The sequence below is a fragment of the Microtus oregoni genome, unplaced genomic scaffold (genome assembly GCF_018167655.1).
Source record: "Microtus oregoni isolate MIOR12 unplaced genomic scaffold, Mior012 000029F_ref0000214, whole genome shotgun sequence".
In the NCBI taxonomy this organism is placed as follows: domain Eukaryota; kingdom Metazoa; phylum Chordata; class Mammalia; order Rodentia; family Cricetidae; genus Microtus; species Microtus oregoni.
The window spans coordinates 15,518,452-15,589,964 of NW_024543088.1; the positions used below are offsets into that span (position 1 = coordinate 15,518,452).

At 44.3% G+C, this 71,513-nt stretch overlaps 2 protein-coding genes across 3 annotated transcripts; both read right to left on the bottom strand.

Moving 5' to 3' along the window:
- Window positions 1–16,491: 16,491 nt before the first annotated feature.
- Clec4g (C-type lectin domain family 4 member G) lies at window positions 16,492–20,694 on the bottom strand. Of its 2 annotated transcripts, none has more exons than XM_041678273.1 (10): window positions 20,640–20,694; window positions 20,233–20,343; window positions 19,491–19,544; window positions 19,257–19,319; window positions 19,050–19,154; window positions 18,456–18,545; window positions 18,123–18,271; window positions 17,903–18,018; window positions 17,108–17,285; window positions 16,492–16,700 (listed from the first exon to the last, which is right to left on the bottom strand). In XM_041678273.1, exons 1-9 carry the CDS (start codon window positions 20,692–20,694, stop codon window positions 17,147–17,149), a joined length of 882 nt encoding a protein of 293 aa, XP_041534207.1. In that variant the 3' UTR covers window positions 16,492–16,700; window positions 17,108–17,146. The 2 variants fall into 2 exon arrangements, with proteins under 2 accessions (XP_041534207.1, XP_041534206.1); XM_041678272.1 differs by having other exon boundaries at window positions 16,492–16,705.
- Window positions 20,695–41,195: 20,501 nt separating this feature from the next.
- On the bottom strand, window positions 41,196–47,138 carry LOC121465020 (CD209 antigen-like protein A). Its single transcript, XM_041678182.1, has 7 exons — window positions 47,093–47,138; window positions 46,905–46,991; window positions 46,557–46,646; window positions 45,892–45,975; window positions 45,063–45,214; window positions 43,541–43,650; window positions 41,196–41,346 (listed from the first exon to the last, which is right to left on the bottom strand). Exons 1-7 carry the CDS (start codon window positions 47,136–47,138, stop codon window positions 41,196–41,198), a joined length of 720 nt encoding a protein of 239 aa, XP_041534116.1.
- Between the last annotated feature and the right edge of the window lie 24,375 nt (window positions 47,139–71,513).

Here is a 71,513-nt window from a genome sequence, read left to right on the forward strand (position 1 = left end):
TTGATACTTGTTTTATTATCAGCTTGAATCATCATGGAAACAAAGCTCTGGGCATGTCTGTGAGAAATTTTCTAGATTAAGAGCTGAGGTGGGAAGGCCTGTCCTAAGTGTGGGTGCCACCATTCAGAAGCTGGGAACTCTGAAACTGAAGAAAAAGGAGAGAGTGATTGGCACACCAGGGTCCATCTCTCTACTTTCTGACAGTGGATACAGTGTGACAGCCAGCTCGTCCTGCTGTGGGAACTTTCACACCTTGAGGACAGTACTCCAAACTGTGAGCCACTTTGAACCCTCCCCTCCTCAGGTTGCTCTTGTCAGGATCTTGTTGTAGCAATAACTAAGGAAGACACAGACACAATTCACAGATGTCTCCACAACATTCATTCAACACAACAGACCCACAGTGCACTTCCACACGTACACACGTAGCATGTTCACATAGACACAGCACACACACATAACACGGAAGAAGCACACAATCGTGCACAACCATGGGCAATTATAGCACTATGGTAGTTTGTTGCAGCCAAACCGATGCAGTGTACTGGCAGACACACACACATAATGCATACACAGATAAACACACATGCTTTATGTGTGCACACACAAACATATGCACGAAACTCAGAGGTATGCAGACAGAACACATTCTATCACCTCCACAGATGCACAAGCAAGGACAAGCACTCACTCAAATGTGTGTGCTCTCGGCTGGCTGCAGCACTATTTTGGAGGAGAAAGTTTTGATGGGTTTTTGGCTCCATTCCACTCTTACCCCTGCTTGTAGGCTTCATTTTCCCCCTCTTCCTCATCCCCCCTCGTTTCCAATCACCCTAAAGCTCCTCTGACTTCCTGCATTCCTGTCTTCAGCCCAACCTACCTCTTGAGACATACTCTGTGTGTGTGTGTGTGTGTGTGTGTGTGTGTGTGTGTGCATGCTAGTGACTCTGGAGGTCAGAGAAGGACATCGTGTCCTCTGGAACTGGAGGTACGGTAGTTGTGAGCACACACACAGAAACACACTAACACATGAGTTACAGGCACTTGTGAGCACACACACACACATGTGAGTGTGTGGTGGGGAAATCCCGGCAGCAGGAACCTGGGGCAACTGCCACATTGTATCCACTGTCAGGGCAGAGAGGGAGTATGGCTGACTGGTGCTCAGTTCACTTTCTCCTTTTTATTCCATTCAGACAGATGCACAGAAGTTATATTATTCAAAGCATTTTACATGCACACAGATGTGTACTTTATGAATTTGTTCTATGGATTTTTCCCTTAAGAGTGTTTTTTAAAAGATAGTCTCTCACCCAGCCTGGCAGTGGTGGTGCAAGCCTTTAATCCTAGTACCCTGGAGTCAGAGGATCTCCAGAGCAAGTTTCAGGACTGGCTCCATACATAGCTACTGAGAAACCCTGTCATGACCCCCCCCACCACACACACACACAACAAGGAGAGATTTCACCCAGCCCAGGCTGGCCTTCAAAATTCTAATCCTTCTGCTTCCATCTCCTTAGTGTGAGGTGTGGGCTGTCATGTTTGGTTTCTGTGGTGCTGGGGATAGAATCCAGGGCTTTGCGAACTCTGGGACAGCACTTTACCAACTGAGCCACATCCCCAGGCTTTTAAAAGGCTTTGATGAGTGTATATTAATTCTATGTGATAATGTGGCATTTCCATACATGTATGTATGTATTTTGATCATAGTCATCCCGAGGACCTCTCGTCTCCCCTGCTCCCTTTCACCTTCTTCTTCCAGACAAACCCCCTTCTGTCTACTTTCACTCCTTTTCTGGTGACCCAGTAACTTTCACTGGGGTTCCCACAGGAGCATTAATGAGGGTTATTTCCAGGACTGTGGGCATCTTACCAATGGCTATATCACTACAGAAAGTGGTTCCCCTCCGTGGAGCAACCTCACTGCCCATGGAGCAGGGCCTCATCAGCTCTTCTCCTAGCAAGTCATCGGCCTACTAATCCTTAGAGAATGTGGACAGGTCTTCTTGCAGGTAAGCTAGCACTCACAGGCTCCAGGGAGGAGGAAGGAGGGTACTTTTTGGGTTTTGGGGGAGGTAAATGCTATTGTTATACTCATTGGGTGAATATGAGAAAAGAACCCCAAAGAGGCAAAGCCATGAGTCCAAGCTCACAGTCAGCAGCCAGCACAGGTTCCCAATGCCCAACTTTCTCCAGCTTCTGTGAATCCATTCATCAAAGACGTCAGTGCCAGGGCTCCCGAGTGTCAAGAGTCTGGGCCTTGTGGGGGACAGAGGGATGAGTTTGATGAGGGAAGGGGCTCCCAAAAGCTTGAGGAGAGTAGTCAGTCCCCCACTTGGAAACCCCCTGGGAGCTTCCCCAGGTGCTTCAGCCTTCCCGGGAAGAAGAAACTGGGCTGCAGGGGGATTTCCTGGAATGGGGACGATGGAGCTAAGACTAGAAAGGTCGTACTGCCCTATCCCAAGGCCTTGTTCTGGGAGAGTGGTGTGATGGCCCATGCAGGAAGCTCCATCGGGCTTCCAAGGGCGCCAGGATGCACTAACTCAGCCCCAGAGAAGGTGGTCATGTGGTCCTCGGGGGACTGCTGTGGGGTCGCTGTCTGCACAGGGATGGGGTAACTGACCCGGCTCTCCCTCCCGACCTTCCAGAGCCTCTCTACCCTCAATCAGAAATGCTGGCAAACAGAGTCAACGTTTCTAGAAGTTTCCGTTTGCAACCTTAGCCCATAAGCACATCATTTCTAGTAATCTTCACCCCCTGCTTGTAATACAAATTTTATGTGTTAAATACAGTTTTAAAAAAATTACCAAGAATGAAACCCACAAACAAAATTTCTTCCAGTTGTGAATCACGTAACCCAAACTTATTAATACACAAAACAACACCCTAGGAAATCTCCCCGACACTGCAAGTCTCAGCAGCCTGCTTGTTGTAGGGCTCCCGACTCCCTTCCCAGCTGGAACTACAGCTGGCTCCCGTGCCCACCAGGTGCTTACGAGATTCTGGGGATCCAAACTCAGATTCTCTGACTTGAACAGCTGGGCCATCTCCCCTCCTTCGCACCCCCCCACCCCGGGGCCATCCTTTTTTAAAAATGGGCACCCGAAGTTTCTGTTTTCATCATGCTGTTTTCACCTTCTGCTCCCCGAAAACCATTCTTTCTACCCCCACTAGAGCTGGTTCTGTTGCTTCTCCTCCCTTCTCTTGTCTCCTGTCTCACTGCCCACTTCGTACCCTACTGCTCGCTCTTTTTCTAGTTTATGAATCGTGTGTCCTATTACGCTCTCCCATTCCTGGAGACCTCCTCCCCTCTCCTGTGGTTTCCATTCTTGTTTCAGGCCCTGTACCCACACTCAGCCTGGCTTATACGTGTACGTATAAACATGGTAGGCTGGGACCTTAGACAGACACATTGGACAGAACACGCAGTATTTGTCTAAGTCTGGTTCACCTTATTGACACTTTCCGGGTCCATCCATTTTTCTGCGAACTTCAGGATTTTATATTTCCTTACAGCTGAGCACATTCCCGTTGTGTATATGTATCACATTTTCAGTTTCCGTTCATCTGTTGAATGACATCTCAGCCAAGTGAGAAAAGACTACCAACGACATTGCGGGCAAAAGCGTCAGCTGCTGAATCTGACGATCTGAATTACGTGGTAGGAGAAAAGTGATTTGTGCGAGTTCTCCTCTGACTTCCACAAGCACACTATGGCATGTGCTTCCCTGTTACTAAATAAATAAACAAATAAATGTAATTAAGAAACTTAAAGAGTTCTGACAACAAACACTTGCTAGGATGGGGGAAAATGTGATCTAGTTCAGCCATTGTGAAAAGCAATGTGGAGGTGTCTCAAAAACTTCAAATTAGATCTGTGTGCTCTTTAGATTTTTGTCAGTGCTTCACAAGCCAGAGTCACTTGGGAGGAGGGAACCTCAGTTGACGAATTACCTCTAGATTGGCTTGTGGGCATGTCTGTGTGGCATTTTTCTTGATTTCTGATTGATGTAGGAGGGTCCAGCCTTAGAGGGAAGTGGGCCTGGAAGGTTTAAGGAAGGCACCTGAACCTGGGCCTGAGAGCAAGCCAGGGAGCAGCATTCTTTCGTGGTTCCTGCCTCGGCTCCTACTTGAGTAGAGCCCCTCATGGGTCAACTGTGATCAGAATGTGTAAGTCAAACAAATACTCCTGTCCCCAACTTGCTTTTGGTAAGCATTTTAAAAACCACAACAATAGATATCAAAAGAGGACAGAGACTGACATCAGAACGTGGGATCTTGCTGCAATTGGCTCTGACCATGGTGTTCTTCTGAGAGAATTGTGGAAGTACTCTGAACTTTGGGCTGGAAATGCCATCGCGTGCTGAGAATTTAAAGGGTTTGCTGTTGGAGATGGGAAGATGAGAATGCTGAGAAAAATGCAGACGAGGGAGGTCTGGTAGTGACGTTTTAGAAGAACATTTGCCAATCTTCAAAGACTTTATCTGGGTTGTCTGTGTGATACTTTGAATTAAGAACCTATGGTTTCTGGTTAGCTGGGGTGGAGTCAGTGGTGACAAGAGACCAGAGACACTGAAATGAAACCTTTGCTTTACTTTGATGCTGGTTAGCGAGGGCTGAAAAAATCATCTGTAACTAATAAGAGATCAGCATCATTGAGGTGAAGTCTTTGGGGAGTATTTCTTCAGGGTCAGCACACAGAAGCTGTGGTCCAGACAGGGCCAGGGCTGTCTCTCAGACAGCTGAACTTGGTAATGTGTAAGCATCACGTATGTATGTTGGCTTTGGTGGTAGAAAAGCAGTCATGAAGAGTCATGGAGGTGGCTGGAGCTTGGCACTGCGAGGAGCCAGAAAGGCCACTGGGTCAGGCGCCACCCCAGCATATTGGAACTGTCGGAACTGTGGGATAGATCAGCAGGACAGTGGCAGGTGGGGAGTAGAGTTTGCCTGAGCCTACAAGACAAGCTGTGGAGATTGCAGACGGTAGAACTGGAAAGGTGGGGCAATCAAAGTCCTGTGGAGCCCAGATGATCACGATTACCAAACACTCTGGTCACTGACCCTCTTTGTTTTGTTTTGTTTTTTTTTAATTTATCATGTATACAACATTCTGCCTCCATGCCATGCCAGAAGAGGGCACCAGATCTCATTACAGATGGTTGTGGGCCACCATGTGGTTGCTGGGAATTGAACTCAGGACCTCTGGAAGAGCAGCCAATGCTCTTAAACCACTGAGCCATCTCTCCAGCCCCACTGACCCTCTTTGATCATAGTGTAACTGTTACCTGGTTCTTCCTTCTTGGGCTAAGACAGTAATTAATCTAGTTTGGACTTTACACGGTCTCACAGTTAAGAATCCTTGGGTTTTAAAGGAGACTGTGGACTTTTTTTTTTTGTTTTTGTTTTTGTTTTTCGAGACAGGGTTTCTCTGTGGTTTTGGAGCCTGTCCTGGAACTAGCTCTCGTAGACCAGGCTGGTCTCGAACTCACAGAGATCCGCCTGCCTCTGCCTCCCAAGTGCTAGGATTAAAGGCGTGCGCCACCACCACCCGGCTGAGACTGTGGACTTTTAAAGTGTTGGAAAAAATGTAAATACAGTGGGACTTTTAAAGTTATATTAATTTTTATGTTGTGATAGTAACATGAAATCTTGGGAACAATCAAGAAAGAAAAGGTTATGGTTTAACAGTGTTATGTCTGTGTGTCAGGTTGACAAGAGGTCAGTTGTGCTGGTTAGCTTCTGTCCACTTGACAATCTAGAGTCACCTGGGAAGAGGGGACCTCAGTTGATGAATTGCCTCTATCAGGTCGGCCTTGGGCACATTTGTGTGGCATTTTCTTGTTTTTTTTATTAATACGAGAGGGCACAACATATTGTGGGTGGTGCCACCACTGGGCATCTGGCCTTGGGAGGTATAAATAGGTAGCTGAGCATGAACCTGAGAGCAAACTAGTAAGCACGTTCCTTCATAGTGCCGGCCTTTGCTCATGCTGGGGCTCATGCCTTACTTACTTTAATGGTCAACAGATTCTGCAAGCCAAATGAACTCCTTCTTTCTCAAGTTGCTTTTGCTAATCACAACACTAGAAAACAAACTTGAACAAGCTATCATAGGGTCCAGTGAAACCACTCCTGGACATGTACCCAGAAGACGTTGTGTCCTACTAGAGGGATGATGTTTATTCAAGTTAATGGCTGCTCTATTCACACAAGCAGGGAGGTAACCTACTACGTGCCCTTAACACCTTTTTCTCTCTCTCTAGGGGGCTGTGGTTGCAGCATGGTGGTACACACTCATAACCCCTGCACTGCACGGGCAGAGGCAGGCAGGACATTTGTGGCTTTGAAGGCAGTCTGAACTACGTAGTATGAGGCCATCCTGGGGCTTAGATAAGACCCTGTCTTGTAGAAATAAAAAGGCAAAAAGAAGAAAACCAGAACCGCAGAAGGAATTGCATTCTACAAAAACACATACAATCAAACACATGTTACCACCACTTCCTGTCTCTCTCCATTATCTGCCCCAACTTCGGGTTTCACTTCCTGCCTTTCTTCTGGGCTTCAAACTAAACAACTCCCCCTGGGCTGCAGAATCACCGAAACTCTGAGGAAAAGAAAACCCCTCCTGGAACACCCAGGGTGCCGTGCTCTGCTGGAGGGAGGGCCTGTTTGCCCTCCTTCATTTCTTCTTTTACTCCCATAGCATTGTTCTTCCGGCTGACCTGGTAGCTCAGCAGATGAAGGGGCTTGCCACGAAGCCTGATCAATGACCTGAGCTTGGTCCTTGGATCCTATACAGTGGAAGGGGAGAATGGACCCCAGAGAGTTGTCCTATGACCTCCCAAGGTGTGCCCCCCCCCAGGATAAATAAATAATAAAAGGACCATCTGTGTGATCACAGGTTTGGAACTGTTGATCTCTGGGGCCTGATGACCTCAGAGGTGCGTGTGTCACTGAAGATGTCTTCCTCTCCCCTGGAATTTGACAATTGTTGGGGAATATTATTTTAAGGTGTATTACTTTTATTTATGCTGCCTTTGATTAACTGTGAAGCTGTGATTCTTTGCCAAGCTAAGGCCTGTCAATAGTCAATCATGGATCAGAGGGTCCCTCATAGAGCCCTATAACTCCCTGCTGAATTATCGACTATTGTCTGCTGTGTGAATTTTACCCTTTTGGCTATTTTGAGGGGCCCACCACTTAACTCCCAAATCAATCACATACAGAGGCTTATTCTTAGTTATGAATGCCTGGCCTTAGCTTGGCTTGTTTCTTGCCAGCTTTTCTTATCTTAAATTATCCCATCTATCTTTTGCCGTTTGGCTTTTATCTTTCTTACTTTTGTCTATCTAACTTTATTTCTTTCTCTGTGGTTTTCTGGGTAGCTGGGTGACTGGCCCTGATGTCCTCATCTTCTTGTTCTCTCATTGCTCCCCTTTCTTTCTTTTTCCAGATTTCTCCTATTTATACTCTCTGCCTGCCAGCCCCGCCTATCCTTGCTCCTATTGGCCATTCAACTCTTTATTAGGTTCATCAGGTGTTTTAGACAGATGGTCCTGGATAAACTCAGCAGATCACACAAAATAAAACAAAAGCTATGCATGGGGGAAAGGGACTTGTGAGGAGGAGAGGAGGTTAAAGAAGCTTAAGGAATTCAGAGAGGTGACAGTAACCAAAACACACAGTGTACATGTTTGAAACTGTCAAAGAACAAAATCAATCTTTTATTATTTATTTATCCTGGGGGGGCACACCTTGGGAGGTCAGAGGACAACTCTCTGGAGTCCGTTCTCCCCTTCCACTGTATAGGATCCAAGGACCAAGCTCAGGTCATTAATCAGGCTTGGTGGCAATCCCCTTCATCTGCTGAGCTACCAGGTCAGCCAGAAGAACAATGCTATGGGAGTAAAAGAAGAAATGAAGGAGGGCAAACAGGCCCTCCCTCCAACAGGGTGTGGGCACCCTGGGTGTTCCAGGAGGGGTTTTCTTTACCTCAGAGTTTCAGTGATTCTGCAGCCCAGGGGGAGTTGTTTAGTTTGAAGCCCAGAAGAAAGGCAGGAAGTGAAACCCGAAGTTGAGGCAGATAATGGAGAGAGACAGGAAGCGGTGGTAACATGTGTTTGATTGTATTTTTTTTTTTGAGACAGGGTTTCTCTGTGGTTTTGGAGCCTGTCCTGGAACTAGATCTTGTAGACCAGGCTGGTCTCAAACTCACAGAGATCCGCCTGCCTCTGCCTCCCAAGTGTTGGGATTAAAGGCGTGCGCCACCACTGCCTGGCTTGTATGTGTTTTTGTAGGATGCAATTCCTTCTGTGGTTTTGGTTTTCTTCTTTTTGCCTTTTTATTTCTACAAGACAGGGTCTTATCTAAGCCCCAGGATGGCCTCATACTACGTAGTTCAGACTGCCTTCAAAGCCACAAATGTCCTGCCTGCCTCTGCCCGTGCAGTGCAGGGGTTATGAGTGTGTACCACCATGCTGCAACCACAGCCCCCTAGAAAGAGAGCAAAAGATGTTAAGGACACTTAGTAGGTAACCTATACACAAGCAAGTCATGGTCGTGTGTACCTCTAACACCGGTAATGGGGAGCAGAGACAGGTGGATCCTAGGGGTTGTCTGGCCAGTCAATTTGAATTGGTGATCTCTAGGTTTAATGAGAGACGGTCTCAGAAAACAAGGTTGAGTGTAATTTAGGGAGACAACCTATATGGAGCTCGGATCTCCACACACCTTCACAGGTAGGTGCATCCCCTCATTGAGTCTTGCTACCTATTGAATTTGGGTATCACAGAGTATCTACAGGGGTCAGGAATCACTTGAATGGGTCACAACAAAGGCTCTGGAATAGAACTTTGAACAGATTGTGAGAAACATGTATTTTTTGTTTGTTTGTTTGGTTTTTCTATCAAAGGTAATTAGATAGGCAAAGGCCCATATTTTCTGAACCTCTCCCTTCTTCTTTGCTTTGATTAGCCAGTCATGTCAGATGGTAAAGTCAGCTTCCCACTAATAGAGTCAGATAGTCTTACTATCTATATTAGTGAGAAAAGACAGAGACCACTTGGCCAAGTATGTTGCTGGATAGCTTGCTCCTTTTTTAAAAAGAGAAATCGCTTTGGCAAATTACTTCCTCTTTGTGTGTTTCTTTATGAGATGTTGGGATTATTCTTTTCTAGCAACTTTGGTCTTGCTCATGATTTCAGATCCATCCACAACAGGGTTCTGATCCCTTCCACTGGGGAAGGTGCCACCCCTGTTGTGGTCTCCAGGATCTTGGGTGAACGACATTCAGAGTAAGAGGGGGTGAATGAGAAGCGTCGCTGACACAAAGCGAATGTGGGGTTCTGACCCACAGCTCTTTGGGTGTCCCTGGTGACTTCTGATTGCTAAGAAACATCTAACGTAGGCCACCCCCATGTGGGGATTTACTGGAGATAGATGAAGCACTTGAAATCAGAGTACAGAAAACCTTCTGTTGTGGGAAGCTGAAACTCGGATGGTTATCAGAGCCCAAGAAACCTCGCTTTAGGGAAGCTGAATCTCTGATAGCTCAATTCTCACAAAGCCAGATGCGAAATAACCTAGGTAAAAAGTTCTCTTAAGGAGACAGATTTCTGTAGACAGAGGGGAAGCCAAATCCTCCAGCCTGGCAAGAGGCTCCCCTATGTCTGGCGTCTCCCTATCTCAGCCGTGCCGTGCTCAGGTAGGGTAAAATGGTGCCGAGGTCACTGTGTTCTTCCTCTATTTCTTTGCTTTACTTTTTTTTTTGGGTCCACATTCCTAGGCCACATGTGCTGTTTTATCCTAAGTCAGTGAACTATGGAATGATCTTTCTGTACCATGTGAATATGTATTCCTCTCATTAATTAATAATAAAAGCCGTTTGACCAATAGCCAGGCAGGATAAGGCTAGGTGGAACAAACAAACTGAGAACTCAGATGAGAAAGGGCGGAATCAAGGGAGATGCCAGCCAGTTACCTAACAAGCAGGATGTGTAGAAAATGAGGTAACAAGCCTTGAGCCATGTGGCAAAACATAGATAGAAATAAGGTCTAATTTAAATGTAAGAGTTTGCTAGTAGGGGCTGGAGAGATGGCTTGGAGGTTAAGAGCGCTGACTGCTCTTCCAGAGGTCCTGAGTTCAATTCCCAGCAACCACATGGTGGTTTATAGTCATCTATAATGAGATCTGGTGCCCTCTTCTGGCATGCAGGCATACATGGAAAAATGTTGTATACATAATTAATAAATAAATTAATTAATTAAAAAAGAGTTAGCTAGTAATAAGCCTGAGGTGTTGGTCAAGCATTAATAATAAGTATAAGCCTCTGGGTGATTATTTAGAAGTGGCTGTGGGATGGGGTGGGACAGAGAAACCTCTGTTTACATGGTGCTTCTTTTACCTTTTAAATTTTTAAAAAAGATTTATTGATTTATTATGTATACAGTGTTCTGCCTGCATGCATACCTGCCAGAAGAGGGCACCAGATCTCATCACAGATGGGTGTGAGCCATCATATGGTTGCTGGGAATTGAACCCAGGACCTCTGGAAGAGCAGTCATCACTCTTAACCTCCGAGCCATCTCTTTAGCCTGCTTCTATTATTTTTTATATTTATTTATTTAATTATTTATTTTTTAAGAAAAGAGGTAGCTGTCTGCCTTGAATCTGTGAGATGTGTGGATCTCACAGGGAGGCGGACCCTAGAGGATGGGCTCATTTTTTTTTATTTATTAGATTAAAAAAAATACCAATCCAAGTTCCCATTCCCTTCCCTCCTCCCATTCCCTCCACATGCCCTCCTACCCCACCCCCATCTAATCCTCAGAGAGGGTAAGGCACATTGCCTTGTGGAAGATCTAAGGCTCTCTCTACTATATCTAGGCTGAACAAGGTATACATCCAAAGAGAATAGGATCCCCAAAAGCCAGTACATGCAGTAGAGATAAATCCTGGTGCCACTACCAGTGGCCCCTCAGTCTGCCCCAGTCATGCAACTGTCAAACACATTCAGAGGAACTAGTTGGTCCTATGCTTGTTACTTCCTAGTCCAGCTGGAGTTGGTGAGCTCCCATTAGCTCAGGCAAACTGTTTCAGTGGGCGAAAACCCATCATGATCTTTACCTTCTTGCTCATATTCTCATTCCTTTGACTTTTCAATTGGACTTTGGGAGCTCAGTCCAGTGCACTGATATGGGTCTCTGCCTCTGCCTCCATCAGTTGCTGGATGAAGGCTCTATGGTGATATTTAAGATAGTCATCAGTCTGACTACAGGGCAAGTAAAGATCGGGCCCCCCTCTCCTCTATTGCCCAGGGTCCTAGATGGGGGTCATCCTTTCGGATTTCTGGGAATTTCTTGAGAGCCAGGTTTCTGCTAACTCTATAATGGCTCCCTCAATTAAGATATCTCTCTCCTTGTTCTCATCTCTGTCCTTCTATCTCAATCATCCCATTCCCTCAAGTTCTCCTCTTCCTCCTCCTCTCCCTTCCTCTTCTCTTCCTACCCTCCCCAGTCCCCCCATGCTCCCAACCCTGCCAGTCAATCCTGTCCATTTCCAATTTCCAGGTGGGTCTATAGATACATTTTTCTTTGGGTTTACTTTATTACTTAGTTTCTCTAGGATCGTGAGCTATAGGCTCAATGTCCTTTGTTTATAGCTAGTATCCACTAATGAGTGAGTACATACCATGTTCATCTTTTTGGGTCTGGGTTACTTCACTCAGGATGGTGTCTTCTAATTGGGATGGGCTCATTTTATCAGTGAGCAGAACTCATTGTAAGCAAAAAGTAACTGTGCTGTTTTGTCATCACCTTGGCTAGTGGCCTCACTAAGATGGAGACAGTCATACTGCTGGGCCTCCATTGTGGTTAGTGCCATCATCAAGCTGTGAAAACCGTGTGACTTCACCACCACCTTGGTTAATGTATCACATGTTATAAATCAAAATCACGTCATTCATGAAGCTTCCCCTTCCCATTGAGCTCTCAGGGAACCAATGCACCCTTCAAATTTCTGGTATCATGGGGATCCACTCATGTGCTCTAATATTTTCCCATTTTTTTCTATTTTGTTTATTATATTTCTGGTTCATAGTTGTACCTTAGAAATGAGAGACTCAGAGGAGACACCAGCATGAGCTGTATTTCCAAGGGATATGGTCAATGTATTTTTATATCAGATTACGGAGGCAACGCCAGACTTCACGGTGGGTTTTACAGATTGTTTTGCATGGTGTATTTACTGGTTTCTTGGTGGGGGTGGGATGGGGCGTATGAGCTTTCTTAGCCCTGTACCTCCACCACTAGCCAGCTACTAAAGGGAACTGACATTTGAGATAGCTACAGTCGGGATGCTCATGGGAATTCGCAACAGCCCAGAGAGAAGTTGGGAAGGCACCAAGGTCTAACCAGGAGCCAGATGATAGACTGCCAAGTGCAAGCCAAGCTGCTGCCAGTGGGTGACTACAACAGCTGGAGGCGAAGAAGTATCAGCCAGCTTGGGCTAGAGGCTAGAGATGCTGGCTGTGCTGGGTCTCTAGGCCTGGTTTATCTCATTGAGATATAATATTCCTTTCTCCTTTTTTTTTTTTTGAGATAAGACTTCCCTGTGTAACATCCCTGGCTGTTCTGAAACTTTCTTTGTAGCCCACATCCCTGGCTGTTCTGAAACTTTCTTTGTAGCCCAGGCTAGCCTCAAACTCACGAAGATCCGCCTGCCTCTGCCTCCCGAGTGCTGGGATTAAAGGCGTGCGCCACCACCGCTCAGCACAGTTTTCCCTTCTTGAGACTCCTTTTCCCCATGCATGTTGTCTGCTTCTGTTTCTGCCCCATTGAGCCCTGGTTCTCTGGCTTCTGTTTTTACTTTCCAGTTATACTTATATGGACAAGCTAAGGAAAGAACAAGCTAATGCCTACCCTTTTGTAAGTTCTTTTTTAAAGTTTTTATTTATTTGTATTTTATGTATGAGTGTTCTGCATGTTTTCATAAATGGTTGTGAGCCACCATATGGTTGTTGGGAATTGAACTCAGGACCTCTGGAAAGCAGTCAATGCTCTTAACTGCTGAGCCATCACTTCAGCCCTTCTAAGTTCTTTTAGCTCCTACCGGAAATTTTTTTTAAACATTTAAAAAATTAATTTATTTTTATCTTATGTGCATTGGTGTTTGCCCACATGTATGTCTGTATGAGGCTGTCAGATCCCTTGGAACAGGAGTTACAGACAAGTGTGAGCTGCCATGTGGGTGCTAGGGAATTGAACCTGGGTCCTCTAGAAGAGCAGCCAGTGATCTTAATTGCTGAACCACCTCTTCAGTCCCTCCTGCCATAGTTTTAACAGGGCTTTCTTACTGAAGTCTTCTGGATGCTGCAAACATCAGTTTGATGATGTTTTGCTGTGTATCTGATGTTTCTGTCTTATGTTCATTCAAAACCAAAGACTGTAAAGTAGGTCGCTTTATACTGTGTAAAGACTGTCTGTGTTTTCTATAATGTTTACCTGAAAGCACACAAATCCCCTAGTTTAACAGTATGTATAAGGTAATGCTATTACATTATATCATAAGTATGTAGTTCAGGTTCAACTTGGTTTTATTAAGCTGGCATTGTATAGCACTGCCTTCTGAGCTGAACAACTACCATTTTCTTTTCTTTTTTTATTGATATTTATTGAGCTCTATATCTTTCTCTCTCCCGTCCCTGCTTCTCCTCTCCCCCTTCAACCCTTCCCCAAGTTCCCCATGCTCCCAATTTACTCAGGAGATCTTGTCTTTTTTCTACTTTCTACTTCCCATGTACATTAGATCTATGTAAGTTTCTCTTAGTGTCCTCGTTGTTCTCTGGAATTGTGGTTTGTAGGCTGGCTTTCTTTGCTTTATGTTTAAAAACCACCTATGAGTGAGTACATGTGATAATTGTCTTTCTGTGTCTGGGTTACCTCACTCAAAATAATGTTTTCTACCTCCATTCATTTTCCCGCAAAGTTCAAGATGTCGTTATTTTTTTCTGCTGTGTAGTACTCCATTGTGTAAATGTACCACAGTTTTTCTTATCCATTTTTTGGTCGAGGGGCATTTAGGTTGTTTCCAGGTTCTGGCTATGACAAACAAAGCTCCTGTGAACACAGTTAAGCACATGTCCTTGTGGCACGATTGAGCATCCTTTGGATATATACCCAAAAGTGGTATTACTGGGTCTTGAGGAAGGTTGTTTCCTAATTTTCTGAGAAATTGCCACACTGACATCCAAAGGGGCTGTACCAGCTTGCATTCCCACCTGCAATGCACAAGTGTTCCCTTTCCCCCACAACCTCTCCAGCATAAGTTGTCATCAGTGTTTTTGATCTTGGCCATTCTTACAGGTGTAAGATGGAATCTCAGAACAAATGCCATTTTCATCATGTCTACTGTACTTGCTTACAAAAGATCATCACAGCTTCTTGACTATTGCTGTTCCTTCATGGATGTGAGGGGGCAGGCGGGGTCACTGGACTCCCATCTGGGTATCCAGTCACTCCTACTAGCCAGTTGTCTGTAACTGTGCCCTAACTGCACTTGTCCCATTGTTCTTGGGGAGCACTAGAGGACATAAGCTGGGGAGGGATAGGGAGAGAGGGCTCCACCTATGTAGCTGTGGGAAAGCCAGCATCCATGCTGGGTTACTTTCCAGAGAGGCTACTTTTGGGTTACCTCTTAATCTGTCAGTATCCCCTCACCCATGCTGATGAATAAGCCCAGTAAACTCATTGGTTCCCAAAAGTAAGTTCAGTAAACTTATTGGTTCTCCATGGTGGACTTTGGTGACTAAAACTTTGTCATTGGGATGTTATAAGGAAGGGGTGGACATTGTTTAGTTATGCCCCTCCCAAGTTCTCACAACAGATGGTAAATTTGTTGCTGTTACTATGACTTATGTTATTAAAAAACTAGAAAATTTATCTGAGTTACGAAGGTCTGAGTAAGTTATTTAAGGTTTGTTAAAGATGAGACATAGACACGATATGCGTGATATTAAAATTTCTAAGGTTAAAGTTCATATGTACTAAATTTTTTGGTATCAAAGTTCAATATATTGAACCATGCTCAAAGCAATGGAGATAAAAGTGCTTGGTTTTTGCGTAAGCTTTACCTCAATGTTACACAGTGATGAAAAGTACCTGCTGGCTGTTAAAGACCCATACTAGAAGGCCACATTGATGTGACTAGAAGGATGAAAAGGGAGAGTATTGCTCTCCTTACCCTCCAAAGTCAGCTAGGTCCAAGGGGACTGTAGGGTATCCCTTAAAATGTTCTGTAGATCTTGTTCATGGAGGCCATGGAGATCCAACTCAGTGGCTCCAAACAGTTTATAAAGAGGTTCAGCACAGAGAAAATCATGCTTCCAAGGCAGCTCTGACTTAGCCTCCCATAGATGGAACAGATGGTAAAATGGAGTCTAAATGACTCTGGAGGACAAGATCCTTCACTGCTTGACAGAACCCCCCCCCCAAAAAAAAAACAGTTAATTTTGGCCAACTACATAGTCTTAAACACCTGCCAGGAAAGAACAGAGACCGAAATGACTTGTGTTTCTGTTACGGTCCAAGAGGTGCTACTCCCCAGACATTAGACTTAAATTCATGTGAAGTGTTACTTAGACAGCTGTATATTACTAATGGCTTCCTTCTTAATAAGGAAAATGCTGCCCAGATATAAGAGACTTCAGACCTTGGCTCAATTTAACACTGCAGGGTCTATCCAGAACCCAGACAGTCAGGTCCACTTATTGGTTTAATCTAAAAACCAAATAACACTCAAATTTCTCCGCTCTCCCTCTCTGGAAGCCATCTGAGAGGGAGCTCACACCGTGAAGCTAGTCTCTGCAACAGCTATCACGGCGTCTGAAAGCAGACCTGAGGTTCAGCACTCTGGAGACCAGTCTTCGAGGCCTAAGGAACATAATAGTGGCCAAACAGATGGAGGGAGAAACTTGTGAGCCTATCAAACTATTTCAATGGACTTTGATTTGAACATTGAAAAAGTTATCTCTGTTGTGGTTTCTTCTGGATCCTTGTCTCAGACTATTTTTCAGGGTTTCTCGGTGTAGCCGTGGCTGTCCTGGAACTCAGAGATCTGCTTGTGTCTGCCTCCTGAGTACTGGGATTAAAGGCGTGTGCCACCCCTACCTGGCCCTGTCTCAGACTCTCAAGGCTAGGAATTTTTGTCTTCACTTCTCCTTCATATTTCTGTCCAGGCACCAGACAGGGACCTCCTTTGCTCCCTATACCTGAATGTTATACAAAGAAACCACCAATACACTTTGGAGTCTTTTAGACAGGCCCATGGGAGGGGCCTTCTGACTACTATGCCCAATGACCCCTTCCAGCTGGAAAAAAGAACAGACCAGCCATCGCCCCGATTCCATAATGATAGTTAAGGTTACCTCTTCAAAAATGGGGGGGGGGATGATTAAAAATTGTATAATGCAGAGATGAGAATTGTGAGAACCCCTTTTAATATCGAAGGTAGTCAGTTTGATAAAGGCCCATATTTTCTGAAGCTCCCCCTTCCTTTTGTGCTAATTCGTCAACCACGCCAGTGTGTAAAGCTGAGATTCCACCAATGGGGATGAGATGAGGTCATCACTTACATCAGGGATGAAAGACACAGACCATCGCGGCCAAGTGTGCTGCTTGCAACCCCAGTTTGGGTTCTGGCACGCCTTTCCTGGGAAAATAAATTACTTAACTTTGCATGTTCCTTGTGGGATACTGAGATCACTCTTTTCCAACACAGACCCAGGGCCTTGATTCATCCCTCAAACATTTGTTGGTGCTCCTTTTCTCTGTGGAGATAGCTCCAAGTCAGAGGGAAGGGACAGAACAGCTCTGACACTGTGTCTAGGAAGGCAGGTTGGGGGGGGGGGGTGTCAGATGACCAGGGCTTTAGAGCAGTGATTTCAAAACTGACAAAAGTCAGATTAGCTGGGAGGTTTAGGGTATTTTGTGAGTCAGAGCTGGGGTCTCCAAAACATGTACTGGTCAGGCTGAGTGGCTCTTAGTAATGGTGCAATAGAAAAAAAAATCTTGGTAGTGGGCTCAAGAAACATGCGCCATGCTTCTGATTTACCCTGAGGCAATGGACATGGCACTGGGACACTGGGCTGGATCAGCAGCTGCTCCTCTTCTCGCAGATCCAGCCGTCCTTCTCATTGCTACATGGTGCGTCATTCCACAGCCCCGAGTGTAGCATCATGACACAGTCCTCACGTCCTCTGGAATCGTTGGGCTCTCCAGAGTTCCAGTGACTGCGGTGGTTCAGTGGGGAGTGTTACTGGGAATCTGGGCTGGCGATAGACCTAGGGTCCAGCCTCCCTCCCTGCCTTGTTGCTTGACTCTGGCATAGACACCCTGAATGTCTAATTTGAGTTTATATTACAGTGAGCATTTGTAAGGGCTCAGAATTGAACTCTTAGCCAATTCCAGGGTTTAGCTTTTCCACTCTTAAAAGGTTAGTTCAGGGACTGTGGAGATCGCTCAGTGGAAAAGAATCCTTGTTGTATAAACATAAGGACTTGAGCTCAAACCCCAAACAGTTACATAAAAATCCAGCTATGGCTGTGCATGTGTTTGTAACCTTGGCAGGGCGGGGTTTTCTGGCTGTCAGTCAACCTAGATCCAGGTTCACTGAGAGACCCTGTCTCAGTGGGATAAAGCAAGGAATGGTAGAACAGACTATCTAGAGTTCTCCCCTAGCTTTTCATGAGCATGCGTGGGTTTGCAAGCTCCCCATGCACCATATACACACTCGCCAAAGCACCAGCAACAATGCTCTCCTAGGAATTAGTCTTTAGACATATCCCAAAGCATTTTTCCTAGGGTCTAACTTTACCCTTCTGAATCTCTCTTGGAGCCGTCTCCTTACCTGAAGGTGAGTGAGACTCCATCTACCCACTGGTAGCCTTGAATCTTGCCGAGGTGGCGAACTGTCCTCAGACCCAACCAGTAGCCTCGGCCCCGCGTGCGCTGACTCAGGAAGCTCTGGAAGGGAGTAGAGATGTCATCTGGCCAAGTCTGCTTGACATCCCGGGCCGCACCAGCTCAGGTGAACTCTGATTCTCCTCTGCCAAGTGCTAGCAGCATACCTGCTCATCCAGGTCTTTGACAATCACCAAGTGGGCACCGTGGACTGAACAGAAGCTCTGTGCTGTGTTCCATATAGCCTGAGTCTCAGAGAAATAGTAGCAGGATCCTTGGAAGTGTAGCCATGATGTGGGGCACTTCTCACAGGATTCTGTTGGGTGGTGAGGGTCAGAGAGACGGATTGTTATCGAATGAGGCCATTGGAATGCCATGGAGGGTGTTGTATACCAGAGACACAAGGTTTAGGTCAAAAGGCACATCTGGTAGAAAGAGAAGCCTTGAGAACCCCAGGCAGGGCCCACTCCTTCCCATCCTTAGTCTTCTCTCTGGCTCACTGTTTTGTTGCTTGACAGCCTCCAATGCCTGGAAGAGCTCACTGCGGATGTCTTCACGATCTCTGGCTGCTTTAGCCAAACTCTGGGTCACTACAGGGCCAGAACGGTGGACAATTAGAGCGGGAGTTGGATTGGGACTTATGTACAGGTCAAGATCTATGTCCAGTGCCAGTTCATGGTTACTATCAGGGTCAAGAATAACTTCAGTCTGGGCGTGGTGGTTTCAGCTACTTCTGAAGGCTGAGACAGAGGAGATTGCAAGTTCAAGGCTAAATTGGGCTACAGAGTTTAAGTTCATCCCGGGCAACTTAGTGAGACCCTGTCTCAAAATAAAATATAAAATATGTGTTGGTGATAATTTTGGTATTAGAACACCTGCCTAGAATCGCCCAGTGAGGGGCTGGGGGAATGGTTCAAAGGCAGAAGAACACTTGCTTAGGGTCACACAGTGAAGAAAGCCTGCCTATTATGTGAAGCCCTAGGTTGCGTCACCAGGGATCTGAGGGTCTAGGACTGTACTGCCAAGAAGGGGCGTGGCTATGGTTAGAGGCGAAGGTCAGGGGTCAGGGGGTCGTGTTCAGCTTCAGCTCTCACCACGCTCTTGCAGTTCTTTAAGGGCGCTCTCCTGCTCCATCAGCTTTGTCTGTGTGTTCTTAAACTCAGCGAGTGTGGTTTGCAACTGCGCTTTCATCCCGGAGCCTATGTGGGGATGGAGCGACCTTTTGGGACCTGCCAGTGTCACCCACCTGTCCCATTTCCCAGCCCCACAGCTCTCAAGCCTCCACCAGGCCCGTTTCTTACAGCAGTTCCCGCAGGCACCGACATCTTCTTTCAGGGCACTCAGCATCATCTTTTGCTCTGAGGCTGGAATGAATTCCCCCCCAACACACTAGGTCAGGGGACACCCTTCTCCAATCCAGGTTCCCCCCATTTCCAGGGGTCTCTGCTAATTCACTACCCAATTTCGGAATTCCTGGCAGTCCCACCTCCTACCGCCAGGGGACGCAGACGCCCTGCTCTGCAATTCGCACGCACCGTTTGTCTTTAGCTGGTCCTGGTGGCTGAGCAGCGCCCTGCGCTCGCTGGAGGCTGCAGAGAGAAGCAAGCAGAAGTTGGGAACCTTCCGCTTTCCTAGAGTGTGTGAGTACCTGTGTTTGGTATCCACGGAGGCACAATCCAGGAATACAGCACTCGGGCACGGATAGGAGACATGCATAGTGCATACATACAGCGCCAAACAGACACATGTTTGGTTTACTCTAAAGGTTCTTAACCTTCCTAATGTTTCGACCCTTTAATATTTAATAACCACCTCATGTTGTGGTGACCCTCCAACCATAACATTATTTTCTTTGCTACTTCATCATTATAATTTCGCTACTGTTCTGAACCATAATGTAAGCATATGATTTTTGATGATCTTTGGGAACACCAAAGGGTTGTGACTCACAGGTTGAGAACCTCTGGTTTATACTTACTGACGTCCAGGATGCCATCTGGTGCGCCACAGAGGGAACAAGTTTGTGCCTTCCCTGCCAGGTGGCATACAACTTGTTCCGCGTTAAAGGATCATTGTCGTGGGCTGGAGAGATCGTTCAGAGGGTTAGAGCGAGCTGCTCTTCCTGAGAACCCCTCAGCACCCACATGCGACAGCTCACGACTGCCTGTAACTCCAGCTCTAGGGAAGTTGATGTCGTCTGGCATCTGTGGGCACTTGCACACGCGTGTCACACCCTCACGCAGGCACATACAGGTACACATCAAGAGAATCACTCACCCTTGGACAACAGGGTGCTCAGGATGAGAGTCCATAGCACTGTGGCCACCAGGGAAGCCAAGACCAGAAAGGAAAGCCTTTGTTTGTAGTACTCCCAGCGTCCCAACTGCCCTAGGAGAACACCGATGGATTCTTGATTCTTCCAGGTTGGGTTAGAATTCTATGCCAATGTAGCTGGGTCTATGACTGGAATAACACCTGTCCCCTAACTGGGCTTCCTGGGGAAGACTCAAGGGTTGCCCTACCCAGCCCTTTGGGTCCCGGGGAATCCTCCACACCCAGGCTCTACTCTTCCCCACACCCAGGGTGCAGGCACTGCCATTCTGCAGTCCTGTCCGTACATTGGTGGCCCCTCCCCTTGACATTAGGACCCACGGAGGAAGATGAGGTGATCCCTTCACTCATACCTCTGGGGACCTCCTCGATGGCGCTACCCAGCTTGCTGTATCCACCAGCGTCCATGATGGTGGTAGGATCCAGCCCGGGACAGAGATATAAATTTAGGTCCCCACCCTAGTCCCATCCTATCTCTTTTCCTTCCTTCCTTTTCATTTCCATGGCCTCAATTCCTTAGGAACCCAGCCAACGGCCGGTCACAGTGCTGGGCAAGGCTGGGGCTGGGAGGGGCAGCTCCAATCTGTGCGGCTTGGTCATTGCAGCTGTATTTCCTCGGTGCCAGGAGCTTCTCTTCAGAGTTGTTCTCTCTCTCTCTCTCTCTCTCTCTCTCTCTCTCTCTCTCTCTCTCACACACACACACACACACACACACACACACACACACACACACAGAAAAACTTGGGGTGTTGTTATCCAGGTGCCACCTATCTTTTTAAAAAACGCTTTGCATTTTATTTATTGTGTGTGTCTGTGGTGCCGGCATACGAGTAGGGGTCCCTCTGAGCTCCACTCACAGGACAACCTGCGAGAGAATTGTTTTTCTCTACCATGTGGGCTTTGGAACCCAAACTTGGCAGCAAGTTCCTTTATCTACTGCTTTTGTCCTGTTGGCCTCCATCCACCCTTTTTCTGAAACAGGGTCTCTCAATGGCCAGGAACTTGCTAAGTACTATAGGCTGACCACCAAGCCCCAGAGCCCCACCTGTGTCTGTCACCTCAGCACTGGGGTTGCCCCACACCAACTGTCTCTGTTAGGTTAGGGTAGCTACTGGGGATCAAATTTAGATCCTCATGCTTGCAAAACAGACAGTTACTGCCTGAGCTGCCTCTCTCCCCCAGCTCTGGTCTCTGTCTCTTATGGGCTCAGGGCTGAGATTTCTCCTGAGGTGGAAAACATTGAATTCAGCCAAGTGTCTCAGGACCCTGCTGGATCCTGAAAAGTCTCTCTAGGTGTGATCTTGACCTGAAGGTGTTGTTTAGACACTGCTTGACCTTGATGTGAATTCAGCTGACTTTGGTTGGAAGGGAGAGAATACTTCCGTGGGAGGGAGCTCTTAACTAAGCTGGCTGGGTCTTCTGCTGGGGAGAGTAGGGTGGGCCTGGAGGTGGTGTACAGTTTAGAAGTTTTCTTCTTTGTGATGAAGGGGGAACAATGACAGGGCCTGATCCTGCGATGAGCAATTGATGTCACGGCGAAGGACCCAGTCTGTAAAGTGCTGCTGTGGAAACGGGGGCCTGAATCTGACCCCTAGTGCTCAGGAAATACCTGAGTGGGGTGGAACACGCTTGTAATCCCAGCACTGGCAAAGTGGACACAGGCAAGTCCCTGGAGCATCTGCGAGTTCCAGGTCACCATGAGAGTCTGTGTCTCAGAAGCAAGGTGGGGCCAGGGAGATGGCTTAGCTGCCAAGGGGACTTGACACCATGCTCGATGACTGTGTTTGATGCTAGGACTTACATGGGAGGAGAACCAACTCCTGAAAGTTGCCCTTTGACCTTCACACATGTGTCATGACCTGTGTGGGCACACATGTGTGTGGAAACTGCACACAAAGTAAGTAAATAAATGTAACTGAAAATTAACACACATACACAAACACACACATGAAAAAAGTGTACAACTCCCAAGGAAGAACTTTAAGGGTTAACCCGGATTATAATGTAATGAGCCTGTGTCTCAAAACCAAACCAAACCAAAGCAAACCAAAACAAAACTTAATAAAATCTCCCAGCAAACAAACAAACAAAAAACCAAAACCTAAACAGATGAACCTGGGGCTGCAGCAAAGTCAATGGAATGCTTGTCTGTCATGCCCCAAACCCTGGACAGGATCCCCAGTAGGGAACAGACTGGATATGGCGGTGCACCTGTAATTCCAGCTTTTGGGAGGGACAGGCAAAAGACTTGGCTACCCAGATGAGTCTGAGGCCAGCCTGGGCTACGCAAGACCCTGTCACAAAGAAACAACAAACTCAAACCCAAGCCCAAATCAATACTGAACATCTCCCCAGCCTCCAAATGTAATGTATTCTTTAAACAAATATTGGATATCTGATGCTTGACAGAAATTTCTCTGAGAATTGGGCTATAACAGGGAACAAATTATTTCCTTCTGGGTGTTAATACTTCTCAGGGATGGTCAGGGAGACAGACACTATGTTAAATTTACCATGGATGAGAAAGGGGCCAATAGGGCCACCTACCTCCAGGAACAGTTGTTTGTACTGATATTTCATTTGTATTTTAATAAATAAAGCCTGCCTGAAGTTCAGAGAGTAAAACAGCCACCCTGGCCAACCTTACAGACCAGGCAGTGGTGACACACAACTTTAATCCCAGTAGCCACACTAGTTTGCCATAGAAGCCAGGTGGTAGTGGTGCATACCTTTAATCCCAGCACTACACAGGAATATAAGATGGGAGGAGATAGCTCTCACACATAGTCTCATTCAGGATCGCCATTTGGGACTGAGATAGAGGTAAGAGCCAGTGGCTGGCTGTTTTGCTTTTCTGACCTTCAGGTTGAACTCAAGTTTCTGTCTCTGGGTTTTTAATTAATCATGCCACGGTTGCTGGGAGAGAGAGTGCCATTTTCTTTAGTGCTGGTGCCACTGGCTACTTGTCTTGCTCTTATTAATAAATAATCTTGCACCTGTGCTCAGGGACGCAGCCCTTGCTAAACTTGGTGGGCCACACTCAAAAAGAAGACAAGACCACAGTTAGGGGAGTCACTGAGACGAAGACTCCCAGTGGGAGAGGAAGGGTGATGGCGTGATGGTGCTTACTAAATGGTATTGGGAAAATTTCAAACAATAAAAACAATTTTAAAAAGCACATGGCGGGCTTAAGAGATGGCTCAGTGGTTAAGGGGGCCTCTTTTTTGCAGAGGACCCCAGTTCAGTCCCAGCACCCGTTACATGGCTCACAACCACCTATAACTCCAGCTCCAGGGGTCTGATGCCTCCATTCTCTTTGGTTCCTGCACTCCAGTGTGCACACACACCCTTACACATAATTGAAAATAAGAAGAATGAGCATGAAAAAAAAATAAAAGCGAGTTAAAAGGAAGACCTTTACCACAGTAGCTAAGTTATAAAACCATGTTTGGTGTCCAGCCCCAGAGGAATAGATGGAGAAAATGGGGCTTATAAAGTCATAAAGGACGCGTGTATGTTGTTTTCAGGAAAATGGATACAACTGGAGACAATCGTATTAACTGGATTAAGTCAGTTCCAGAAAGACAACTATTGAATGTTTTCTCTCCTTTGTGGTTCCTAGATTTTATATAGTTACATAAAAATCGCGAATGTATACATGACAAGAATGTAGAAGTGAAACCGCCTAGGGAAAGAAAGGGGCCAAGGGGAGGGGGAGATGTAGGAAACGGGAAGGCGAAGGGATGTATTCAATGTACAGTGTGTCCTTGCACGAAAATGTGCTCATGTGACCCATTCCTGCGCAGTGCAAATCTAAAACTCAAAACAAAAACAACCCCCTGCAAGCTGGGAGTAGTGGTGAACTTCTGGAATCCCAGTGTTGAGAGTCTGTGAGTTCAAGACCAGCCTGGCCTGCATTGTAGCTTTCTAGGACAGTCTAAACTACACACAGCGAGACCCTTTTTTTTACAAGCAAGCATAAATCAAAGAAAAATGGACATGAAACGTTGCTAGGGTTGGGAAAGTGGAAGAGGAGATGAGGGAAGAAGATGGAGAACTAGGGCCTGAGGGGATGGCTCAGCTGGTATAAACACTTGCTTACTTGATTCCCTGAGTTTGATACCCGCAACCCATTGACCCCCGAAAGTCCTCTGAACTGCATGTTCATTCTGTGGCACCCACCTACTTGCACAGACAGTAACATTCACACAAATACACAAAAATAAATAAATTTGAAAAAGAAGGCAAGTGCTGTGGTCCATTTGTCATCCTTGTGCCGAGCGATGGTGGACCCCAGGGGCTTGTTCCAAGCCAGCGAAAGACTCTGAGGCAGAAAAACCAAAGATGCTTACCTAGTACTCCAAACCCACTTAAAAAACCCAAACAAACAAGCAAACAATGACAACAACAGCAACAAACCATAACCGAGGAGACCTTAGGCTCTGTGCGGCCAGTCTACCACCGCTGCTTACATAGACTGACACACCATCAGGGCACCTTTAACCAGAGAAGCCCCTCTTTTCAGTGAACAGAAGTCAATGCAGACTCCTGTGGAAGCTTTGTGGTAGAGGGGCAAGGGGAGTGTAAGAGCAGGGTTGTCACATGTCAAACTCTTGAGGACTGTCTAGAGATTCTAGCACAGAGCCCGGTTACACGTATACCCTTGACATAAGATCAGTCTGTGTCTATAGGAAAGGTTGTCCTCTTCAGCTGAGCACACTTGGGTTGTGCGTGCTCCTGTAGGTGACCCCTCACACACATTCCCGTGAGCAGCCTCAGTGCGATCCTTGGCTCATCTCATTGGACTTCGGTGGTGGTATCTTTACTTCGGTCTGTCATTGGTTTCCTATCCAGGTGAGCATATACTTTTTGACATATCTTCAGGAATAGCATCACAGAAACACACACACACACACACACACACACACACGGAGAGACAGGGAGCTTTATGTATCGAGATATAGTCTAGGATCTGCAAATGAGAGAAAATGTGATCCTTGTCTCTCTGTTTTCTAAGTTATTTTGCTTTAAGGTGACAATCTTCAGTGCAGCTGCTTACAGCAGGTAACACAATTTTACTCTTCTTTGTGGATGAACAAGATTTCATTGTAAATATGCCACATTATCTGTAAGTTAATAAAAACATACTCATTCATCTGTTGATGGACACATAGATTGTAAAGCAGTAAACATGGATGGCCTTTGGTGTCTTGGGTCTGTAACCGGGGTGACACAGCTGGGACACAAAGCAGTCTCAGTTGCATTGGTTTTGTGAGGATGGGAGCTGATCAGTGCACAGTTACATTGGTTTTGTGAGGATGGGAGTCGAGCGATGAGTTCACAGAAATGATTCCTCTTTGCTCTTTGCTGTGACGGGATGTGTCCATCCCGCCATCTTGACTTCCTTGCTGAAAAGAACTTTGTAATCTGGAGTTGTGAGCGTAATAATTTTTTCTCCTCAGACTTGATTTCACCAGGTATTTTTACACAGCAACAGGAAACAAAACCAGGGCACCTGCTGAAAGCAGGGCTAGGGTATAACTGATTCGTCGGCTATGCCACCCCTGGGTGTCTATTTGAAGGAATCTGTGTCAGTTAGTACACCACAGCATGCCTTCCATACTCGTTACAGCACTATTCACGACAGCCAAGCTATGGAACAGCTGAGGTGTCCATCAGCAGATGGATGGATAAAGGAAATATGGTCCAAGCACACAGTGGAGTTTTAGTCTCTCATCAAAGAGAGAAACAATGCTATTTGCAAGGAAATGGATGGAACCGAAGAGTGTCATGTTAAGCGAAATAAGCTGGAACAACAACTATCACATGGTTTTTCCCTTTTGCAGAAACTAGTTGTAGAAAAAAAGCTGCCCTGAAAGTAGAAGTGGACGACACGAAAGGAGGAAGGGATCTACATGGTGTCTTTGTGGGGTGCGGAGACTTCATTGCCACAGCTAAAGCTAACAATTACTTGCTTTCTGGAATCTGCGAAAATACTTCTGCAAATTAAAAAACCCACAGGCATTAGCAGAAAAAAACAGGTCAAAGGTAGGAAGTAGCAAGACCTAGAAGGAGAAATCCACATGAACGTGTGTGGCTTCATGGTGGTTCATGCTTGTGATCACAATTCTCAGGGCTCATACAGGAGAATCGCTAGCTCAGGGCCCATCTGGACCACACAAGACCCTGTTTACAAAAACAAACAAAGCCAAAACAGAGTGTTGAACATGCATTTAAGGAGAGTTTGAGTTCATTAGGAATTGAAGCACAAGTAACACCATGTCGGTTATACTAAATAAAATAGCAAACAATAAAAGAGGTGGGCAGAGGGAGGAGAGGTGGCTCAGGGGTAAAGAGAGTGTACAGCTTTTGTCAAATGAGCTCATTCCTGAGTCTCCACGTCGGTTGACTCATGGTCTCTTGTGACGACAGCTGATGGAACCCCATGCTCTCTTCTGACTCCCTCAGGTACGTGCATTCATATACACATGGATATACATAAACATACATCTTTAAAATATTAAAGACAAGTGGATAGTTTTTCATCTGATTGTAACCCAGGCTGGCTTTGTATTCACAATCCTTCTATTTCAGCCTCCCAATTTCTAGGATTACAGGTGTGTACCACTACAGCTGGATGAAAAGGTGCGTAGTTTTTAGAGTTGGTAAGGATGTGGAGGGATGTGGAGAGAAGGGAATCTTTGTTCACTGCTGATTGATGTACAAATTCAGTCACTTGGGAAAGCAATTTGGAAGGTGAAAGTACATAGTAAAATTGCAACAGCATATGTCCTCTGAGAAGTTTATGTGTGTATATGTATGATGTGTGAATATGTATGTGTATGGTGTTTGTGTATAATGTATGTGTGTGCATTTGTATGTGTATGGTGTGTGTATAATGTATGTGTGTGCATTTGTATGTGTATGGTGTGTGTATAATGTATGTGTTTGCATTTGTATGTGTATGATGTGTGTGCATTTGTATGTGTATGGTGTGTGTATAATGTATGTGTGTGCATTTGTATGTGTATGGTGTGTGTATAATGTATGTGTGTGCATGTGTTCATGCATGCATGTGTATGGTGTGTGTGTATGTGTATGATATTTGTGAGTACACTTGTGTGCATGTATGCATGTGTATGTGTATGGTTTGTGTGTGTGTAGGCCAGAGGTTGAGTCATATGTTCTCCTCTATCACCCTTCACATTGTTTTTTCAAATCCTGTGTGTCTGTACATACATGTGGAGGTCAGAAAACAACTTGGTGTGTTGGCTGTCTCCTTTTATGTTTATGAGGGCTACAAGGTTCAAGTAAATTCAGGCCACCAGGCATGCAGGGTAAGAACCTTTGCCCACTGAGCCACTCCGCCAGACTGACACCTTATTTTCTGAAAAAGGATCTCCTGTTGAACCTAGAACTACTGGTTCCAATAGACGGACTATTCAATGAATCTAGGGATCCTCCTGTCTCCATGCGGGGCTGGGGTTATAAGTGCTTGCTGCTGAACCAAGCCTTTTGAAGTGCATGCTAGGGATCTGAATTAGGCCCTCATGCTGTCAAACCACATTCTTTATTAGTGAAATGTAGAAATAGGAGCGGTGGGGCTGCTTCCCGCCACCCGGCTAGCATTACCCGAAATAATTACACGGAAACTGTATTCTTTTGAACATTGTCTGGCCCATTAGTTCCAGCCTCTTATTGGCTAGCTCTTACATATTGATCTAATCCATCTTTAATAATCTGTGTAACCCACGAGGTGGCTTACTAGGGAAGATCTTAACCTGCGGCTCTGTCGGGTGGGAGAATCATGGCGACTGCCTTGAATCTGCTTCTTTCTCCCAGCATTCTGTTCTGTTTACTTTGCCTATCTAAATTCTACCCTATCAGAGGGCCAAGCAGTTTCTTTATTACTTAACCAATAAAACAACAGATAGAAAGATGACCCTCCTCCATCAGTGAAATCATCTTCCTAGCTTCTGATATTTAGAAAACATATATACGTAAAAAGGAGGTCTCTCCAAGGGGACATCTACTTCCTAGGAGGCTCATCCTGAGTTGTTTATGGCACCAGAGTTGGGGGCAATCCCTTTGTCCCCAAGCAGTGGATAAGTCCGTAAGATCTGATGAGGACATACAACAGATCAGTCATAACTTAGTCATTCAGGTGTAAGATTTCCAGATCTCAAAAAGCAAGGGTTGGGAGAAATGGAAATTGCTACAGTTAAAAAAAAACTGTCAGGGTAGCCTGGGGTAGTGGCACACACCTCTAATCCCAGTGCTTGGGAGGCTGAGGCTGGCGGGTCTCTGAGAGTTCCAGGTCAGCTGGTCTACAGATCCAGGAGAGGTAGACTGTTATACAGAGAAACCCTGTCTTTAACAACAAACAAAACCAACCCCCAATGGAAACAACAAAAACAAAACCCAAACAACCAAACAAAAACCAACCAACCAACCAAACCAAATTAAACCAAACAAAAAATCCAAAACCAAAATTCAAAACAACCTGTCAGGGTTAAAAAGCAATGTAAGGGTTAAAATGGTAAGGTTGGGGGTACAAGGGGAGATAAATAAGAGGGCTTGCAGCTCAGAGGAGATAACCAACCCTGTGGAAAACAGAAAGGCCCATTTGGGCCCCAGCAGGCCACTAAAAGTCCTCCCTTGAGGTGCAAGACACCATTGCCCTTTCCTCTAGTTAATGTCTAGATCTTACTTATAGGTATAGCTTTATATGCACTTTTGGGTCAAATGCATTTACTTGCGCCAGACTGAATTGTGGCTTAGGAATGCGCTGAGAATGCCTCCAGCTTCCCTGTGACCAAGAAGGGGAGGGAAAATGGAAGAGTAAGACTTTTCAGTTCAGAGGCTGGCAGCTCTCACGGGGGCTGACTGAGTCAGCCACTCTGGAGGGCAGACTTTGCTTCCCTTTCTGATGACTAGAATCTTCAGTGTGATGATAGTTCCATCAGAACCGCATGTCCTGAGATGCAAGTCATGACTATGAGCGGGCCTTCATCAGTTCCCTAGACAGCAAAAGGTGGAGAAAATATCCTCAGATACTTGTTGACAATTTAATACTGTTACCTCTTTTAAGAGAAAACTTTCACACTCATTTTTGTTCTCTCTATGCAATGTGCTATCTTTTACAAATAAAAATGTATATTTGTATTCTAAAAAAAAAAAAAAAAACTTGACTTTTTGGATACTCTACAAGTGTCCCAGCGTGAATTCTTCCCCTTCAGGAGCTGAAGACACAATATCAGTGCTCCAATTAGAATAGGGTGACCACAGGAGGCATCGCCCACTTGTAACAGAAATGACTGGAGGTATAATCACACACACACACACACACACACACACACTCACACACACATGCGCACACACACCCACGCACACACACACGCACGTATAAACATGCACGCACGCACGCACACGTGTACACACCATGTGTGATTATGTGTAAACTTTAAGCCCTTGCATCAAACACATCAGCACAGACCTCAAGGATAAAGAGTTAAAGCACACGTGGTCAGTGCTTGGAGGAGTTATGTAGGGCCAGGAGTTGCTTTTCCAAGAAAACAGAAGGCCCTACTCTTCTCAGAAGGCCTCTTGTTGAACGTGGCACTTCTCTTTCCTTTATCGCCAGGAAATGAGAGGCAGGCCATGACTGCCTCAGAGCTTCCAGGCAGGGCACACCCCAAGTAGTTCTTAATAAGAGGGAGAGAGGGGTGAGAGATAGAGATAGAGATGATAGAAATAGAGGGAGAGAGAAAGAGAGGGAGAGAGGAGAACGGCATAACGTCTTTTTGACACATTTATGAAAGGGTTTGAATGGATTTGATTCATCAGCCCTGATGAAGGAGAACATGTTACTATGCTTGGCAAAGTCAGAGGAAGTTCTGAAAGAGATACTGTTGGAATGCTACCCTCAAGGACACACGCACAGGGCCTTGACTGTCCTAGTCCTCGCAGAGACCCAACTGCCTCTCTATCTCAAATACTGGGGTTAAAGGCTGTCTTTTGCTTTAAAATTTTATTAAGTTGACAGATTCAATGAAATGCCCACCAAAATCCCAGCAAAATTCTTCAAGACCTTGAAAGAATGGTACTCAACTTCATATGGAAAAGCAAAAAACCCAGGAGAGTCAAAACAATCCTGTACAATAAAAGAACTTCTGGAGGTATCATAATCCTGACTTCAAACTCTACTACATAACTACATACAGTACTGAAAACAGCCTGGTATTGGCATAAGAACAGACAGAAGGACCAATGGAACCAAATAGAAGACCCGGATATCAATCCACACATCTTCAAACACCTGAATTTTGACAAAGAAGCAAAAAATATCAAATGGAAAAAAGAAAGTATATTTAACAAGTGGTGCTGGCATAACTGGATATCAACATGTAGAAGAATGAAAATAGACCCATATCTATCACCATGCACAAAACTCAAGTCCAAATGGATCAAAGACCTCAACATAAAGCCAGCCACACTGAACCTTATAGAGAGAAAGTGGGAAATACTCTTGAACGCATTGGCACAGGGAACTACCTCCTAAATATAACCCCGGTAGCACAGACACTGAGAGAAACAATTAATAAATGGGACCTCCTGAAACTGAAAAGCTTCTGTAAAGCAAAGGACACGGTCAACAAGACAAAACGAGAGCCTACAGAGTGGGAAAAGACCTTCACTAACCCCACATCAGACAGAGGTCTGATCTCCAAAATATACAAAGAACCCAAGAAAATTGGACACCAAAAGGACACATAATCCAATAAAAAAATGGAGTACAGACCTAAACAGAGAACTCTCAACAGAGGAATCTAAAATGACTGAAAGACACTTAAGGAAATGTTCAACTTCCTTAGTCATCAGAGAAATGCAAATCAAAACAACTCTGAGATTCCAAGATCAAAAACACTGGTGACAATTTATGCTGGAGAGGTTGTGGGGAAGAGGGAACACTTCTGTATTGCTGGTGGGAATGCAAGCTGGTACAACCCCTTTGGATGTCAGTGTGGCGATTTCTCAGAAAGTTAGGAAACAACCTTCTTCAAGACCCAGTAATATCACTTTGGGGTATATATCCAAAGGATGCTCAATCGTGCCACAAGGGCATATGCTCAACTATGTTCATAGCAGCATCCTTTGTCATAGCCAGAACCTGGAAACAACCTAAATGCCCCTCAATCAAAGAATGGATAAGGAAAATGTGGTACATTTACACAATGGAGTACTAAACAGCAGAAAAATATAGTGATATCTTGAATTTTGCAGGAAAATGGATGACGCTAGAAAACATTATTTTGAGTGAGGTAACCCAGAACCAGAAAGACAATTATTGCATGTACTCACTCATAGGTGGTTTTTAAACATAAAGCAAAGAAAACCAGCCTACAAACCACAATCCCAGAGAACTTAGACAACAGTGAGGACACTAAGGGAGACTTACATAGATCTAATTTACATGAAAAGTAGAAAGTAGAAAAAGACAAGATCTCCTGAGTAAATTGGGAGCATGGGGACCTTGGGAGAGAGTTGAAAGGGGAGGGGAGAGGCAGGGAGGGGAGCAGAGAAAAATGTAGAGCTCAATAAATCAATAAAAAAGAAAAAATTTTATTAAGTTGTTGGCTGTTTTGTGTGTGTGTGTGTGTGTGTGTGTGTGTGTGTGTGTGTGTGTGTCATGCTGCATATGTGGAGGTCAAGTACAGCTTCTGGAAGTCAGTTTTCTACTATTATATGGATCTCAGAGATTGAACTCAGGCCATCGGGCTTGGCAGCAGGTGTACTTAACCACTGAGACATCTTGCTGACCACCAGCTTTCTCCTTTTCATGTAGTCCAGGACCCCACCGCACAGGATGATGACACACACTTTTAGAGTGAGTAAGAAAACCCCACAGGCATGCTCAGAGCCTTGCCCACTAGGTGATTCTGGATCCTGTCAGGTTGACAATCAGTGCCACCTTCTGCAGCTGTGGAGAATGAAAAGAACAGCTCTCTCTCTGGAGATGCCAAAGTGAGGTGTGGGAAATTCATCTGAGGTCAGGTGTCAGCTGTGGCCAGACTATATAAAGCAAACACAGAGATTTTGGACTAATGGAGGAGGAAGTGAACCCTACTACTGAACCCCAAGGCAAAGATGTAGCTTGTATTTTCTTTAGATCTTTGTAGCCAGAACACCACTGACCCTTTCTGGAAAATCTCCTTGGGCTACCTAAATGAATGAATGGCTTCCCCACCCCTTCCTGTTTTCACGTGTCACTCTCTTTGTGTATTTCACATGTGTATGTATGTGCTGTGCATGTGGAAACCCCAGGTTGTGCTGGGAATCACCCTGAGTCACTCTTCCACATGATTCACTCGAGTCCAGGGCTCAGCCGTCGGCTTGCTTTGGGGACCTCCCATTTCTACCTTCTGAGGCTGGAGTTACATTCAGATCTCCTGGTCCATATGGTACTTTGGTGAGTCCTGGGAATCTGAACTCTAGCCTACACGATTGTGCGGCAAACTCTTTAGCCATGGAGCCTCTCCCAGTGCAGTCCCTTTCTTTACAGCTGATGAATCAATTCTAATCTGATCCTTTCCTAAGAATGCAGTCTCCCCGGGAGTAGTGGTGCGCACCTTTAATCCCTGCATGCAGGAGGCAGAGGCGGGTGGATCTCTATGAATCTGGTCTATAAAACAAGTTCCAGGACAGCCAGGGCTGTTACACAGAGAAACCCTGCCTCAAAAAACCAAAAGAAAAAATAAAGAATATGTACTGATGGTTGATGGTTACCTTGGACAGAGATTGTAGTGCTAACTCATTGAAAAGGGAATGTCACAATCTAGTTGTTTCTCTTAATTCCCGTCTCTGTGTCTCTATCTCTTTGTCCCCCAATCTCTGTGTATGCATATGGTGGACAGAATCATTCTCCACCTTAGTTTTTGCAACATGGTCTCTCATTGAACTGGAACTTACCGATTCAGCCCAACTGGCTGGCCAGTAACCTCCAAGGGGTCTCCCTTCTCTACTTCCTCATTGTTGGAAATGACAGCATATGCTACAATGCCCTTTTTTTTTTTTAAAAAAAAAAGTGACTACTTTGTAGCTGAACTTAGGTTCTCATGCTTGCATAGCAAGCACTCTACCAAATGAGTCACCTCTCCAGCTCCTTGTCTTTGCTTTTTATTACGAAAAGGCTAAGTATGTAAGAGTTATATACAAAAAGATCATGCCTGGTGTGAGCTGGCCCCGCCCCTTCCTTGGGCGATGTGGAACAACTGGCCCTGGTGGAATGGGTGCGGGAGAGCCCGCTCCACTTCTCATCAGCTGCAGCGCTCGGGAGGGCCAGCCCTGGAACCTAGAAGTACAGCTGGACCTGGTGGCATCGGTGCAGGACAGCCAGCTCCAAGGACACGAGAGCAGGAGAGCTGGCCCTGGTGGTGTCGGTTGTGCTATGGGTGCAGGAAAGTGGGTGGGCTGAACAACTCAGCTGCCACCCAGGACCAGATCCAGGGTGTTGAATTGGCCCACCCCAGCATTTACCCCATCTGTGAACTGCTGGAGCTCGTGGTGGGGGCCAGTTCTGCAGAACTGAAGCTACAGGATCACCATAACCCAGGACAACAACAGGACATCTGATAGGAGATGTAGTCAGGATCCAGTATTGACTGTAGCAGAGGCCAGAGTCTTGAACCAGGGCAATGACTCATTGCAATGAGCATTTGCAAGTAAAGCTGTTTGAGCAGAAGGGTGTGCTGTGGGACACACAGTGACACGCTGTGACACACTGTGACACACTGTGACACTGCAGCCTCCACAGCAAGATTTGTTTTTCTTTTTTAATTTTTGATTTTTTCGTTTTTAATTTATTTTTTTCTTTGGTGGGGGTTGTAAGAATGGGGATGGCTATGGAGGGACCAGGAGATGGGTGGGATTGAGGTGCATGATGTGTAATTCACAAAAAAAAATCAATAAAGTTTTATAAAGGGATCTTACCTGCCATTTCAGGTTCATAGAGTCTTGATATCATGTAGTTCAGAAAATTTTATTTTTAAAAATATGTTAAAATATGTTTATTTATTGTGTGTGTGTGATTGTGTCTGCCATGAGAGTACAGGTGTCCCTGGATTACAGAAGAGGGTGTTGGATCCCCTGCAGCTGGAGTTACAGGCACTTATGAGCTGCCAGACACTGGTGCTAGGAACCGAACACAGGTACCCTGAGTGTTGAATGTACTCTTAGCTGCTGAGCATCTCTGTAGTCCCTAGACATCTGTAAAGACAAACAAAACAAAACAAACACAGGGGATATCTTAGATGATGTCCCGTCCCTGTCTGGTCTTGTTTCTGTCTCCAAGGGGTTTCCTTTGCAAAGCTGGCGCATGACCTTAGAACAACTCTTGTGCTGACCTGTTGGCATGCTGTTGAGTTGTTTTGTATATTTGGAGGGCTCATAAACAGGTGACCACGTGGTTCACATCCTTCCCGATCTTGTTTTTGTCTCTTCCTCATTACAGTTATGAGAAGCATCTTTGCAACACCCGTAAACATGCAAAAATAAATTCTTAGCAAACAATAGATAAGAGAAAGCTTCCTTAGCTAGATAAAGGGTCAGTTATAGGAATGTTTTACTTAATCATGGGATATGAAAACAGTGTTTTTGATATATTTAAGAAGAAAATAAAGATACCTCTAGTACAGGAAGTTTAAGCTTCCCTAAAAAAGAAACATTGAAGCCTTAAGTTGGGACCTGTGAGTGGCACCTTACTTACCCTGAGTGTTGAATGTACTCTTAGCTGCTGAGCATCTCTGTAGTCCCTAGACATCTGTAAAGACAAACAAAACAAAACAAACACAGGGGATATCTTAGATGATGTCCCGTCCCTGTCTGGTCTTGTTTCTGTCTCCAAGGGGTTTCCTTTGCACCCTCATCATCCACTTCCTTACTGTGGACGCTGGGTTACTTCCATGCCTTAGCTGCCGTGAACGCTACAGTGCTAGGGGCATCTGGTGCTTTTCTTTTGATTTTTGTTCTTTTGGGGAAGTGATATTAATTTTTTACTTTGTTAGCTCATTTTACTTGTACATATTCATATCGAGTGTGCTATTTTCACATATGCATATAGCGTGCAAGCATATCTGCTCTTTTTCCATACTTGCTCCTCCCCACCTCCCTTCTCTGTCACTAACCATTAGGTCATTCTTAGGTCCTCTTCTTCTTCTTCCTCTTCTTCTTCTTCTTCTTCTTCTTCTTCTTCTTCTTCTTCTTCTTCTTCTTCTTCTCAGAGCTGGTGAAGCTGAGGTTGGAGTTTGTTATAAGAAGCCTGGGCTACATAGTAAGTGTCCGGCCAGTTCGTGTTATAGTGTGAGGGAGGCCCCATTTGAAAATCAAAACAGGGCCAGTGAGATGGCTCAACACTTCAGTATACTTGCCTGTCAAGCCTGATGACTTGAATCCAATCCCTGGAGTCCACGTAAATATCAAAGAAGAGAACAGACTCCACAAAGTTATCCTTTGGTCTCTACAATTTATGGTGGCTCATGTGTGTGTGAGTGAGTAAACACACACACACACACACACACACACACCACACCACACCATAAGGCCCTGAATTTGACTTTTCAGGTTGGTGGGCATCTGTAGCCTCAGTGCTGGGGATGGACAGAGAACAGTAGATTCCAGGGTGTTGCTAGACATACAAGCTCCAGGTTCAGTGAGATTCTATCTCTCAAAACAAGGTGGAGGAGTTGGAGAGAGATGGCACTTGTTATTCTTGTAGAGGATCCAGTTCCCATACTGTGGCTCACAACCATTTGTAATTCCAGTCCTTGTGGCTTTCATGTGTGCTCCAGCAACACACACACATACACATACTCACACACACTCAGTGAATGCTGTCTGATGAATGATACCTATATAAGTTCACTCCTGGCCTCTACAAATGTGTGCACATAAATGCAAGCTCCATGTATGCACCACACACATGCACACACGTGCACGCACACACACAAACACTACTACTAATATTTTATAAATTAAAACATAAGGCGGAGAGTGATAGAAGACATCTGATCTTGACCTCTGGCCTCCATGTGCACACATACATGATGTACCTGCACTTACATTTGAACATGGACACATACAGAAAAAAAAATGTCTCTCTTGCTCTTTCCCTCATGAAATAAAATGCAAAAAGAGAAAATCCTGTAGATATTGGAAAGATCAAAGCTACCATCATCCAGCTAGGATAGTCCTAATTTATGGAGCTAATGTTTGAGTTTATTAATGGCCTTGCAGGACTGAGATAAAAAAGGACAGCTTAGAAACTGGAGAGATGGCTCAGAGGTTAAGAACACTGACTGCTCTTCCAGAGGTTCTGAGTTCAGTTCTAGCAACCGCATGGTAGCTCACAACCATCTGTTCCCTCTTCTGGCCTACAGACATATATGCAGGCAGAATACTGTATACATAATAAATAAATAAATAAATCTTTTTAAAACAGGATAGCTTTTTTCACTTCCCTTTTCACACATATTTTTGCAAAACAACCTCTTCAATTATTTTCCTCATTTTTTTTCTTTGGTGTATACATTTTTTTCTGGTTTTTCGAGACAGGGTTTCTCTGTAACTTTGGAGTCTGTCCTGGAACTCTCTCTGTTGAACAGGCTGGCCTTGAACTCACAGAGATCCATCTGCTTCTGCCTCCTAAATTCTGGGATTAAAGGTGTATGCCACCACCATCTGCCATGTATAAATTCTTTAAAAACCATACAGCATGATTTCTGTCTTACATTTGTCAGTGAGCAAGACAAATCTGCTAACCATACAATAAAACATTCCCCTCTTTTTTTCTTGTCTCTCCAGCTCCGAGATGCCCAACATATGTCATGATAACCAGCGTGTGTTGTGGTTCTGGGCGTTGAACTCAGATCCTTATGTTTGTGAGGCAAATTCTTGACCAGTTAAGCTGTCACTCTGGTGCAGCTACAGTGAGGTTTTGCAAAGACCCTACTTGCCATTTGTAGTAAGGAGGCTGCTTGTTTGTTTCCCAACCGCCTGGCTGCCCAAACTCCCAAAATAACCACATAGAAACTGTATTAATTAAATCACTGCTTAGCCCGTTAGCTCTAGCTTCTTATCAGCTAAATCTTACATCTTAATTTAACCCATTTCTATTAATATATGCATCACCACGAGGTCATGGCCTACCAGCAAAGTTTCAGTGTGTCTGTCTCCAGTGGCTCCATAGCTTCTCTTTGACTCTGCCTCCTTTCTTCCAGCATTCGGTTTAGTTTTTCCCACCTGGCTCTATTCTGCCCTGATCTGCTATAGGCTCAAAGCAGTTTTTTTTTTTATTCACCAATGGTCACAGCATTCAGAGGGGAATCCCACATCACCCATTGGTGAGAACATTCGTCTTTGACTCTTGCCTGCAGTAATTACAGATGAGGTATCAGAATGGTGATTTCTTACTCCTTTATGCATTTATCAACTGGAATCCATCTAGAATGAAAACCAACTGGACTTTCTGATGGATGTGAAGGCTGTCTTCGATTATCAACTTTACACAGCCTAGAATCACCTTGATAGATAGTTTCCGTAAGGGACTATCTGAATCAGGTTGACCGTGGGGCATGTCTACGGGGGACTATCTTGATTGCTTCAATTTTCTTTTATCTGTAAGTGGGTGGCCCGGTTCGCTGGATGTGGGCTCTGGATTGAACAAGACAAAGTGAGCTGATCACCAGGAACTTATGTTCACTTTCCGCTGCTCTTGACTTTGTGTGCTATAGCTTAATGCTTCAGGTTCTGCCTCTGCAACTTCCCAGCAAGGATAGAGTATACCTGGGGTTGTGAACTGTAAAACCCCTTTCTTCTCAACCACTTTTTTGTCAGGAGATTTTATCATGGCAAAGGAAATGAAACTGAGATAGGATATTCTATTTTAGAGTCTCTCCAAATCTTCAGGTCTGTAGAGTTAAATATTGGGGGGTGGAAGTCACAGAGCTCCTGCACAATGCTGTCCTGTCCAAAACATCTCCTATTGAAGTGTGAATATTTTTAGTTTTTTTTTTTTAAAGATTTATTTCCTTTTATTTTGGGTTTGGAGACATGGCTCAGTGGTTAAGAGGATGCACAGCTCTTCCAGAGTGCTCATGTCAAGTGGTTCACAACTGCCTGTAACTGTAGCTCTGGGGGAATCTGACTCCACCTCCGGCTTCTGCAGGCACCTGCACTCAGGTGCACACACCCACGCACAGACGCATACACTCATACATTCACATAATTCAAAAGACATCAATTTAAAAGATTTATTTTTAAGAGTGTGCATGTTTTTGTGTGCATGGGAATGCAGGTTCCAATGGAAGCCAGGGCTACAGCTGGCTCCCCAAGAGTTGGAGTTACAGGTGGCTGTGAGCTGCCTGATGTGGATGCTGGGAACCAAACATGGATCCTCCACAAAGCAGCAAGTGCTTTTACCTATGAGCCATCTCTCCAGCCCCATTAGATTCTTCTAAATAGTGGGCCATATGGACATAGAGCTATCACCCAAAGTCACGGTTTTCTCTTGGTGTTGCACATTCTATAGGACTGAGTAGGTATGTATTTGCACCTATCCGCCATTACACCACACAGAATGGTTTAGCAACCCTGGCAACTCTCTATGCCTCACTTATTCACATGGAGATTTAAAAAATTCTTTGGCAGGATTATAAAACCAACTTGACAAGGAGATTGTTGGGATGTAATAAAGATGCCCTAGGGACTCCCCAGTGCTGGGCTTATTCCAGCAACCCAGCACCACCTGGTTCTCACTGGGTGCTGAGCATCCCAACTCAAGTCTTCATGCTTGCTCAGCAAGTGCTTTAGCAACTGAACCTTCTCCCCAGCCTTAGATGTTTCTGTTTGGTTTGTTTATGATTATTTATTTTATTTTTTGATATGTATACTATATATGTATACTATATATATAGTATATATAGTATACTATAACTACATCATCTCCCCCTTCCCTTTTAACTCTCCTATATACCCCTCCTTGCTCTCTTTCAATTCATGGCCTCTATTTAGCTTTAAAGGGAGAATGTACTTTTTTGTCAAATATTCTGGTATGTGGAACCAAAACAGACCAATCAATCGCTTTAGGAAGACTACAGCTCCACCCACCCGGGGAGTTAGGGAGTTGATTCCGTGGAGATGAGCACTTGCCACACTTGCAGAGGTCCAGAGTTTGGTTCCCATCATCCATGTCCATCAGCTCACAATCACCAATAACTCCAGCCCCGGGGGATCCTATGCCCTCTTGTGAACTCTGAGGACACCTCTACTTACACATACAAATAATTTAAAAATGAAAATAATCCTTTTTTAAAAAATTAAACAAAGAACTTCTTTCCATATTTTCTGTTTTAATTATGTCATAAAAAAGAAGCAAAAACAGCAAGGGGACAGGTCTGGAAAAGGAGATCTGACACAGCCACAGGTGACCTTCTGGGGTGCTATGGGACCTAAATGATCCTGCAGAGTTGTCCCATGCTGAGCCAAACATGGCTACATCTTCATTACCCTGCAGCCGTCAGGAAGTCTGAGCTTGGAGAACGCAGTATGCTATAGTGATCTAGGAGAGAAAGGGACTGACAAGTGATCACAGAGCTGCCAGCAGCTGGAGCAGCACGTTCTTCTTTGAATAAAGAGCTAGAAGATTCCAGGTGATGGTGTGCAAGAAGGGTAGAAATAGGTAGGAGCTGAAGATGGAGAAGGCCTGCGAAATTCTCTTCTTCTTCTTCTTTTTTTTTTTTTAAAGATTTATTTATTGTGTATACAGTATTCTGCCTACCTTCATGCTTGCAGGCCAGAAGAGGGCACCAGATCTCATTACAGATGGTTGTGAGCCACCGCGTGGTTGCTGGGAATTGAACTCAGGACCTTTGGATGAGCAGGCAGTACTCTTAACCACTGAGCCATCTCTCCAGAACCCTGTTTTTTTTTTTTTAGTATAAATATGATTTCACAGTGGCCGAGCCTCCACAAAATCGGGCCTCTTGACGTTCAGTTATAGATCAGGTAAGAGCTCACGGGGCCCCATCTCTCCCTGCTAAGTTGTTGGCTACTGACGGACTATGGGAGGGGGGCAGTCACATTGTCTTCAGTTGTTGATGAGCCTACTAGACTCCACTGGACAGTTTCAAACTCATGGCCCTTGTTAACTTCAGTGGGTCACCAAAACAAGCAAAAAGTCATGAATGGGGGAAAGGAGAGGCAAAAAAGAGAGGGATTCAGGATGGGTAGAGGGTGACAATAACCAGAATGTACGATAAGCAGATTAAATAAAAATTATAAATCCTCCAAATATTTGGGAGCTCAATCTTAGGTTCTAAAACACTGAGGTTCACTAAGGGGTGAAGAGAGAGGGCATTAACACAATAATTCCTGATCGTGACTAATGAATGAGGAATTGGTTCTCTTGTGCTTCTAGCCCACAGACTGAGTTCCTGAAATCAGGAAAGGCATCCGTAGAAAGGCATACAGGGTAGATGGATAAAAACCTAGCAGGTGGGAGGAAAGAACTCAGTGATGTTCTGAAGCCACGCGTCATCCATTGTCCATGGCAGCACACGCTCTGAACTCAGAAAGGAAGGGAGAGGAGATAAAAGGAACCCATCTGAGGACCTGGATCCATATTATACCTTGTCACCCTGTTAGAAGGCAAAGGTGAACCAGAGCCACAGCTGCCAACCCCAAGAGAACCTGCAGACACCTGAGGATTATACAGAAGTGGTCGAGCAGGAGACAAGCTACCCACCAGGGAAAAGTCCCAGAGATCTTGTCTAGGCATCAGTGGCCACAGATAGGTATCACGAACTGGCATGGCTTTGGGTGTTTGGACTTTGGGGGTGGTGGAGAGAGGTTGGCTATCACTTGCTAGGGCAGGAAGCTTTGGGTTTTTTGCAGATCCAGAATTTCTTGTTGTAACATTTGGTGTCGTTCCAGCCATCGTCTCTGAACTCCGCACAGTCTTCCTCCCCTAGGTTGTTGGGCTCTCCTTTATTCCAATACTTCATGAAACTGCAAAGACCACGAAGACATGAGATTCCACCCCAGTCATGTGCCGTAAGTGCCTTTCTAGAGAGTGAATGGCAGATTTGCTTTGTATATGACACGATCCCACAACATGACATGTCTGAACCACTCTGATCTTTGCACCTTATCCATGTCTCCCATGATTGAGAGGACTTGTTCCAAGGAGGGAACGGTTATCAGATGCAACAAAATAACAACAGAGACTCTACATACACAACTACCTCCTTCACTGAGTCAGTACACAACTTGTTTACAACTAAGACAGCTAAGAACACCAGACAGCTAAGGACACCAGACAGCTAAGGACACCACACAGCTAAGGACACCACACAGCTAAGAACACCAGACAGCTAAGGACACCAGACAGCTAAGGACACCACACAGCTAAGGACACCACACAGCTAAGGACACCACACAGCTAAGGACACCACACAGCTAAGGACACCACACAGCTAAGAACACCACACAGCTAAGGACACCAGACAGCTAAGGACACCACACAGCTAAGGACACCACACAGCTAAGGACACCAGACAGCTAAGGACACCACACAGCTAAGGACACCACACAGCTAAGGACACCAGACAGCTAAGGACACCAGACAGACAGGTAAGGACACCACACAGCTAAGAACACCAGACAGCTAAGGACACCAGACAGACAGGTAAGGACACCACACAGCTAAGAACACCAGACAGCTAAGGACACCAGACAGCTAAGGACACCAGACAGACAGGTAAGGACACCACACAACTAAGAACATTTGCCAGCTGACAAAGCTAGTTTCGTCTGGGAAGTTAGAATATGCCTTCATCAGATTGACCCGTAGGGCAGCCTGTGGGGACATTTTCATCATTAATGATTGACATGATATGTCCTCGCCCACAAAGAGAGGTGTCACCCCTGAGCAGGTGGCCCTGGGTAGCATAAGAAAGCCATGGAAGGCAGGTCAATGGGCAGTGTTCTTTCACGGCCTGTGCTTTGGTTCCTCCCTGACTTCCCTCAGAGACAGAGTGTGAGCTGGGAGCTATTAGATGAAATAAACTCTCCCCCCCACCCACACTGCTTTTAGCCACGGTGTTCACATCAACAGAAGGTTATCTAGGAAAGACAGCACCTAGAAACCACTAACACACTTGAAAACACCCCCACCTAAGCCTGCTTGACCCACGTCATCCACTTTCCTCGACACCACAACCAAGGTCATTGCCTGAATCTTCTGCTCCCTCTACATCCTGACTCACTCAGGTCCTTGTTCTCCTATCACATCATTCAGTGGTGATGCGAACTCTCTCTTTTCAGAGTACAACATGCTGTATACATATTCTTTTCTTTTGTGTGTGATGTGTGTATATATGTTACTGAGTGTGTGGGTGCTGGTGCACATATGTGCATGTGAGTATAGATGTATGCAGAGATTATCAGACTCCCTGGAGCTGGAGTTACAGGTGGTTGTGAGTCGACACACAGATGTGAGTGTTGGGAACCAAACTTGGGTCCTCTGGAAGGTTTGGGATTTTTATAGATCCAGAATTAAGAATTCGTAGCTTAACCACTGAGCCGTTTCTCCCGTTTCACCTACAAGTATTGTTGATGACAAGTCCTTGTCAGTCTCTGTGTGTTTATGTATGTGTGGTTATGTGCATATGTGTGTGTGTGTGTGTGTGCACATGTGTACATATGCATGTGGTACCCAGATAACAACTTCAGTTGTTCCTCAGGACATTTTCCACCTTCATTTTTGAGACTGGATTTCTCCCTAGCTTAGAACTTGCTATTTGGCGAGGCTGGCTGGCCAGCAAGCCCTAGGAATCCTGCTTCTTCTTTTCTGGTTCAGAGATTCCAAGTGCATGCCACCACGCCATCGGTTCTTTTCACGCAGGCTCTGGGCATGCACTTTACCTATGGAGCCATTCATTCCATTGGATTGCCTAGGAAGTGATTCCTATTTAATGCCCCCCTCCCCCCGCCCTGGCTGCAAGTCTTTCCTGAAGTTCTGATGATGGAACCCCAGGCACCTGCCATCCTATCTGAACCGCCTCTCCTGCCATTCAGCAAATGTTCCAAGCTCTAATGCCAAGGTGACCAGCGGGGAGGAGATGAACCCCAAGGATGCCTCTAGACAAAGCCTCAAAACCTCACCCCACTGTGTAAGGTGTTCCCTTCGTCGGGTATTTACCTGAGTGTCAGAGGTGAGCCATCCACCCAGTGCCATGTAGCTTCATTATTTATGTCAATGAGCCCCATCCAAGTGTAACCTCTTTTCTTAGAAGCCTGTTGTAGAAAGTTCTAGAAAGGCAGAAGAGGACGAGTCAGAAAGGAGCTCTGCCTCTTTCTTCTTTCCAACCAGTGTTTCCCCAAACTCCTGGTGGGAAGTTCTGCCTGCAATCTGACGTCCAGTTTTATACCTTACCAGGCTGTGAACACCATGCGTTCTGAACTCTCCACATCTGTGTGCTGTGGGCAGATGTGCTCTCATTCACAGAATGTGCCTACCTAGCGTTGTCCTGTACCTATCTGTCTGGAGGTTATGCACACGTCTGCATGAATTTATTCGTGACTGGGTTTAACTGGGCTGTGCGAGATCAAACAAGTTCACGGTTACTGAATGTCTCAGTGACCTCTGCTCAGCTCTGAATTGAGCTGTGTCTTGCTGGTGCTTCAAATCAGTAAGGCTGGTGATATTTATATCAGGGAAATAGGGGTCTTACCCACTCTGAAGAATAGATGGGAAGTGGGGGGAGGAAGGTGTGAGGACCAGGAGGAGGGGAGGGAAGAGGGAACTAGGATTGGTATGTAAAATAAAAAAGATTATTTTAAAAAATGAAGAAAAAAGGGCACACATCAGGAGGTTTTTTTTTTTTTTTTTTTTTTTTTTTTTTTTTTTTTTTTTTTTTTTTTTTTTTGCCCAGCAGAGGAAGTTGTAAAGTGCTGGTCGCAAATCTTAGGTGTTCCCCCAAAGCATAAATCACAGTAAAAACTACGGTAGTGGGGCTGAGGAAATGGCTTAGTCAGACAAGTGTGTGCCACACACTCGTGAGTTTGACCCCCGGGCAAGCATGTGAAAAGCCTGCTGTGATGGTGCACACTTGTAATCCCAGCATTTTGGAGGCAGAGATAGGAGGATCCCCGGGACTTGCTGGCCAGCCAGCTCAGCCTAAATAGAGAGTTTCAGGTCCCTGAGAGATCCTGCCTTAAAAAAGGTGGACAGCACCTGGGGCCTGATACTCAAGGCTGACCTCTGGCCTTCACATGCACACAGGTGCGAGAGTATGTGTACATCTGATGACAGCGTCAGGTGTGGATCCTCACCTTCTTTGAGACAGGGTCTCTTGTTTACCACTGTGTACACCAGGAGAGCTGCTTTCTGGCTTCCACGGGACCTCTTATCACTCCCTCCTGTTTTTATCACAGGACACTGGGATTACAGATGTGTGTTCTCAAGCTGGGCTTTGTGTGGGTTTGAGGGGTCCAAACTCAGGTTCCCACGCTTGCCTGGCAAATGCGCTTCCCACTGAGCCTTCTCTCCAGCCCTGGAGTGCGCCTTTTTGCAGGTGCTCTGACATCATTTGTAACCTGTCATCCCCCCTCTTTAGACAAGCAGCTTCTATTCTAGAACATTGTATCCAGCCAAATACTTACTCCCCCCAGCCAGTGGCCGGAGGCAGCTCCAGATGAGGACTGAGCCCCACCAGGCATACCTGCTCTTCATCACTCTTGATGACCACAAGTTGCGCCCCCATATTCTGGCAGGCAGTGGCAGAATCATTCCAGGTCCTCTGGCTCACAGAAAAAAAGTAGCAGCTTCCTTGGAAGGGTGTCCAGTCCCAGGGACAGGGGCGGCACAGGCGATCTGTTGGAGGAGGCAGGTCAGGATGGACGCATGCTCCCGTGACTGCTTAACCTCCAAGGCCTCCAGAATCAGGCCCCTCCTTTGACACAGCACCATAGGGAGCCATTCCCTATCCCACTTCTTGAGTCCCTTATCTACCCAGGAGAATCCAGGAGTCCTAGCCTGATCTTCAGACCGGAAGAGGTTGCAGCTTAGAGCTAGGAATAGAGGTCGGGAGACAGGTTTAACCAAATATCACCCACGTGAGTGCCCCTGTGAACATTGGGTGTCTTATGCGTGCACAAGCCTGTGGACACTGAGTGCCTAATGTGTGCACAACTCTATGAACATTGAGTGCCTCGTTTACACAACCTCTGTGACATTGTCTAATGTGCGCACAACCATGTGAATATTGAGTACTTACCTTGTGCACACTCTTTTGAACATTAAGTGCCTAACCCGCCCAGGCTCCTGTGAATCTTGAGTGCCTATTTTGTGCACAATCCCTGTGAACACTTGACTGCCTATTGTGTGCACAGACTCTAATCAACACCAATGAGATGCCTTCTTTAGTAATTGCACTACACGCCCATTCTACAGGAGAAGAAACTGAGGCGCAGCAAAGAGCAGTTACTTAAGCAAAGTGACTCTGTCGAAACCTTCTCTGGCTGTGATAGCCCTCATTTCCAGTTACTCACCTACCCCAGCCTTCAGCTGGATCAGTTCCTGGTAGACCTCCTGGCTGGACTGCTCCTGTCCCTGAGAACTGGGGATCTTGTAGACTGGCCCGAGAGAAACAAGTCACTGCAGTTAGTAAATGTTTCTATTTTTCTTGACCTATACTGAACTCGTAGGACCAAGACATCCTTTTTCCTTTCCCTGCTTTCCTTCTTCCTTCCTCCTTCCTCCTTGTCTTCCTCCCTCCCTCCTTCCTTCATTCCTGAGACAGAGTCTCATGGAATTCAGACTGCACCAAAAGTTCTATGAAGCTGAGGTTGACCTTGAACTCCTGATTTTCCTGCTTTTGCCTCCTTAGTATTGGGGTAATAGGAATGCACCGTCAAACCCAGTTTTATGTGGTGCTGGGGGTGGAACACAGGATTTTGAGCTTTCTAGGTAGGGGCTCTACCACTGGAGTGATGTCTCCAGTCTAGGAACCATCATTTCCAAGAATCAAGGTCTTAGTCCTGTTTGATAATGAAGAGATCTAACACCAAAAGAAGGTTGGGTGTCTAAAGCCAGTGTCCCCCTGCAGAATGCCTATTCAGAGGACCATGAGGACACAACCCCAGTCAGTTGCTCCTCCTTTCTGGCACTGGTTGAAGAGCCGGACCTGGGGGCCCAAACCTCAGTCCTGCCTGACCTTTCACAAGGATGACGAGCAGCAGCACAGAGAAGGCAATGAAGAAGAAAGCCTGCAGTGCCAAGGGGACATGGTTGAGGCCCAGGTGCCCTGTGGGAGGGAAGGATGGAATGTTAGCACCTTGGTGTCCCTGACTCAATGTGGCACGAGACAGGCAGCGCACCAGTCTCATTCTGAAGGTACAGGATTACAGATGCTAGCCTCTACAGTCCTGGAGAGTCCAGGACCATGTACACAGGATCTGAGCTTCTAACTCTCTGGACTCCCGTGGCCAGAGCCCCAACCTCCACCCCCACAGGAACCCAAGTATCTGCCAGGAGCAGTCCACAGTCCCTCAACCTCTTTTACCTGTGAAGCTACTGAATCCAGAATTTGGTTGGAAGCCAAAGCCTTTGATGGAGTACCTTGTGGGGCCGGTTACCAGCTGTTCCTCATCTGAGTGGAAAGAGTGTCAGTCACATACAGGGTAGCCTGAGACACGCACTGCCCCAATGATGCCCCATCCCCAAGTTCCCGGAGTACCAGCCCAGTCTCACCGAGAGGGCCGAGCTGCTTCTTCCCCATTTCCTTGGAATCACTCATCTCAGCGGAGAAGTTGGTGGGGACAGCAGCTTTTATTCACCACCTCCCTGAATGTAGTCTTACTTAGGAAGAGAAATTGGGAAGTGGGTACTGGCCCCAGAAGAGTCAGAGGGAGGGGCCTGAGCATCTGACACAACAGGCAGGAGATACATCTTCCAGGAATTTCAGAGAGTGGCGAGAGGGTCTGGGCTTCACAGAGAAAAGAGCCAATTCATTTCCAGTATGGTCAGTTCAGAGAACATCTTCCATAGAAACCAGTAACTTGTAAAACAAAGTGACACCATTGTGTCTTTTTCACTTATCATGGGGTGTGGGCTGGGAACACCATATCTTCCCAGAAACAGCACCCCGCAGACACTAGGCATTGCAGTCTTGGTTTACTGGGTGGCCTTACTCATGTGATTGTCTTTCTTTTTTTTTTTCTTTCTGTTTTTTGAGATAGAGTTTTATGTAGTCCAGGCAGGCCTTAAACTCCACATGCATCAGGGGATGACTTGAACTGCCTCATCTGTTCACCTCCTGAGTGTTGGAACTAACGGAGCCACATCACCACCCCACTGTTGATTTCTGTGCATTCATTAAATCTTATAAAGTATTTAGATTTCATTATGTTCTACCTAATGTCTATTAAAATGCTTGGGCCATTCGTTAATTGTACAAATACATTGTGATCGTACAGTCTTCTGCCACGTCCTTTTGTCATATCCCTCCCATGTTGCTGACCACCCCTTCTCCCCAACCAGTCTCCCTCCTATTTTAAGTCTTCTTTTCTCAGTTATTATTTAGTTATTATTGAATTTATTTTTTAAACAATATTTTCTCATTTTCCATACCTATACCAGTTCCCACTGCCTCCCCTCTTCCTGCTTCCCCCACTTTTCCCCTACCCCAATGTTGTTTGAGGTTTCTGTTCTGCCCAGTTCTCACAGTTGTCAAGTCCCAAGGAAATCACACAGAGGTCTACATTAACTATAAACTGATTGGCCCATTAGCTCAGGCATCTTATTAACTCTCTTAACTTATATTAGCCCATTATTCTTGTCTAGGCTAGCCACATGGCTCAGTACCTTTTTCAGCAGGGCAATCACATCTTGCTTCTTCTGTGGCTGGGCAGGACTGCAGAGGAATGGACTTCCTCTTTCCCAGAATTCTCCTGTTCTCATTGACTTGCCTCTACTCCCTATCTGGTTGTCCCACCTATACTTCCTGCCTGGCTACTGGCCAATCAGTATTTAAAATATAATTGACAGAATACAGACCATTCTCCCACACACTTCCTGTGCCCATGTATTGCAGTCTACTTCCCACTTTCTCTTCTATCAGGTTCAATGTGGTCAGATTTATATTGAGGACTTTAATCCATTTGGACTTGAGTTTTGTGCATGGTGATAGATATGGATCTATTTTCATTCGTCTACAGGTTGACATCCAGTTATGCCAGCACCATTTGTTAAAGATGCTTTCTTTCTTCCATTCTATAATTTTGGCTCCTTTGTCGAAAATTAGGTGTTCATAGGTTTGTGGATTAATACCCAGGTCTTCGATTCAATTTCATTGGTCAACATCTCTGTTTTTATGCCAATACCAAGCTGTTTTCATTACTGTAGCTCTGTAATAGAGTTTGAAGTCAAGGATGATAATGCCTCCAGAAGTACTTATATTGTATAGGGTTGCTTGAGATATCCTGGTTTTTTTTCCCATATAAAGTTAATTATTGTTCTCTCAAGGTCTGTGATGAATTTTATTGGGATTTTGATTGGGAGTGTATTGAATCTATAGATTGCCTTTGGTAGGATTGCCATTTTTACTATGTTGATCCTACCAATCCAAGAGATGGGAGATCCTTCCATTTTTCTGGTATCCTCTTCAATTTCTTTCTTCAAAGACTTAAAGTTCTTGTCAGATAGATCTTTCACTTCCTTGGTTAGTGTTACCTCAAGATACTTCATGCTATTTGTGGCTATCATGAAAGGTGATGTTTCTCTGATTTCCCTCTCAGCTCCTTTATCCTTTGTGTATAGGAGGGCTACTGATTTTTTTGAGTTGATCTTGCATCCTGCCACATCACTGATGGTACTTATTAGCTGTAGGAGTTTTCTGGTAGAGTTTTTGGGGTCACTCAAGTACACTATCATATCATCTGCAAATAACAAAAGTTTGACTTCTTCCTTTCCAATTCGAATCCCCTTGATCTCCTTATATTGTCTTATTGCTATTGCTAGAACTTCAAACACATGTTGAAGAGATATGGTGAGAGCGGACAGCATTGTCTTGTTCCTGATTTTAGTGGAATCGCTTTTAATTTCTCTCCATTTAATTTGATCTGTCGGCTTGCTGTATATTGCTTTTATTATATTTAGATATGATCCTTGTATCACTAATCTTTCCAAGACCTTTATCATAAAGGGGTGTTGAATTTTGTCAAATGCTTTCTCAGCATCTAATGAAATGATCATATTTTTTTTTCTTTCAGTTTATTTATATGATGGATTACACTGATGGATTTTCGTATGCTGTACCAGCCCTGCATCTCTGGGATGAAGCCTACTTGATCACAATGGATGATGTTTTTTTGATGTGTTCTTGGATTTTATTGAGCCAGTATTTTATTGAGATTTTTTACATCAATGTTCATGAGTTAGATTGGTCTGTCATTCTCTTTCTTGGTTGAGTCTTTGTGTGGTTTTGGTATCAGGGTAACTGTAGCTTCATAAAAAGAGTTTGGCAATGACTCTTCTGTTTCTATTATGTGGAACACATTAAGGAGTATAGGTATTAGCTCTTCTAGGAAGTTCTGGTAGAATTCTGCACTAAAACTAAAATTCTGGTCCTGGGCTTTTATTTGGTTGGGAGGTTTTTGATGACAGCTTCTATTTCCTCATGATCCATTTAAATTGTTCACCTGGTCTTGATTTAATTTTGGTATATAGTATTTATCTAGAAATGTCCATTTCTTTTACATTTTCCAATTTTGTGTTGTACAGGCTTTTGTAGTAAGGCCTAATGATTCTCTGAATGTTCTCAGTGTCTGTTTGTAACATGGGGGCCTGATTTTTGCTCCAGCTGCCCAGTTAGCTTAGCCCCAAAATAAACACACAGAAACTGTATTCGTTAAAACACTGCTTTGCCCATTAGCTCAGGCTTCTTATTAACTCTTATAACTTATATTATTAACCCTTTATTCTTATCTATGTTAGCCACATGGTTCAGTACCTTTTTCAGCTGGGCAGATCACATCCTGCTTCTTTGGTGTCTTGACAGGACTGCAGAGGAATGGGCTTTCTCCTTTCCAGAATTCTCCTGTTCTTATTGTCCCACCTCTGCTTCCTGTCTGGTTGTCCTGACTATATTTCCTGCCTGGCTACTTGCCAATCAGCGTTTATTTAAAACATAATTGACAGAATACAATTGTCCCACACCATCTGTTGTTATGTCCCCCTTTCCATCTCTGATCTTGTTAATTTAAGTGTTCTCTCTCTGTCTTTTGATTAGTTCAGATAGGGTTTGTCAATCTTGTGGATTTTCTCAAAGAACCAGCTTTTTGTTTCATTGATTCTTTGGTTTGTTTTCTGCTTCTAGTGAGTGATGTTAGACCTAATAACAATATTTCATGTATACAGCCAGGGATAGAAACAAGTCACAGAGGAAAAATAGGGACATGATACAATCAAAGCTATGCATACAGCTGGGTGGTGGTGGTGCATGCCTTTAGTCCCTGCACTCAGGAGGCAGAGGCAGGAGAAACTCTGTGAGTTCAAGGTCAGCCTGGTCTACAAGAGCTAGTTCCACGATGGGCTCCAAAGCTATAGTGAAACCCTGTCTTGAAAAACAAAAAACAAAAACAAACAAACAAAAATGCTATGCATGCAGCTGAACTTGTTTAGGTAATTACACTAGTAATTACAAAACATGAAGTATTAATCTAATATTATCAATAAAAGCCAGGAGTCAGATATCAGGATAAAAACCTGGAAGATCAGAGAATCAGGAGCAGCAGCCAGTTGCTTTCTTCCTCTCTCGCTCCTCAGTCTGAAAGTGGACTGAAATCCTCTCTCCATCTCACCTTACTGCTTTCTGTCTCTACCTCCTGAGTGCTAGGATTAAATGTGTGAGCCACTACCATCCAGCTGGTTAACTAGTGACTAGATCTGCCATCTGATCACCAGGCAAGCTTTATTTGTTAGAGCACAAACAAAATATCACACAAGAACACAGTAAGATTGTTTTTCCTTTTTTTCATTTTTCTTTTCTTATTGAAATTATAATATAATTACATCATTTCTCTCTTCCTTTTCTTCCTTCCAAACCCTCCCATACGTCCCTACTTGCTTGCACTTTTTCATTAACTTCTGTTACACACACACACACACACCACCTGTTACACACACACATATATCACCTGTTACACACACACACACACACACACACACACACACGCATCTGTATTCCTAAATACTACCTGCTCAATCTGAATAATGTGACTTAATATGTATGTTTTCAGGGCTGATCACTTGGCTATTGGATAACTAATTGCTGTGCTCTTCCCTGGACAAGTCTATTTCTCTATTTCTCCCCCTTTCAGCATTCCTTAGTTGAAAACCTTCCTTCCTTCCTTCCTTCCTTCCTTCCTTCCTTCCTTCCTTCCTTCCTTTTTCTGAGACAGGGTTTCTCTTCGTAACCCTTGTTGTCTTGGAACTCACTCTGTAGATCTGGCTGCCTTCAGACTCACAGAGGTTCTCCTGCCCCTGCCTCTCAAATGCTGAGCTTAACAGCCTGTGCCACAATCCTGACTGCTTTTGGCTTTTTGCATAGAGTTGAGGCCTTTACGTCTTACCCCAGTCCACTCTGGCTGTTTTCCTTGTTCAATTCTTGATGTCTTCCTTGCTCATCACCCCAGGAAAATCTGTTGTCATCTTTGTTCATTTCAGGTTTAGGCAGTCATGTTGGTGAGACTTTATGGGTGTAGTTTCTGGCATTCTTAGGAGACACAATTTTACCTTAAATTACCTGATCCTTTGGCTCTAAAATCTTCCGGCCTCATCTTCTACAATGTTCCCTGAGCATTAGGTGCATGGGTCATGTAGATGTATCCCTTGGGAGTTGGCTCCACAACTCTGCATTTTGATTGGTTGTGGCTTGCTGTAATGGTCTCCATCTGTTGCAAAGAGAAGTTTCCTTCACGGAGGGCGAGAACTACACTTCTCTGTGGGCATAAGGACAAATGTTTAGGATGTAGTTAGGGATCATGCTGATATAGTGAAGCACTGGTTGTGTGTTCTCTAAGATTCATGACTTCATTAGCCCTAAGTAACTGACTAGTTTTCCAGTACCAGGCATGGTTTCTTTCTTGGTGAAGTGGCTTTAAATCTAATTAGGAAGCTGTAGTTTACTGGTAAAGTGTATATGTTGTTACGGCACCCTTAGGGCTATTGTGATATCCTGGTGGTTGTTGTGGTTTACAGGTATCATAACTGGGTAGGACTGTTGGTTTCTTCTGTGCTTTGGAAGCTTATGTGGTACTTTGTGGAACCATGAAAATTAGTCCTCAGAGGCATTCAGATCAGTGCCAGCTCAGGAGCCTCTGGACCGTGTTTCTGAAGTACATGGTGTCTTTAGAAATAGGGACTTCCATTTTACCTCTGGGGAGCAACCAAGGGCAACAGCAATAGGCTGTATGTTTGGAGAATTTTTCAGACAACCCTGACCAATAGCTTAAAATAGGGCTTCTCGTTCATGCCTGGTATTGGGGTTTTTCTTAGGTGGTCTTTGGTGTAGCATTGTTATTCGGATGATTTATACTATATATGTATATTTATATACACAATTAGGTGTAGTGTAGATTTTTTTATATTTAATTGTATGATTCCTTATGACTTTTCAGACATCCTTACTATTCTTTCACCCTCCTCCTTTTATTTATCTCCCTTCCACCTCCCTAAGAGCCCACCTTCTCCATTTCTCTAATCAGATTGCTTGCACCCTGCTATTTCCCTTCTTATTACTCCCCACCCCCTATCCTTGTAATGATCCCTTTCTACTTTGATGATTTTTGCAGATACACCAGGATATGTACTCACATCTGAAGACTTATAGCTACGAGTCTCAGATGAGTGAGTACATGTGACGTTTGTCTTTCTGGGTCTAGGTTATTTCACTTACTGTGATCTTCTTTATTTCCATCTATTTACCTGTTTTCATTTTTCTTTCCAGCTGAATAGTATTCCATAATATATATGCACTACATATTCAATATTATTTTTGCCAGTGGAGGACACTTAGACTGTTTTCATTTCCTAGATCTTGTGAATAGAGTAGCAATGAAAATGGCTGAGCAAGTATCTCTGGAGTGGAATACTGAGTTCTTTGGGCATATGCCAAGGGGTGGTACAACTGGGCCATATGGTAGATTTATTTTTAACTTTTTGAGAATTCTCTGCACTGATTTCCAGTATGCAATCCCAACAACAGTGAATGGGCCTTCCTTTTTCTACACATCTCCTCCAGCATTTGTTGTTCATTGTTCTGTTGATCTTTGCTATTTTGACTGGGGTAGGATGAAATCTTAAAGTCGTTTTGATACGCAGTTCCCTAATTGTTAGGTATAATGAGCAGTTTTTTTTTAGCCATTTTTTTCTTATCTTGAGGACTCTCTGTTCTCAAAAACAGTGAATGGGTTCCAAGGCTAATTTTTTGAACAAGTCATATTGTGTGTGTGTGTTTCACTTTGTTTTCTGAGTTCTTTATATATTCATATTATATATAGTTATATATTATATTATATATTATTACTATATTATATAAATATAATCTATCTATTAATTCCCTGTCAGATGTATAGCTGGTGAAGATTTTCTTTCTTTCTCTTCACTCAGTTGGTTACTTCTTTAGCTGTGCGGAAGCATTTTAGTTTTATGAACCCCACTTGGGTAATGGGACTCCTATCCAGAAAGTCTTTTTCTACAATTGTATCCTGAAGAGTATTGCCTATGTTTTCTTCTAGACGTTTCAGGTTTCATTCATTTCACTGAATCTTTAAATAGCTTTTGATAAAAGATCATTTCCATAACACTAGTTCTATCAATCCACAAGCAGGGGTGTTTGAAATTCTGGTGGAATTTTGCTGTGACTCCATCTGGGTCGGACTGTTTTTAGTTGGAGGCTTTTTATCACTACTCCATTCCTCATTTGTTGGAGATCTGTTTGGGTTGTTGACTTTTTCTTGGTTTAATTTTGATGATTTGCCTGAACCTAAAAATTCATACATTTCTTTAAAGTTTTCTAGCTTAATGTAGTATATAAAAATAATATTTACTTGTTATAATTCTAAATTGCTTTGGTATTTGTTATAAAGTTTTCTGTTCATTACTGATTCTGTTAATTTGGGTCTTTTCTTTTGGCTAGTTGGGCCAAGGGTCTTTCTACCTTTTGATCAGACAATTGACAGCATAGATATTTAAAGTTCTTATCAAAATGCTTGTGTTTCCCCATCTCCCCTTACAAGGAGGTCGGGCCTTGGGAAAACAGGAGGATTGGGATAAAGGAAGGTTGGACAGGGGAGCACGGAACCACAATTCTTAGTTAAGGGAGCCACTTTAGGGTTGGCAAGAGACCTGACCCTAGAGGGGCTCCCAGGTGCCCAAGCTGAGGTCCCCAGTTAGTTCCTTGGGCAGTTGAGGATAGGGAACCTGAAATGACCCTAGCCTATAGCAATACTGACGAATATCTTGCATATCATCATAGAACCTTCATCTGGTGATGGATGGAGATAGAGACAGAGACCCACACAGGAGCACTGGATTGAGCTCCCAAGGTCCCAATGAGGAGCAGAAGGAGGGAGAACATGAGCAAAGAAGTCGGGACCACGAGGGATGCACCCACCCACTGAGACAGTGGAGCTGATCTATTGAGAGCTCACCAAGACCAGCTGGACTGTGACTGAAAAAGCATGGGATAAAACTGGACTCTCTGAACATGGCGAACAATGAGGGCTGATGAGACGCAAAGGACAATGGCACGGGGGTTTGATCCTACGTAATGTGATGGCTTTGTGGGAGCCTAGCCAGTTTGGATGTTCACCTTCCTAGATATGGACGGAGGTGGGAGGTCCTAGGTCTTACCACAGAGCAGAAAACCCTGACTGCTCTTTGGACTGGAGAGGGAGGGGGAAAGGAGTGGGGGGAGGGGGAGAAGGGTGGGAGGAGGGGGAGGGAAATGGGAGGCTGGGAGGAGGTGGAAACTTGTTTTTTTTTTCTCTCCTTTTCTCAATAAAAAAAGAAAAAAAATGCTTGTGTTAATTGTGGTCATAGTATTGTTTATCTTTTTTTTTTTTTTTGCTCATGTTCTCTGTGGCATGTTGTGTTTTAATAATCAGGGCTTCATATTTCCTTCCAGTCTCTGTACTACGCTCATTACTATTTTTGCCTGAAGTAATGTTGCCGTCTTTTCTCTTTTGTTTTTCTTTTTTCCCTTTTATTGAAAATAGATTATTTTCTCATACAATATATCCTGATTATAATTTACCCTCTCTCTAATCTTCCTCCTTCCTCCCACTTCCCTTCCCCACCCCTCCTGGTCTTCCTTTCTGTCTCTCATTAGAAAAGAACAGGCTTCTAAGAGATCACAACCAAACTTGAAAAAATAAAATATAATAAGATGAAGCAAAACCATCATATCAAAGTTGGACATGACAACCCAATAGGAGGAAGTTTAAGAAATCCTGCAGAAGAGGAGGTAGAAAGATTGTAAGAGCCAGAGGGGATGAAGGCCACCAGGAGAACAAGGCTCTCTGAACCAACAAAGCAAGGTGCATATGAACTCACAGATACTGGGACAGCAAGACCTACATGGGTCTGCACCAGACCCTCTATGTATATAATATAGCTATTAACTTAGTGTTTTTGTGGGACTCCTGACTGTGAGAACTAGTGGGTCCCTGACTTTGTGCCTGTTCTTAGGACCCTTTCCTCCTATTATTGTGTTGATTGTGTTGTCTTTTGTGTTCTGGACTGGAGAAAGACATTTGATTCTGGGAATTGCTAAGAAAGGTATTTTGACTTTAAAATACAGGCCTAAGGATTTGATGCTTTGGAAAAGAGGTTCTGCTTTTGTCTCCACAGAGGATGAGAACGTGTGGATTCATTGCAAATTTATGTGGTTTGAATCACTGAGACTCCCTGAAATGTTGATACTCCCAAGAATGTAGCACCCCCGCTCAGCAGGAAGTAGCCAGACAGGTTGATGATGCCCAAACTCCCTAAAAGATTGTTAAAGTGGGGCCCCTTCAATGGTTCCGGAGCAGGAGCAGCAAGCCTGCTTCCCTGAGCTCTGCTCCACTCCAAGCTGCAGTTTGGATCCAGAGTGAGTGCAGCTGGGGCCAGAAGGCAGCTGGAGTAGAGCTTTGCCACCACAGCTACTGCTGCCAGAGTTGCTCTCTCCCAGACTGTGCAGACGGCTGAGACTGTCAACCAGCTTGCTGAAAGAGTCAGCAATGCTTTGGACATATTCAATTGGGTGTATTGACCTTGAACCAACAAGTAGCTCTGGTTCAGGAGCAAGCGGATTATCTTTGGACTTTTCAACAGTTAATCATGTTATGTGTGTCACTCATGACACTGTATTGCATGCTTCTGCTACTGTTATGGAGCTCAACCGTCATATGAGAGGGCTTTGGAATATACTTTTGTTAATTTTACCACCCAGTTAGTGCATGCTAGATGTTTGCAGCGCTGGTCTGGCTCCTTGGCACTGTCAGTCCTGGGAATACTTGGTTTAGAGCTATGTGTCTGGGTAGCCACGGACGGGCAATACTTTGGGGGCAGGATGCTACCTAAGACAGGGAATATTAGAGGACTATTCCCTATGACAGGCAAGGTATTATAAAATAAAATAGAGGGAGTTGTTGTGATCCAGCTGCTCTCACTTCCCCTGACTGACAGAGGAACTTCCTTGTGGTCTGTAATTTACAAAATGTTTGTGTTCTTTCTGGCTGGTTGGTCTCCACAGAAGGAGTAGAGGTCTAAAAGGTTGCTGGGCAAAATAAAGGTTGCTGTTCTTCCACCTGAAAAGAAGCCTCTGTGTCTCAACCCCAGCATCCCCGGCCAGTCTTGGCTATCCAGGCTGCACTGGCCTGCTTCTCTCTCCCTCTCTTACCCCTCTTCAGGTTTTCGAGACAGGGGTTCTCTTTGTAGTCCTAGATCTCCTGGAATTCACTCTGTAGATCAAGATGGTCTAGAATTTAGAGATCTGCCTGCCTAAGCTGGGATTAAAGACATGCAGCACCATACCCAACTGAGGTCCCTTTTATTAATTGTTGATTGTAGTGCTTAAGCTATAGGTGTTCTGTTAAGAAAGTTGTCATCTGTATCAGTGCATTCAAGGCTATTTCCCCACTTTCTGTTTTTTTTTTTTTTTTTTTTTTTTTTGGTTTTTCGAGACAGGGTTTCTCTGTGGCTTTGGAGCCTGTCCTGGAACTAGCTCTGTAGACCAGGCTGGTCTCGAACTCACAGAGATCCGCCTGCCTCTGCCTCCCGAGTGCTGGGATTAAAGGCGTGCGCCACCATCGCCCGGCTTCCACTTTCTGTTTTATCAAGTTCAGTGTATCTACTTTCATGTTGATCCACTTGGACAGGTTTTTGATCTACTTGGACTTGAGTTTTGTGCAGAATAGTAAATCTGAATCTATTTGCATTCTTTTACAAGTAGACATCCAATTTGATCAGCACCATTTGTTGAAGATATCTTTTTCCAGTGTATATTTCTGGCTTCTTTATACAAATTAGTTGTCCATAGATATGTAGGTGTATGTCTAAGTCATCAATTCAATTTCATTGATTCACCTGTTTTTGTGTCAATATCATGTAGTTTTTATTACTATAGCTCCGTAGTACAACTTGAAATTGTGAGTGGTGGGACCATTCCGGCAGTTCTTTTATTGTTCAGGATTGTTTTAGCTATCCTGGATTTTTTGTTTTTTTTTTTTTCTGTGTGAAGATGAGAATTATCCTTTCAAGGTCTGTAAAGAATTGTGTTGGAATTCTGATGGAGATTGCATTGAATTTGTAGATTTTTTTTGATAGGATGGTCATTTTTACTGTGTTACTTCTACTAATACACGAAAAGGGGGTCTTTATATGTTCTTCAATTTATTTCTTCAAAGATTTGAAGTTTATTGGGACATTTCAAATATATTTTAATAAATAAAACTGAATATCTGAAAGCAAAGCAGTCCCACTGGTCAGCCTTACAGGCCAGATTATGGTAACACACAGCTTTAATTCCAGTAGCCACCCTAGTGGCCATAGAAATTGGGTAGTGCTTGCCTTTAATCTAAGTGGTGCATGCCTTTAATCTCAGTGGTGCATGCCTTTAATCTCAGTGGTGCATGCCTTTGATCTCAGTGGTGCATGCCTTTAATCTCAGTGGTGCATGCCTTTGATCTCAGTGGTGCATGCCTTTAATCTCAGTGGTGCATGCCTTTGATCTCAGTGGTGCATGCCTTTAATCTCAGTGGTGCATGCCTTTGATCTCAGTGGTGCATGCCTTTGATCTCAGTGGTGCATGCCTTTGATCTCAGTGGTGCATGCCTTTGATCTCAGTGGTGCATGCCTTTAATCTCAGTGGTGCATGCCTTTGATCCCAGCCCTAAAGAGGAATATAAGATGGAGTGAGACAACTCTCAGATGTCTCCTTCTGAGATTCCAGGAGGCAGGATCACCATTTCAGACTGAGGCTGAAATAAGAGCCAGTGGCTGGCTGTTTTGCTTCTAGGATCTTCAGCTTGAACCCCAATATCTGACTATCATGTGGATCTTGATTCCATGCCTGCTGGGACTCGCTCAAAAGGTTTGTGGCTGAAGGTCTTTCACCCCTATCCACTTGGCTTGATTTCACCTACTAAGGTTTTTTTTTTTAATTAATTTATTTATTAAGGATTTCTGCCTCCTCCCCGCCACTGCCTCCTATTTCCCTCCCCCTCCCCTGATCAAGTCCCTCTCCCTCATCAGCTCGAAGAGCAATCAGGGTTCCCTGACCTGTGGGAAGTCCAAGGAACCCCCACCTCCATCCAGGTTTAGTAAGGTGAGCATCCAAACTGCCTAGGCTCCCACAAAGCCAGTATGTGCAGTAGGATCAAAAACCCATTGTCATTGTTCTTGAGTTCTCAGTAGTCCTCATTGTCCGCTATGTTCAGCAAGTCCAGTTTTATCCCAGGCTTTTTCAGACCCAGGCCAGCTGGCCTTGGTGAATTCCCGATAGAACATCCCCATTGTCTCAGTGTGTGGGTGTACCCCTCACGGTCCTGAGTTCCTTGCACGTGCTCCCTCTCCTTCTGCTCCTGATTTGGACCTTGAGATTTCTGTCCAGTGCTCCAATGTGGGTCTCTGTCTCTGTCTCCTTTCATCGCCTCATATAAAGAGCTCAAGAAACTAGACCGTAAAAGGCTAATCAACCCAATTATAAAATGGGGCACTGAGCTGAACAGAGAATTCTCAACAGAAGAACTTCAAATGGCCAAAAGACACTTAAGGTCATGCTCAACTTCCATAGCGATCAGGGAAATGCAAATCAAGACAACTTTAAGATACCATCTTACACCTGTCAGAATGGCTAAAATAAAAACCACCAATGATAGCCTTTGCTGGAGAGGTTGTGGAGAAAGGGTTTTTTTTTTTTTTTTTTTTTTTTTTTTTTTTTTTGCCAAAACCCCACCATGTGAAGCTACCCCTCTGGTGGGCCCACCACATGGCAACTTGGCAATTTCTCCAGCTCATGCTCACATTTTCTCTGCTGCATGGTAACTTGCTCAGCTTCTGGTTTGTGTTCCTAGATAACAATTTACTGAATCTCCTAACAGAGGTAAGTTCATTTTAATTAATAAATAAATCAATAAATTTGAAAATTATGTAATGGCAGACCATATCACCATCCAGGAATTTAATAACCTTTGCTTATATTATGAACAATATTCTGCAAGGCTTAAATGGTTTTTCCTGATGCATCCATTTATTTGATATTGGGACTTAGCTTTGTTTTTCACATTATATCTTTTAAAAAATGGTTTGATAACAGAGCCAAAAATGAGGCACTTTTAGAAATAAGGCAGTCTTTACAGACTAATAATGAAAAGCTATCTGACAGGATTTATAGCATCAAAAATCAAAAGTTGGCTGAAAAAACACCATTGAAAAGGATAACATTAATTTGACAGAAAAAAATCAATCCATGTCAAAGGGTGCTGAAAACTTATCTGAAAGGATCTGTTAAAAAGTTATGATAAATGAGCATATAGAATATCTCTCCAGGAAGGCACTCTGCATGTCATTCAAATAATATCTAAGGATGAGAAGTTATCATTAATGAAAAAATTTTATACCTTGGAATCATATTGAAGAATGAGGACCAGAGATTATGTGATTCAATGAAATTATTAGAAATATTTACAAGTCAAGAGATTCAGGCTTTACAAAAGACAGTGGTAAAAATATTGAAATGATTGAGGAAACTATCAGAACTGACGAGCAGGGAGATGGAGGTAAAAAGACAGGATTTAGCCTTAAAATTATATGTCAGAGTCAGAGATGATTTACCAAAGGTTCTAGCTACCTACCCTGTAATCTCCTGACAAAGCATCCAGAACTAAATACCCAAAATGATTCAAAGAATATAAATGGAAACCAATAGGTATGAATGATTTAAAGAAAGTTAAGCAAGCAGTGGTATCTTATGGCTTGCATTTCCCATTTGTTAGGGGGATGGTGGAAATGTAGACTTCAAGCAATAAGGCTACCCCACACCACTGGCTAGATCTGATGGGCTACAGAGAAGGCCTGGGTTGGGGTGGCAGGGAGAGTCACTGACCTAGACTGTAGGAAAAGATGTGGAAAGTCTCTGTATTACATTTTCCATAATCAGTCAATTCTCAACAGGTTGAACAGATTATGCAAGCAGAATGAGTACGTATTTGTGAATGAGCTCAAAGCTTATTATTAACTTGGTTACAGAGTACTTGAAAGTTTGATATGTCAGGCAAATTTCAAACAGCTTTTCTGAGAAAATGTGTCTACCCACATCAAGTGAGTTCCCATTTGATTTATTTATGCCATGCTATGAAAGTGTTAACTGGGGGAAATTAGAGCTCCATCGGATTCTCCTTAATAAAAGAGTTCTATTTTAAATTTTTTATTGAGAAAAAGAAAACAAAGTTTCCGCCTCTTCCCAGCCTCCCATTTCCCTCCCCCTCCTCCCACCCTTCTCCCCCTCCCCCCACTCCTCTCCCCCTCCCTCTCCAGTCCAAAGAGCAGTCAGGGTTCCCTACCCTGTGGAAAGTCCAAGGTCCTCCCCCCTCCGTCCATGTCTAGGAAGGTGAACATCCAACTGGCTAGGCTCCCACAAAGCCAGAACATGAAGTAGGATCAAAACCCCGTGCCATTGTCCTTGGCTTCTCATCCGCCCTCATTGTTTGCCATGTTCAGAGAGTCCAGTTTTATCCCATGCTTTTTCAGTCACAGTCCAGCTGGCCTTGGTGAGCTCCCAATAGATCAGCCCCACTGTCTCAGTGGGTGGGTGCACCCCTTGTGGTCCTGACTTCCTTGCTCATGTTCTCCCTCCTTCTGCTCCTCATTAGGACCTTGGGAGCTCAGTCCAGTGCTCCAGTGTGGGTCTCTGTCTCTATCTCCATCCATCACCAGATGAAGGTTCTATGGTGATATGCAAGATATTTGTCAGTATTGCTATAGGATAGGGATAGGGTCATTTCAGGTTCCCTATCCTCAGCTGCCCAAGGAACTAACTGGGGACATCGCCTTGGGCTCCTGGGAGCCACTCTAGGTACAAGTCTCTTGCCAGCCCTAAGGTGGCTCCCTTAACTAAGATTTGTGCTTCCCTGCTCCGCTATCCAACCTTCCTTTATCCCAATCATCCTGTTTCCCCAAGTTCCCCCCATCCTCCCCTTCTCACTTTTCTCTCCCCATCTCCCCTTACCCCCATCCCACCCCACCCCCAAGATCCCAATTTTCTCCCCGGCAATTTTGTCTACTTCCCGTAGCCAGGAGGATAACTATATGTTTTTCTTTGGGTTCACCTTCTTATTTAGCTTCTTTAGGATCACCAATTATAGACTCAATGACCTTTATTTATGGCTAGAAACCAATTATGAGTGAGTACATCCCATGTTCATCTTTTTGGGTCTGGGTTACCTCACTCAGGATAGTGTTTTCTATTTCCATCCATTTGCATGCAAAATTCGAGGAGTCATTGTTTTTTACCGCAGCGTAATACTCTAATGTGTATATATTCCACACTTTCTTCATCCATTCTTCCATTGAAGGACATCTAGGTTGTTTCCAGGTTCTGGCTATTACAAATAATACTGCTATGAACATAGTTGAACAAATGCTTTTGTCATATGATAGATTCAATGCAATCCCCATTAAGGTCCCATCAAAATTCTTCACAGATCTCAAGAGGACAATAATCAACTTTATATGGAAAAACAAAAACCCCGGATAGCCAAAACAATCTTATACAATAAAGGATCTTCTGGAGGCATTACCATCCCTGACTTCAAACTCTATTACAGAGCTACAGTATTGAAAACAGCTTGGTATTGGCATAAAAACAGAGAAGTCGACCAATGGAATCGTATAGAAGACCCGGATTTTAACCCACAAACCTATGAACACCTCATTTTCGATAAAGGAGCTAAAAGTATACAATGGAAGAAAGAAAGCATCTTCAACAAATGGTGCTGGCACAACTGGATGTCAACCTGTAGAAGAATGAAAATAGACCCATATCTATCACCATGCACAAAACTCAAGTCCAAATGGATCAAAGACCTCAATATCAGTCCAAACACACTGAACCTGACAGAAGAGAGAGTGGGAAGTACCATACAACAGATGGGCACAGGAGATCACTTCCTATGTATAACCCCAGCAGCAGACATTAAGGGCAACATTGAATAAATGGGACCTACTAAAACTGAGAAGCTCTGTAAAGCAAAGGACACTGTCACTAAGACACAAAGGCAACCTACTGACTTGGAGAAGATCTTCACCAACCCTGCTACAGACAAAGGTCTGATCTCCAAAATATATAGAGAACTCAAGAAACTAGACTTTAAAATGCTAATTAACCCAATTAAAAAATGGGGCACTGAATTGAACAGAGAATTCTTGACAGAAGAAGTTCAAATGGCCAAAAAACACTTAAGGTCATGCTCAACCTCCTTAGCAATCAGGGAAATGCAAATCCAAACAACTTTGAGATATCTTACACCTGTCAGAATGGCTAAAATAAAAAACACCAATGATAGCCTTTGCTGGAGAGGTTGTGGAGGAAGGGGTACCCTCATCCATTGCTGGTGGGAATGCAAACTTGTGCAACCACTTTGGAAATCAGTGTGGCGGTTTCTCAGGAAATTCAGGATCAACCTACCCCTGGATCCAGCAATACCACTCTTGGAATATACCCAAGAGATGACCTATCATAAAAGAGGTTTTTAAAATTGAAAATAGGTTCTTCTCTCCTACAATACACTCCAACCACATTTTCCCCTCTCTTCACTCTCCAGCTCTCCCCTACCTCCCTTCTCCTGCAGATAATCCTCCATTTCCTCTTCAGAAAAGAGAAGGTCTCCAAGAGATGACAACCAAATGGGACAAAACAAGATACTGTAAAAAAAAGGCAGACTTCATATTTAGGCTCAACAATGTAACACAATATAAGGAAAAGACCACCAAAAGCAGGCAAAAGAGTCAAAGATACACCTGCTCTTACTGTAAGGAGTTCCCCCAAACACCAAGCTAATAACCATAACACACAGAGGGCTTGGTGCAGCTCAATGTGGCCCCCATGCTTCCAGTTTCAGTCTCTGTGAGACAGTATGAAACCCTGCCCAGTTGGTTTTCTTGGGCTGTGTTCTCCTGGTGTCTTTCCCTCCCTATGACTCTTACAATCTTTCTTCCCTCTATAGGGGGCCCTGATCTCCAAGGGGAAAGCTTTAATGGAGATGAAGACCTCAACTTTAGATTCTCTCTCCACATAATGTCTGTTTGTGGGTTTCTGAACTTGCGTGCCCATCTGTTGCCACAGAAAGCCGCTTTGATGATGACTGGATATGGCAAAAATCTTAGTATAGCAGAGTATCTTTGGGAATAATTTCATTGATTTGTTTTTTATCAGTTGTATTTGACTCTACCCTAGGTACCTGGGCTATACAGTCTTCAGTTCCTGGCCATACAGGCAGAGTAGAGCGCTGGTTCCTTCTCATGATGTGGGCTTCAAGTTAAATCAAACATTGGTTGGCTACTCTCAAATTCTGGTCCACCCTTGCTCCAGCACGTTTTGGAGACAGAAGAGATTGTAGATCGAAGGTTTTGTGGCTGCATTGGTACACAGGTTTCTCTTTCCAAAGCCTGCAGAGTACCCTCATGCCAAAAGAGTCTAAAACATAGGGGTGAAGGCCCCATGCAGGCATCAGCTCAACCTCTGTACATTCAATGAGCTGTGTGGATGTTGTCCTTGTTCCCTTGGTAGTGGGGTCCCTCTCTCAGTTTTCAGAGAGTGACCTTCTGTCTTAGCATCAGTCTGGGTTGTTTAGGGATATCCGGGACCTCATCGGCCAACAACTCAACTGAATTCATTCCAGTCCTGGCCTTGGCAGCCTTGCTTGGCTACAAAAATGGCTGGTTCCGATTCTGTATCCTCCACTGCTATGAGTCTTCAGTGATGTCACTTTCATAGTGACAGGAAGTTTTCATTGCACTAGGTTTCCACACACTTCAGTGCCCCTCAAATCCAGCTGGCTCTTCCTGAACTCTCTCCCCACACTCCCACCCGATTCCTCCCACTCCCAGTCAGCCTGCAGAATCTGTTCTATTTCCCCCTCTCAGGGAGGTCCATTGGTACCTCCTAGAGCCCCTCTCTTTACCTAACCTCGTGGATCTACAGATTGTAGCTTAACAGTCATTAACTTATCAGACAATATCTGCTTAAAGTTAATAGATGCCATATTTATCTTTCTGGGTCTGGGTTATTACACTCAGGATGATTTTTCTAGTTCCATCCATTTGCCTGCCAGGTTCATGACTTGGTGTTTCTCTCTGGCTACTTTCAAGATACTGTCTTTGTTCTGCACCTTTGTGTTTCCGTTATAATATGCCCAGGAGGTTCTTCTGCTCCTGTTTGTGTAGTGTCTGCAAGTCCCTGGATCTGGATTGGCATCCCTTTTCCCAACTCAGGGAAACTTTCTGTTATGATTATTTAAAAAATCATTTCTATGCCTTTAGAATAGTGTTTTCCTGTGCCCAGAGTTCACAGGTCCAGTCTCTTAGTAATGACATAAGAATTCTGGAATTATACCTTTTTAGTATTTTAACTTTGTCCTTGTTATGCTGTTCCAATTACTTCGTTTTTGTCTTCAGGCACAGATACTCTGTCTTCTCCTTGATCCCTTCGATTGGTGAGACTTTCTACAGAACATTTTATTTGACTTCAATTTTTTTTTTGCATTTCAAGTGAGCTCTTCTCTAGTATTTCCATCATTTATTAAATTCCTCTTTCACATCCTGCACAGCTTCCTTATTTCACTCAGTGGTTTGTATTTCTTGATGAGTTTTTTTTCTTCTTTGGTGGCTTTGGATATTTATTTTTTCTTTTGTACAGACAGGGTTGGTTTGTCTTACACTTACAGATCACAGTCCATCCCTGAGGCAGGCCAGGCAGTGACCTGAGCACACAAAGGAAGCAGAGGTGACAGAGGAATGCTGTGTAGAGATTTGTACTCCCTGGCTTACATCTTTGAACATTCTTATAATTATTCTTTTGAGTTCTCTGTCTGGGATTTCATCTCATTTGCAGATTTTTTTGATGAGTTATGTTGCCTTGGTTTTCTGTGTCTTCTATTTTACAGCTTTGGGCTTTACACACTTGTGTTGTTTGGTTGCTTGTGGATTTTAAAAAGAATCTATATTCTTTTATTTGAAAGATTTATAATATTTATGTGGGGCATAGACAGTAAAGTTGAGGTGTGCAATTCACAGAATAAGTCCTTAGTCCAGGAGTTCAAGGTGCCTGGTATAAACTCTACCTTTTCCCCTGAGAAGAGCATTAGTTATAGTTGCTGGATATTCTTGCTATGCAGGTTTTGTAGCAGTCAATTAATAGCAGTAGCCCCTTTGACTTCAATTACTGTTTGAGGAAACAACCAAGGACAGTATGAGATTTACTCAGATTTTAGTTAATAAGATAAAAATTTAAATTAAGTGAGAATAAGGATAGAGTAACTTTGAAAAGTTAAAGAAATAAGATAGTTTTGGGGGGGAGTTGAGATTTTAGAAATGGTTAAAGCTATGGAAAGTTATAATTAGGAAATGAAAAGAGGATGGGACAGGATGTCAGAAAGAAGGAAAATGTAGGAACCCTAGGAGAGGTATGTGGCTGAAAGGCACGGTAAAAATGCATTAGACTAGAGTGGGTGGAAAAACACTCACCGCCAACACTCAAAGCTAATTGAGCAATATACAAACAAAGCTCACGTGGAGATTAAATAAAGGAAAACGTCCCACGAAAACTCTCAAACTTCTCAGCCTATTTCCGAGGTTGTTGTCTCCCCACAGCCGTATAGTAAAGCATCCTTGATGGATACAACGCATGCATTGAACATAGAGAAGTTGAGCTGGTGCCCACCTAGAGCCTTCACCTCTACTGACCAGTGTTCATGGTCCTGGAAGGCACTCTGTATTCTACTGGAGGAAAAAGATAAATATGAACCCAGTTACAAACCCTGAGATCTACAACAGTGACCTGCCTGCATGACACACTGCCGTAATAGTGGCACAAATGCTACGGGAGTAACTAACCAGTCTCGGACTGGATTTAAGGCTCCATCCATGAAATGGAACCCAAATCTGACATTGCTTGGATGGCTAAGGACCCACAGAGAAACTTCCTATTACAGTAGATGGGAACTAAATCAGACACACAACTGGAAGTGTGCAGAGAGCAAGAGATTTTGGAAAACCCAGTCATAAAGGGGAAGTTGTCATCCAACCCTTCTTCTCAGGGCTCAGGGAGCTATGCGGAAGAGGAGGCAGAAAGATGGTCAGAATCAGAGGGAATGGACGACTCTTCTAGACACAACAGGATGGATGCACATATACACTCACCAATACTGGCAGCGTGCACAGGGCCTGTGGATGCTTAAGTCAGATGGAGTCCTGGCACCTAGCAGGTGGAAGTGTCTCCTAACCAAGAAACTATCTGCAACTGACATTTGCAAAGGAAAAATTAATTCTCTCCAATGGAGTCTCACTGGGTATATTAGCCCACTTAAGGGTAGGCCCTAAGCTCTCCAGTAGATGGCCAACACACAGCAAACTCAATTGTATTTTTGCAGACCTTTGGTCTCATTGCTTTGTTTGTACATATTTTGGTTTTTTCGGTCTTAATGGCCGTTTGCTTGTAACTATAATTTTCAATTGTGTGTTTTTGTTGATTTTGAAGGCTATGTATGTATGTGTGTTTGTTGTGTTTTTTTCTTTTGATTATGGTTTGTTTGTTTTGTTATTGCTTGCCTGCTTAGGAGAGAAAGAGAGGTAGAGGGGAGGGGAGGGGAGAGAGAGAGAGAGAGAGAGAGAGAGAGAGAGATATTTGTGAGGAGTTGGGGGAGAGGAAACTGTGATCAGAATATGTTGTATAAAAATGTTTTCAATATACTGGGAGAGCCTGCATGGGATCAAACTAGGCCCTCTGAATGTGGGTGACAGTTGTGTGGCTTAGGCAATCTGTGAGGCCACTGGCAGTGGGACCAGAATTTGAACTGTTTTTTTGGAGTCCATTCTTTTTTGGAAGGGTACTTTGCTCAACCTAAATATAGGGGGGAGGGTCTTGGTCCTGCCTCAAAGTGATGCTTTAGACTTTGTTGGCTCCACATGGGAGGCCTTACCCTTTCTGAGAAGTGGATGGGGGGTGGGGTGAGGGGAAGGTAGGGGGAGCAGGAGGAGGGGAGGGAGCTGAGATTGGTATGTAAAATGAGAAAAGATTGTTTTAAAAAATAAACAAGTGAAATAAAATAATTGAAAAGATGAAGCTTAAAAATGTTTTCAATAAAAAAATAAATAAGAAAACTTGAAGTAAACTATTAACACAGATGTGCTAAGTTGAAAGATAAAGATCTGAGATTCCTCTAGCTTTAGGAGCCTTCCTCTGGTGCCCTGTGCAGTAGGCACGATCAGGAACCAGTGGTCTCTGCAGCTGTCCAGTGGGGTTCTGGTATACCAGGGAGAGAAACTTTCAAGTCCTTTCCTGGTATTTCCTTTAGACCTCTACACTCCACTTTCACCATCTCTGGTCCTGTGGATGAGATTCACATAACCAGCAACACTTCCCTTGTTGCTTCTACTTCTCTGCTCCAGGCAGCCTGATTTGGGTTGGGGTGGCTTAGCTTCAATGGGACTTCACAGTGGGCTCTAATTCTCAGCCCCGTCTCTTTTCTGCAGAGACCTACCCTGGCTTAATAAGTTCATCTATACACCCTGTCTCTTGCAGTCTTAGGCACTTACTGCATACTGTTTTGACTATTTTCTTCCACTGAGTTCCAATGATGAGGTTTCTTGTCTGCCATCTTATCCAGAAGTCTGCATATTACATTTTGAGACAGGGACTTTTCCTGAACCTGGGTTGACTGACCAGTTATCCTCAAGGACCCTCTCTGTGCTTACCTCTCCAGCTCTGGGATTAACAGGCCAGAATCTCTGTGCACAGTTTTTCATGCAGATGCTGAAGGTCCAAACCCAACAAGCAACTCCTTGGACCCATTCCTCCTTTCTCCATGAAGGAGCATCAGTAGGCAAGAGCCTGAGGGCTCTCCCAGCTGCTCTGAGGGAAAAGGCTAATGGCCGTTGTGCTAGAGGGGGGACACAATTTCCATAACAGGCACAGATAACCAGGATATCCATGTCACTGAGGAGTACAGAAAAAGACTCTATCTATCTATCTATCTATCTATCTATCTATCTATCTATCATCTATAACCTGGTTATCTATCTATCTATCTATCTATCTATCTATCTATCATCATCTATAACCACAAGGAGGGAAACAGACATGTGATAGGGTCACAAGTCCAGAAGTGGTGGGCTAAGAGAATCTAGAGATGCCTGCTGGGGAGTTTTAGAATAGAGTTTCATAGTTGCCTCACATTGGTCCAACCCTGCTGGATCGTCATTGTCACACACTCCTATGAAGTGAAGCAATAAGGGACCCAGAATTGATGAAGGAGGCTTTCTGTAGCACAGTCAAGTTGGTAAGAGGGTTGACAGACGACCACTGCCACCACTGCAACTCTCAGGAACCAGAGAAACATGTCCTACCTTGGTTAGAGACATAGATGGGTCGATCATGCCATCAACAAGGGAGGGTAGAAGCAGGGAATTCACATGCTAACTGCTGCCCATCATCGCATGACTGAGGAGGTTCCTTGGTGCTTTGGCTTATAGGATGTGCTACAACAACCAGAGAAAGACTTCTAAGGAAAGTATGCAGGGGAGGTGCATGGGAGAAAACATGCAAGGACTGCCAGCAATTCCTTGGGATGTATTAGCAATCACACATGTGTACCATGTGGTTTGAAGAATGATCTACTATAGCCACACCCCTTTATGTGTATGGGTTGTTGTGCTTTCACGTATGTCCTTACAGCATTTGCATGCCTGGAACCCTCAGAGGTCATCAAATCTCTAGGAACTGGAGTTACAGACAGTTGTGAGAGGTCATGTGGGTACTGGGAGTTGAACCCAGGTCCTCTGCAAAGCAGTCAGTACTCTTAACTACTGAACCATCCATCCATCCCCATGCTTTCAGTTTTGAATAGGTTTATTAAGTATAAAGCAAACCAAAGTAAAAGAATAAATAGCAAGCGATGTGTAGATAGATACCAGAACATCATCAAATTAACTGTTCAAATAATCAAACAGAAACCAATGAGAGATCCCTTTAAGGCAGTCAGCTGGAGTTCCCAACACAGGGAGCCCTGGGAAGAGCAGTGCTCCCAAGTGAGGCTTCCTAGTAGAAGAACAAATAACAGTGAAAAGATAACACCACTGAGTCAGGATCTCACAAACACCCAGCAGAAACTGAGTGAGGAAGTTCCATCAAGGTAGCCTGCTGGAGCTCCCCACCCAGCCACCAGAAGGGTAAGGTGTCCCTCTGGCAAGGCTTTCAAGAAAACAAACAAAAAACCCCAAATAACAACAGCTATCAAATTTGGTTGCTTACAAAAGCCATTAGGAACTGACTGGGGAAATTGAGGCAGACAGCTAGAACTTTTAATTGAGTTGTCTCTCCAATGCTGTGAAGGGTCTAGAAATAGGAATATAGAAATAAAAAGTTGTAAGCCCAAACACATACTGGAAAAAAAAATAAATCTGGCAGCCACCGTTAATCTTTAACAACCACTTTCTTCCTCAAGAGCAGACATCCTGGCAGCCACTGCATACAGAGGCAAACTTTTAACAATTGTCTCTGCCTTCCAGCTTCTCAGATAGGCAGGTACAGCGGACAAAGGTTAGCGTCTAACTATTGCGTCTCAGGGTCCTTCTGTTTGTATTTCCTTCATTTTCAGCTGTCCTCCTACATGACTCTACCCTCTGCCTTGCATTCTTTCAGGGACAGTGAAGTGGCTGCATCAGTTTGAGGCTTTTGCAAACATCCTAAGTTAATATCCTATAACCAAAAGTTGTAAAACTTTTTTTTTAACTTTTTTTTTATTGAGAAAAGAGGAAAAAAAAAACAAATTTCCTCCTCCTCCCAGCCTCCCATTTCCCTCCCCCTCCTCCCACCCTTCTCCCCCTCCCCCCACTCCTCTCCCCCTCCCTCTCCAGCCCAAAGAGCAGTCAGATTTCCCTGCTCTGTGGTAAGTCCTAGGTCCTCCCCCCTCCGTGCATTTCTAGGAAGGTGAACATCCAAACTGGCTAGGCTCCCACAAAGCCAGCACATTACGTAGGTTCAAAACCCCGTGCCATTGTCCTTGGGTTCTCATCAGCCCTCATTGTTCGCCATGCTCAGAGAGTCCAGTTTTATCCCATCCCATGCTTTTTCAGAAGTTGTAAAACTTAAAGTGTAATGTGACTTTAAGCCTGACCTCAAGGTTGTAAAAGTTTTTGGATCCACACTTGGTGTTTGATTTACTAAGAAGAGGCCTCAAACCAGTCCCCATTGCCACAATTTCATGAGCCTGACCTCTGGCTGTGGTCTCAGCTATAACTGATAAGTTTTTTTTTTTGTGCCCCATGGTGATTTTTTTCTCTTTTTCTGGAATAAAGCTTGCTTCTGGTTTAACAGACTTTGGTGGTCTGTTCCCCATCTTCCCCATCATTC

What these genes read in the sequence shown, in the direction of transcription:
- Clec4g (XM_041678273.1), bottom strand. Translation starts at nt 20,694, where the DNA reads ATGGACGCTGGTGGATACAGCAAGCTGGGTAGCGCCATCGAGGAGGTC. An exon ending in GGACCAGCTAAAGACAAACG is followed by an intron (nt 19,320 to 19,490) that starts GTGCGTGCGAAT and finishes AATTCATTCCAG; the next exon opens with CCTCAGAGCAAAAGATGATG. An exon ending in CGGTGCCTGCGGGAACTGCT is followed by an intron (nt 19,155 to 19,256) that starts GTAAGAAACGGG and finishes ATCCCCACATAG; the next exon opens with GCTCCGGGATGAAAGCGCAG.
- LOC121465020 (XM_041678182.1), bottom strand. Translation starts at nt 47,138, where the DNA reads ATGAGTGATTCCAAGGAAATGGGGAAGAAGCAGCTCGGCCCTCTCG. An exon ending in TCAAGAGTGATGAAGAGCAG is followed by an intron (nt 43,651 to 45,062) that starts GTATGCCTGGTG and finishes CTGCCTTTCTAG; the next exon opens with AACTTTCTACAACAGGCTTC. An exon ending in GGCTCACCTCTGACACTCAG is followed by an intron (nt 41,347 to 43,540) that starts GTAAATACCCGA and finishes TGGTCTTTGCAG; the next exon opens with TTTCATGAAGTATTGGAATA.